At 34.7% G+C, this 72,089-nt stretch overlaps 2 protein-coding genes and 1 long non-coding RNA gene across 4 annotated transcripts; 1 reads left to right on the top strand and 2 right to left on the bottom strand.

Moving 5' to 3' along the window:
* Positions 1-21,128: 21,128 nt before the first annotated feature.
* On the bottom strand, positions 21,129-27,026 carry LOC130052762 (uncharacterized). 2 transcript variants are annotated; one of them, XM_056158684.1, is made up of 6 exons: positions 27,002-27,026; positions 26,478-26,568; positions 24,596-24,792; positions 23,205-23,362; positions 22,923-23,098; positions 21,129-21,336 (listed from the first exon to the last, which is right to left on the bottom strand). In XM_056158684.1, the coding sequence occupies exons 2-6, from the start codon at positions 26,557-26,559 to the stop codon at positions 21,290-21,292; spliced, it is 660 nt and encodes a 219-aa protein (XP_056014659.1). In that variant the 5' UTR covers positions 26,560-26,568; positions 27,002-27,026; the 3' UTR covers positions 21,129-21,289. The 2 variants fall into 2 exon arrangements, with proteins under 2 accessions (XP_056014659.1, XP_056014658.1); XM_056158683.1 differs by lacking the exon at positions 27,002-27,026 and having other exon boundaries at positions 26,478-26,573.
* Positions 27,027-42,986: 15,960 nt separating this feature from the next.
* On the top strand, positions 42,987-51,142 carry LOC130052768 (uncharacterized). Its single transcript, XR_008801156.1, has 3 exons — positions 42,987-47,995; positions 48,100-48,338; positions 49,373-51,142. It is a non-coding gene; the product is annotated as an uncharacterized LOC130052768 (long non-coding RNA).
* A 5,066-nt stretch (positions 51,143-56,208) lies between these two features.
* On the bottom strand, positions 56,209-62,929 carry LOC130052758 (uncharacterized). Its single transcript, XM_056158679.1, has 6 exons — positions 62,798-62,929; positions 62,418-62,511; positions 62,030-62,226; positions 58,431-58,591; positions 57,922-58,097; positions 56,209-56,338 (listed from the first exon to the last, which is right to left on the bottom strand). The coding sequence occupies exons 2-6, from the start codon at positions 62,497-62,499 to the stop codon at positions 56,292-56,294; spliced, it is 663 nt and encodes a 220-aa protein (XP_056014654.1). The 5' UTR covers positions 62,500-62,511; positions 62,798-62,929; the 3' UTR covers positions 56,209-56,291.
* Between the last annotated feature and the right edge of the window lie 9,160 nt (positions 62,930-72,089).

Genomic DNA, 72,089 nt, shown 5'->3' with positions numbered 1-72,089 from the left:
AACATTTTGTGGCACTACACCCACAACTGGTGACGTCTTTACATGTTTAAAAATATAAACAACATACAGACAAAACATTTTCAAAGTGTCCGTACATGTTTGACATTAAATGACTGAGTGTGTGAGTACATTGTAAGAGGATAGATGGGTGTGGTCGAGGCATCATCATATAGTTTACATTTAAATTTCAAAGACCCTCAGCAGTAAAGTTTGCAGTAATCCAAAATCGATCAATCGTTGCACTACCACTCGATTTTCAATCGACATATTTGTCGGAATAAGACGTGTTGAGCTTTTGGTTTTTATATCATAATTCCAATTTCTTTCTTCACTGTCGTAATCTTCATACGTTGTGAACTCTGTTTATTTTTTATTTTATTTTTTTTTTTGTTTTTTTGTTTTTTTTGTTGTTTTTTTTTTTGTCGATCTAGTTACCCAATACAACCTATCATTGGGTCAAATGCTGTTTGACGTGTTTCATATACCGATTGTTAGTCCATCCTTGGCACACTTATTTTGACTACGGATAACTCCGTTTACCTGATCAAGATATGGGGTTCACGGCGGGTGTGACCGTTCGACAGGAAATACTTACTCACCTAGGGACTTGATCCCACCTCTGGTCTATCCAGGAGTCGTGTTTGCCAGAATCTCTATTTTGTGTTAGTGTTGATTATAGGAGTTATGAAATTGATCACTGTCCGTTATCTACACCTTTCATTTAATAAATCTTAAGAAAAACAGGATAAGACATAAATATGATTTTTATAGAATTACTCAACTTTCTGAAACTGTGTATAGCACAACAAACCGTCACTTACTATATCCGTGTCCATACACCACGCTCGTCGAGAAAACCATCAAACCGAGAAACCGTAGAACGCCAGATGAGGAGGACATGGTGAACTAAATAAAATAATGGAATTTACCGAAATCATTTAAAAAATCATTTCCGGGAGGTATCGAATATCAATCAACACTGGAAGTTGTAAAATTCCAGATAAAAGATACGGTGTTGTCATCAACTTTGATTATAGGACACATTTGCTAGCCTGTGTACATATACGGCGACATATCTGAACTGCTCAACGTTGATTAATGATCTACTCTTTGTAGTTATAAGAATATTTTCCTTTTCACAAATTTGTTTCGAAAGAAATAAAAGAAAAACCCTCACCTTGTTTTAACTATGTATCCACTGTACAGTTTCCTAAACCAAAACAGCTTTAACTTATATAGAAATACAAAAAGATAACTCCACCCTCCAAGAATGTCCGTCCTTTGCTTGATCTTATCGCCTTACATTGTTCCTCCCAAATATTCTACCCATTTTATCTATCAAAGGCAAGTATCGCTATATCCTTATAGATTTATTCCGTTCGATAAATCAAGTAGAGGACATTAAGAAAACAAATTAAAACTTCATCAATAAATTATCATACATATCATAAACACGGACGATCGGCTATTGTAAATGAAATTATCTTCAGTATCATGGTGCTCATGTACATGTAGAGTGCCTAAAATCTTGTGAAAAAACACTCAAACACACATACAACATATAATCACTCACACACTAACGGTTGCGTTGCTATATCACCTCTCACAATGAATTGTGTAGTATTCACCCACCTATGTAACCCAAAAAGTCAAAAATAGATTACCTCTAATTGTTGTTTTAATCATTTGTTATAGCATCTTTGGTATTGTAGTTCCCGTACCCTACTAGAGTGAATTGGCATGTCATTTTGTTTTCTTCGTTTCCGTTTCACTGTTTCTATACAGTTTCCAGTCACGTAAACTAATGTCGTTTTGCACCAGAACATATTATAAAACTCGGATCTTTGTTTTATAAGCAAACATTGTCAGCCTTTAAAAGAAATTCAACCCTCGTGGTTCATCTCACAATTTAGAAATTCTCAAAACATTAGTGTCATGCAAATTGGAATTACTTCTGTTTTAGTACAGGTAGCTAATAACAGCATCATGTACTGCTAATCAAAACTTTCATCTAAAAATATTATTGATTTCCTAGTCTGACTAAATTCTACGTATGATATGTTTAAATGTGTTAATATCAAATTGGGGGGGGGGGGGGGGGGGGCTTACCGATAGTGTGTTTCATTTTTTCCTGAAGGGATAATACATTTAAATTTGCAGAGACAATGAAATATAATAGCAACTCAAAGAAGAAAAATGTTGCAAAAATTTCAGTCGAGCTTAAAAGATAAAATTTTGATATATGTACCGGTAACTACCAAAGATTATTAATCTAATTTATGAACACCATTTTACATTTGTATGGATTCGTGCACTTTTAAACACAAAGCTTACATGTGCTTATCCGATATTATCTAATTGAAAAAGAATAAGCAGCCATATAACATTTTGAAGTGAAATTTGGAATTCATTTTCGTTTAAAACGCATGTGTATAGAATACTGTGTTGCTCCAATTTTTCAAACCTTGGAAATTAAAGTATCTAGAGTTGCTGTTGTTTTCAGTTGTATGTATCTTTGTAACATAATGCATATACTGGTTCATATAATATCTGTATAATACTGTGGTCTGTATAAATGTTTTGGAACTAATTAGGTTATGCTGTATAAATAAAGGTAATGTCAACATTATTATCTTTATTACTATCATTATCATAATTATCAAGTCCCGTGGGGATCCGGTTTAGACTAGGTCTTCAGTACACCTTGATTGTTTTAAGAGGCGACTAAATAAGGCAGTCCTTTGAAAAACACAGAAAAGGTGCGTTTTAGTTTTCTCGCCTTTTGGGATTTAGAAAAAGTAATATTTAGTGAAATATCTCTTAACTTTTCCTTAACTATTCTGGAATATAAGAAATGAGTATCATATACATACATGTTCACGTTTGGGGGAGGGGGGGGGTGTATCTGCTGTCACAGTCCCTTAACTTTTTTGTTATGTATCCAATGCTACATCTCAATACATGTAATTATTCAAGAATTTCATGAAGCTAAGGATGCACTGCATGGTCCCGTATCCCGAGACCATTGTCCTTTGAAATTTAATTGGAAAGATAATATTCAAATGTATAACAACACATATGGTGCTGTATTTGTTATTTTGTTTGTCTTTTGAACTTTGATAACATCAATAACTCAATTACGTGATAAAAAGTGCAATAAAGTTGTCAATATTGGGTTTTTTCCTCGTTCAGAGGTTCTAATTTATGATGGTTTTCACAATGAATGTGCCTTCTATCCTCAATATTCATATTAAACAAAATATCGTACATTTCACCTTCCCTCTAAGAACACTGTACCCTTTTCTACACAAATCTTATTAAAAAAGATTTGCGAATCTTGTTATTAAGGTGAAGATAACGAACAGTGATCAATGTTTTCAAGTATCTTTATCTAGGAATATGAAATGTACAAGGAGTGAATCTGGAGAAAAATATGTATGTAAAATTAAATATGTTAAAGACAAACTGGGGGAAGAAATCAGCTATATACGTTAATGTACAATAGATCACGTAATACTATAGGTAAAAGAACGTTATGAAGAGGGCAGTGGGTGTATTGTAAAGAAATATATACATAATGTGTCTGATATATGAAATACTTTTAACAGGTACCAGACATAATGTGTCTGACATTTGGAATACTGTTAACAGGTACCAGACATAATGTGTCTGACACATGGAATACTATTAACAGGTAGTAGATATACTGTGTCTGACATATGAAATACTGTTAACAGGTACCAGACATAATGTGTCTGATATATGGGATACTGTTAGCAGGTACATCTCTTTCAAAATTCAAGGCAAACACAATGTTGTGGTGCTCCTTTTTTCCAGGACCAATGTCGTAAAACCAAATATATGTATTTACTTATTGGAAACACAGCCTATAGAATATACAAAGATAAAATTGAATGCATGCATTATATAGATTAGAATCTTTAAGTAAACCGTCATACGATATGTAAACAATTGTTTAAAAATCAATTTCATTTTATCCAACGTTATTAAACTATCTAAATGTTACATTGAACACAAATCAAATGTTTTGAAAATCTTACGGAGGTAAAGGAACATAACTATTGAGAGGAGACCAGTCTTTTCTATCCTATGGGGATACGGTTAAAGGGAACGTAGGGTATAAAAAAATATTTTCACATTTCAAATACTAAATATTTAGTAATTAAGTCCACTGGTTATTTCCATTTGATTGTAATCTGTTGTGTAGAAATCGGCTATTAAATATAGCTACACATCATCTGCTGGAGGCTGCCATTTTGCAAGATAAAGTTATCGCTCTTTAAGATATTTCCCACAATCCCATCTGTTTATGACGTATACCGGGCAATTGCCTCTCAGTGAAAGCATCTGATCATGTCTGATTGCAAAGGATATCAATATGAGCCTGATTATAATGAAGAGGAATTATTAGCAGCTTCAAATGAAAACACTAGTGCATTGGGATAAATTGATGAAAACGACACTCTTAATTCTTAAACTTTTAATTTTGTATTCTTTATGCAGGATTGTTCATTATCTTCACTTCTTCATTCTTCACTTGAACATTCCTTAGCACATATGATGGACAATGACTGGGCAATTCTATCTGTATATGTTGCACAAAGTTGATTTATTCTTCAATATGGATTGAGAGTGGGATATTTTTGTCACTATTCATGTCTTCATTCAGCTGAAAATATAAAAATGAAATCAAACCATTACTTTATAACTTTAGTAATGAATTTTCATGAAAGTGCATGTACATGTACATGTATTTCACACAACAAAGAGTTTATTTTTCATAGTAGTTTTCTCTCTTTCTGATTTATTAGTACATCTGTTTACAAGAGAATCTAACAATGTGAACCTGTATATAGCACACATCAGTTGATTATCACTACACCCCTGCAGTAATTACCACATAAATGTCAAGAATTGAAAGATTAACTGCAAAGGGGGAATTCAAATGACCTTGGTTGTAAAACTTTGTTAATCATTTAATAGAGAAGTGCATCAAATTACCTGTTTCCTTAGATGCTGATAGTCCAGGTTGGTCAATAGGTTCTGCATATGAGTTTTCATTGGTTTCCAAAAGAAAATGGATTAGCTGAAAAATAATGACTAATTAATTATATATACTTACTTCATATATACTATACTTCATATATACTATACTTCATTTGTTTACTTGTACATTTTCAATTTCTTTAAAAACAATAGTATAATACAAAATGTGCTAGTGCTGTGATGATTTTTTGAAAGTATTACATGTATCCTGCTTTTCCTCATCTTTTTGAGCTATTTTCTCTTATTTCTTAGGCTTGCTGTCATCAAATATTTTAGTTACTGTATCTTCTTTTTAATAGGTTTTGGTGTGTATCCCAATATCTTAACTTAAATAGATATTAATTTAACTTTGAATATTTAAAAAGCAGTGTTTACCCATCCCTTCATATTTAGCCTGTACAAAATGTTCACTGGATAAGGATAGATTAAATTAGAAAATTATTATATAAGTAAAAGTTAGTTGTAAATAAACTCTGGTTATACACATTAAGAATTATTAGTATTTACTGAGTAAAAAGCAAATATAACTGGTACTTACCCTGATATCCTCTTTAAAAGACTCATTCTCAAAATGCCGTTCAAAAACAAAAGATTCACTTCCAAGGTTATGTATCCAATTATTGCACAATGTTCATAGTTTTGGGGGGAGATCAGGGATGCTAAAAGGTAGATACATGTATTCCTTTTTCTTTGACCACAGTGCAAAATTTCGCTTGAACTCCCGATATTTAGATTATAGATACTCTGTAACCCATTTAGTGCTATAGGCACAGCAGTTGTAATGAATTGCCGCATACACGTCATCAGCCGCCATGATAAGAGATTCTCTCATTCAGTTCAGTTTTCAGTGTAAATGACAGATTAAATCTTGTTATCAGCAGCAATTATTTTTTCTATGCTAGATTTTGTTGTCTGCATGGTACCAGTTTTCACATATCAAAATTTGATTTTTGACCCTACGTTCCCTTTAAGAATAGGTTCAGTACCCCTTGCTTGGGGCGGTCCTTCGAATGAGATTGCTAAAGCAAAGACAGTGAGTCACAGCAGGTGTGACACGATAAAGATCCCTCGCTACTCAAAGGTTGCACATAAGTTCCAAGATAAGACTAATTTTTGAAGCCCTTCACCTGCAACGCTGACGTCTCCATATGAGTGAAAAATTCTCAAGAGGGACGTTAAACAACATACAACCAAACACCTAGTCCTTCCTTAGTATAGGGACGTGAGGGGACTCTTTCGCTTTGATGATACATCCCTCTTAAACAACCGTATTATATTCAGTGATATATCTTTGAGTATTAGAGATAGCATTTTCATAACTTACACACAATGTACCAATTTACATTGTAAAGGAATAGCTAACAGTGTACTAATTATTTCGTTATTCCCCGATGGGAGTGTGCATCAAGAATAAAGAAATTAAATCATTACAGGTAAATATTTAAACACATATTATACCACGAATAAGCAATAAAAATGGAAGAAAATGTTTTGAGAAATAGCAATAGCTGACATACATGTACAAACCTACGCTTTAGGAGTATTTAACCAGACGTAATTTCCTTAAGGTTACGAATAATAGAAATCGCTAGCCGTTTGTTGACAGCAAATTTTAAAGACTGATGTCTAGCACCTGCACCCCACATAACCCGCTTAATCTACTTACGTTTTTACCACCCTTGGGCTACATGTATAAGGTCAAGTAAAATCTTCTTATCACCTATTTTTGACTTCCATCGGTAAAACACATTTCTGCTTTTTCTCCTGAGCTACAGATTTAATTTCAACCAAACTTGCTATAAAATATCCCTGGTTGACGGAGTTTTCAAAACTGTTCAATTGAAGGGTAACATACTCTCCAAAGAGGGGGGAAATTAAGAAATAGTAAAAATATATTAGCTTCATAATAAGAAACTTCTTCACAATAGATTATCCATCATGGAAAAGAATGTATTTATGTATCTATTACAAACGAAAAAGACAATTTGGGCATCCTCTTTAAGAGCATATTCACAATTTGGACTAAGAATGGTATTGCATCTATATATAAGTCATAATTCAAAATACAGGTATACCTAAATTTCTTATAAAAATATATTTGGAAACCACTTTCCTGCAACAAAGTAATAAAATCCCGAAAAGCCATGACACTGTCTCTAGAATGTACTCATCGTAAGGTTTTGGTTTTTTCATGGGTATAAAGATGGTTAAAAATTCTTTTGAAATAAAAAGCAGGTTCACGCTAACCTAAGTGTGTGTCATATACTCTAGTGATCAGGCTATCTACCAGTGGCTCACGACATTCGATGGTTAGCAGGAAATGTTGACTCCTCTCCTCTACAATATGTTCTAAAAGAATTTGAAAATATCACCCAAACACGAGTGTAATAGGCTGAATTTTATTTAGCGTTAAAGGGGCAGAGACGCGACTTGAGCTTTAAAAAATCAACATTTATATTTGTCCATTTACATTTATTACAATGCTTAACTGAAGTATTTCTAATAGTCAACCAAACTTTGAGTATCATTTGTTGAGTTACAAGTAAGATAGAGCACTTACAACCATTTGTTATGTAAACAAAGTTCGTGTCATGTTTTTGTTTACATATATATTGCTTTATGTTATAGAAAATATATTTTGAAATAAAAATTATCTTTTTAAGAATTATTCAATTACGAGATGATTTTATGAGAGTCGTGTTTGTGATGACGAAAGGTATTTCACAACACGTGTTCGAAAACGTCGTATACATTATGTAAATGTATATGTCACAGCTTGTAAGACAATTGTCTTAAAGTGTTCAACTTTAATTAAATCTTCTTAAAGATAATATCCATAATAAACATTATAATTTCTGTCACACAATGTTAATATTTTATCTCTTTGAACTGCTCTTTGTATGTACCTTTCTTATCACTGATGTTTTCAATCTTCAATAGCAGTTCAATATTTGTTGTAAATGTGATTTTCTTTTCGATACCAATTTAAAGTTGCAAGCATTTTCATAAACGATGTCAATACGGAAAAAACGAGGAATTCTAAAATTCAACTCCACATTTTTATCACTTGAATACCTATAACATGTATACGTACGTTTTAATCACAAGTAGTTTGTATCTTAAATAAACACACTCATTAAATTTTTAGAATTTATTCCATATTATCGGACACTAAAATATGTGTGAAAGTTCACTCTTCATTCTTCATGATGAAAGTGAATTTGCCGATTCCTCGTGGAAATCTTTCAAAACAACTCTCCATGAGCAGTACCTGTTTTGGTCGCTATTAAGTTTGACCAGAACAACGTGGTAGAGAAGGGTGTCTTGGGTTTTATTTGTTTTTGTCTGTTTACTGTTGATTCTGATGTTGATAAGACAGGCAGCATTCAGTCATTGTAATGATTCATAACTCTTCCGCGTAGGTCTCGTTTCTTTGTATGAGCTAAATATGAAAAACAAGAACTTGATACATGGTCAGAATGGGTTAAAAGCATAAGAGGGATATTAAAATCCCGCATTAGACACATGAAAACAAAAGTACGTACCATCTATCCTTCTGTGTTTAATAAACCAGAAGTGATAAAAGAATTAGATAGGTTACATGAGGAATATGTTTTGGTTCCAGCTGACAAAGCTAGTAACAACATTGTCTTTGTTTGTAAGGCTCATTATTACAACTGTATTTTAAACGAACTTGGCATTAATTCCACTTTTGGTAATCATACTTATACTCCAACTGCCCTTTCAACAGACGAAATTTTTCAAAACCATGCTTCAGTTTTAGACACATTTAATATTCCAGTCAATGGGTCGAATGAATATGAGTTACCGTACCTATACTGGATTCCTAAACTACATAAAAACCCTTACAAACAAAGATACATTGCTGGATCCAGTGAGTGCTCTACCAAGCCCCTATCTTTGCTCCTCACGAAAATGTTAACAGCTGTGAAGGAGAAACTTCAAACTTACTGTGCGACTACATATGCCAGAAGTGGTGTTAATCAAATGTGGATTCTAAACAATTCTAAAGAACTTTTAGTAAACTTCAAATCACAGAATTTTTCCCAAATCAATAGCATTAAAACCTATGACTTTTCAACACTATACACGACCATTTCTCACGATAAATTAAAGACTAGACTTTTTGACATCATAGACAGTTGCTTCTTCAACAAAAACGGAAAACGGAAATATTCATATCTAGTGATCAGTCATTCAAAAACTTACTTTGTTAAACACCACTCTGATTCCACGCACAAGTACTCTGAAGTTGAAATAAAAAATATGCTAGAGTTCCTCATTGACAATATCTTCGTGGTCTTTGGTGATCAGGTCTTCCAACAGTCTGTTGGAATTCCCATGGGCACGAATTGTGCTCCTTTGTTAGCTGACCTGTTTTTATATTCATATGAAACAGAATTTATTCAAAAACTTCGACGTGAGAAGAAAAAATCTCTCGTTGTGACCTTCAATTCGACTTTTAGATATATAGATGACGTTTTGTCTATTAACAATGATATCTTTCATTCATATGTCGATTTGATATATCCCTGTGAGCTGGAAATAAAGGACAACACAGAGTCGTCCACTTCTGCTTCATGCTTAGATATTTTATTGAAAGTAGACATTAACGGCAAACTGACAACTCAACTGTCTGACAAACGGGATGATTTCAGCTTCTCCATCGTCAACTTCCCACATTTATGTAGCAATATTCCATTATCACCTGCATATGGTGTTTATATATCTCAACTAATTCGATATGCAAGAGCTTGTTCTGGGTATAGTCAGTTTTTAAATCGAGGTAAGCTACTGACAAACAAGTTGATGGTACAGGGATTTCAACAGTCTCGATTGAAGTCAGCATTTCGCAAATTATATGGTCGTTATAACGATCTAGTTCGTCAATACAATCTCGCATTGGGTCAAATGCTGTCTGACGTGTTTCATACCGATTGTTAAGCCGTTCTTGTCACACTGATTTTGACTGCGGATAACTCCGTTTACCTGATCAGGATATGGGGCTCACGGCGGGTTTGACCGGTCAACAGGGGATGCTTACTCCTCCTAGGCACCTGGTCCCACCTCTGGTGTGTCCAGGGGTCCGTGTTTGCCCAACTATCTATTTTGTATTGCTTGTAGGAGTTATGAGATTGATCACTGTTCCTTATCTTCACCTTGCATGAAGTTGTTTGTCTAGGCACCTGGTCCTACCTATGGTATATCCAGGGGTCCGTGTTTGTCCAACCCTTTATTTTGCATTGCTTATAAGGGTTATGAGATTGATCACTTTCCATTATCTTCGCCGTTTGTTGTATGCTCTTTTCATAATTTCATAATTTTTCTTTCATATTCACAAGTAACCAGCTTTAGGTGAAATTCCACAACTTTAGACATATGCGAAGCTCTCATGGCCATGACAGTGAGGTTTTCTGTCATCAATCTCATTTCTAAGTGCCGAGGATTTAGAAAAGCCTTTGTTTATGTCTTAGGTTTGACGCGACCAGACTAGTGCGAGACTCGAACACCTGATTAAAAGTAGAAAGTGTATCAATGAGCTATCATGACCGGTGAATAGGTGTGTGATATTTTGGAATCCTGTTTTCATTAAAGACAACGGTATATGTGCAAGATGTTCCAAAATATCTGAAAATATCTGGAATGCACTCATTTTGGGGGATAAATAATCATACCCTTCTCTGAATGGACCTTCTCTCTTTTAAACATATGGACATATTTGTAAAAGAAATAAACAATTTAAGAAACAGAATTAATGTTTCCATCTGCGGCTCAGGTGTAACAAAAGAGTGACTACCTACTGTTTACTCGCTAATGTTCATCACATTACTACCTACATCAATAATAAACTATCGACCGAATCTTCATTAAAGGTCTTTATGTTCCACAATACATTGATTAGATATTTGAAATAAATCAGAAAGATGGAAATGATTGAAGCTTTTTATCTGATTCAAGGGGTGGTAATTGCATCAGATTGCGTTTTAGATTTTGGAAATTGGACTGACTTCTGAATAGGTGGAGTCAGCATATTAGTCTATATAAGTAAAGACATTGTTTCCGACAAACTATACTATTCGTACAAATACATGTACAACAAGGTGAGTTAATTTTAAATGTCAGAGGCAGGCTAATTTTTTTTAAATTCTAAACTTGATCGATAGTTCAAAGACCAGTTTCTTAAACATTGTGGCTTCGTAGAATAGCGCTCAAAAATTATCTCAAAATCTACAGATGAAGGTATAGAAAGTTGACTTCAGCGAAGGGAATCTTATGTACTTCCCATTGAATCTTATTTTATTCATTTTGTATTTTAGATGATGTTGTTAGGCTTTAGCTGTTGTGCTTGGTTTTCTCTGGTTCTCGTTGCTGTTTTGGCTCAAGATGACGGACACGTTTACACAGATGGTAAGATATAATCTGAGATACACCTACCGTGGTATGTTCTTATGTTCAGGGTCCATCACTGAACATAAGGACATACCACGGTAGGTGTATCTATGATATCCAAAGCACTTATCTATAGATTTCAACAACTTGAAATAATGATCATTACCTCTGAATTTGTTTTTGTTGATATTATTGTTGTTTCTTCCGCCCTGGCCATGAAATGATATGATAAAATAATGAAATAATAGTGTTATCCTTTTTAGTCCTATCGTCAAAATTCAGCTCCTTGTCATTGTGTAAAGATGTGCGTATTTGAAGATATATCATGAAAATACTCGTGTTAAGCTCTTTAATTGGTTCAGGTTGAATATCATATTGACATTTTTAATTGTGTTTCTTGGACTAAAAATGTCAAACAATTCATAGTTTTCACTCACTAACCCAAGCCTGGGGTTTATACAACTCTTACTGTAACCATATTCAAACTCAGCCATGTTTCTGTTGAGTACAACTCTGAGCAACTTTAGAAACATGCTCAAAAAATCTTAAGCATGTACTCCATTTGAGTGTGAGAATGATTTTATAAAAGTTTCATAACCATTACTTTTGAGTATGAGTACGATTTAGAACACAGAATTTGAGTTTGAGTATGAAAACGTGCTCAAAAAGTTTTATAACTTCCAGGCCTGTACTACGTGAACATTTTGAATTGAAATTGAAATTATAGATACGTCACAAGAAGACACAAGTCAATTTGAATTTGGTTCAGGTCAAACACATCTATGTCCGTTGGACTTGAAACGATTTTTTCCACTCATTATCTCAGGCATACATTAACTCAGTCATTGGTCAATTTGAACTGAAGGATATAGATATAGGCCGCAAAGCACACAACTACACCAAATGAATCGTTCAATTCTTGATTAGAACCACCCCGTTCCAACACCAAACTGTTCTGTTCAAAGCCTTCCGTCCCCAGGCCAAACCGTTCCATTCCCATCTTAAACAATTCTTTCTTGATAAAGCGTTTGTTCCCTAATGTCTTTCGTCTCCACATGGTAATTCGGAACACGCTTAGTGTTATCGAGTCATTTTAGATCAATATTTTGCTCAGACGGGGATGAAGAAGACAAATTAAATTTGATGACAAATGGAGCAGCACATCTGTGTAGAAGAGAATTTTTTCGGGGTCAAACAAAGAAGTCTTTTTTTTTTAAATAAACAAACTTTTGGATTATTTGTTGAGTGTAAGTGCATTCAAGTATAAGATTGATACATAAATGTAATTGACCTGTTTTGATCGAATCGTTGGAAGATTGAAATCGAGTCTTTACTCCCCTTAATCTTTAGATAATAATGTTTTCATTTGTGGTTGTGAATTACAAAACTACGAGTTGCTATGGCAGCGGTGTATTTTGATGAAGATTAGTGGACATGGATGAGAACTTGGCTTCCCTGATATCGTCTTAAACAGTTAAAGTGTTTATTTAAGTTTGCGTACCAAATCTATACAATTATATGTACATACATGTACAAATACCGCCAATTATTTCCCAAATATTGAAACAGTGTGGGCTTTCCTTTACTAAACTGAAATACAACGTACAGTGTGTTAAGTTTCCTCTCTTTTCAATCAGTAATGACCTTTTATCTATTTCAAATGTTGATAGGGAGTTTTCGTTTTGAATGTGTGACTTGTATCATGACAAATGCACAGTCGACATCTACATTGTACATTGATGATAAATGAATATGGACTACTTTTACAAGGCTCATTTTATATTGAAGATATTTGGAAAAAATAAATTTAATTTGATATTAACAGAACAAACAAGAACAAGAATAGAACTCCCCGTTACTAATTGTAAGCAATTGTATATTTGAGCTCACTGTTATATAATTTCAGACTATCTAATATGTCAAACGAAAATAAATTGTCAGTATCGTATTTCAATGGTTCCATCCACTTCTATTAAGCCCACAGGGTAGTAGTTACATAGACTGAACTTTTATATTTATTTAAAAAAATTTTTAGATGAATAACTATACTTTCATAAATTTCAATGAACTTAAAATTGTGCAGCTACGAGCGATTGACTAAATGTCCAGAAAAAATACATGTACAAATTGAAATATTTTAAATAATATACGAGGGTTGTTCAACACGTTCGTGGACAAAAACAGTTTTGGTTCCTTTTGCATTTTTTGGTTCACTTTGCAGTTACGATCGCCGTTCCGTTTTCGTTCACCGTTCCACTGGTGTAGTAGCATGTTACAGGGTCTATATATCTCGAGAATACACATATGAAGTACTTATATGGGTTCGGTCGGGTAACTGTTGGCAAATGAATGATCCTTGAGTTAAAGAAAATTTAAACATTCAGCATCTGTCTTTCTTTAGAAATTTCGCTATAGTTGACATTGTCTTCGCGGACCTTGCAAGAGATCACAAGTTACTACAGTCCAATTTTGTCTCCAATTCACTGGTGTAGATATTCAGCACATGAATAGCTGATCCATCAATGTTCACGTACATTATGAAAAAAAACGCAGTTTAAGAGCAAATGTAACGTTTTTTAATAAAATCGACGAATCGTGATTTGAGCTAGTGATACAGTTTTCATCAATATCGTGTATTGATTTTTCAGAATTTGATCTCAACAAGGTTTAATCATAAGAATTGTTCGGTGTATACCTTTAACAACATTCATCATCTTCAGTAAAATAGGGGGGGGGGGGCAAAGGTCCTAGATTTAAAACTTTTTTGCCAGTGGGAATATTAATGTAGCTCCTAAACATCTATTTGGTTGATAGTTTTTATTTGCCATTTTCATATGTATAACATTGTCTTAAATACTGTCCCTATTCCAGGAAATTTCCTGACCCTAGCTCAACACAACTTAAACACCAGCATTTATAATATGACGTAGGGAATTCTAAATAATAAAAAGGTTATTTCAATAAGCCAATCCATTATGTTTCAGATTGGCAATTAGTATTCCACGCTGTTAATGGTAACGGTAAAAATGTCAAAAATGCTTGGACTACGAATTCCTCATCAGATTCCCCCTGTACCCCAGATTCTGGCTGCATTCCACCCGGATTTAGTCTACATTACTGGAAAGATACCACGAAACATCTCCGGAGTCCCTTAATCGATCAATGGGATTATATAAGTATTCTGAAAGTATGTAATATTTTACCTACATCACTTCTTTTTAATTTAAGATAATAGTACCGTGTTAAACAATATCGAACTGGCCATTACATTTGTAAATGCACACACAGTAATATGAAGCATGGCGACGTGCTTAGGACGAATAATTTTCATTCCTTATAAAGGTAAGGCATTTTATTCATATGTAGCTGATAAAGCTTTAACAACATTGTCTTTCTTTTTAAGCCTAATAGTACAACTGTATTTTAAACTAACATTAATTCATCATTTGGTAATCGTACTTATACTTCAACTGCCTTATCAAAATATGAAATTCTTAAAAATCATACTCACTTTAGACACATTTGATATCCTTGTCAATGGAATAAACAGTCTGTTGGAATTTCCATGGGCATGAATTGTGCTCCTTTGTTAGTTGACATGTTTCTATATTCTTATGAAGCAGAATTTATTCAGAAACTTCTACGCGAGAAGAAAAAAATCTCTCGCTGTGGGATTAAATTCGACATTTAGATATATCGATTACGTTTTGTCTATTAACAATAATAACTTTCATTCATATGTCGATTTGATATATCCCTGTGAGCTGGAAATAAAAGACACCATAGAGTCGTCCACTTCTGCTTCATACTTAGATATTTTATTGAAAGTAGACATAAACGGCAAACTGACAACTCAGCTGTATGACAGATGGAATGATTTCATGTACTCCATCGTCAACTTTCCATATTTATGTAGCAATATTCCAGTATCACCTGCATATGGTGTTTATATATCTCAACTAATTCGATATGCAAGAGCTTGTTCTGCATATCGTCAGTTTTTAAAGCGAGATAAGCTACTGACAAACAAGTTGATGGTACAGGGGTTTCAACAGTCTCGATTAAAACCCGCATTTCGCAAATTATATGGTCGTTATAAATATCTACATGTAGGTCGTCAATACAACCTATCACTGAGTCAAATCCTGTCTGACGTGTTTCATACCGATTGTTAAGCTGTTCTTGTCACACTAATTTTGACTACGGATAACTCTGTTTACCTGCTCAGCATATAGGACTCGCGTTGGGTGTGATCGGTTGACAGGGTATGTTTACTCTTCCTAGGCACCTGATCCCACCTCTGGTGTGTCCAGGGGTCCGTGTTTCCCCAACTATCTATTTTGTATTGCTTGTAGGAATTATGAGATTGATCACTGTTCGTTATCTTCACCTTTCATGAATATGAATCACCTTATCTATATTGGATCCTAAACTTCACACAACCCTTACAAAGAAAGATACGTCGCTGGGTCGAGTGAATGTTCTACCATCTCCTCATGAAAATATTAACAGCTGTAACAGAGAAACGTCAAACGCACTGTGCTACAACATATGCAATAAGTGGTGTAAATCAAATGTGGATTCTAAAACAATCTAAAGAACTTTTAGTAAATTTGGAAACAACATCAAAACGTATGAGATTTCTACACTTTACACGACCATTCCTCGCGATTACTTAAAGACTAGACTCTTGACACCATAGATAGTTGCTTCGCTAACGAAAATGAACACAACTTCATTTATTTGTATCTAATGATCAGTCATCCAAAGATTTACTTTGTTAAACACATGCTGAAGATCCCAATTGACAATATCTCCGTAGTCTTTCCAATTGGTGATCAGGTTTCCTAACAATCTGTTGGAATACCCATGGGCACGAATTGTGTTCCTTTGTTAGCTGACCTGTTTTTATATTCTTATGAAGCAGAGTTTATTCAAAAGCTGCGCTATGAGAAGACACAACATTTTGTTGTGGCCTACAACTTGACATTTAGATATATCGACGACGTTTTTTCTATTGACAATAATCACTCCATTCATATGTCGATTTGATATATTCCTGTGCATTTGATATAAAATATACCACAGAGTCCTCCACATCTGGTATATTCAGAGGTCCGCGTTTGCCCATTTTTATTTTGTATTACTAGGGAGCTATGAGATCGAGCACTGTTCCCTATGAAAGGTGAAGATAACGAACAGTGATCAATCTCATAACTCCCACAAACAATACAAAATAAATAGTTGGGTAAGCACGGACCTCTGGACACACCAGAGGTGGAAACAGGTGCCTAGGGGGAATAAGCTCACAAATGTACCTTAATAGAAAATGGGAAAGTAGCACTTTAAACCAAGATTTAAATATTCGTCTAACTGGCGATAATGACGATAAAACACCAATAGTTTATCGGCATTACTGTTAGAATCCTGCCACTTTCAGTAAGAAATAATTCTTAAACATTTAAACAAGTAACCATCTAGCCCATGTTTTACATTTTGCACTGATGCTATACAGTTTCTTTAAAAAAAATTCTTAGCATACGATTGTATCAGTGGTTGCAGGATACATTAGTTTATGACCTTTCACACGGTGTATAAAAAGTATTTTAAAGTATTCGGTGTAGTGTGCTCCTTTTACAGTTTTATTTCAGTGTGTGACAGAGGAAAAACGGATCGATATCCTAAATGGAATGTGTTCTACGTTAAACATTATTGTCAATGAATGAATTCAACATAATTTCATAATATCAATAAATTCTCAGCGTTTCACATATATATCCCATATATACCATGTCATACATTTCAAATACTCCACATTTTGTCGGTATTTGAATGTCACACATTAAAAAATTCCTTCCATGTGTCAACGTCACTCGATTTATAGTCCTGACGTCATCAGTTTACTTTCATATTGATCAGACAGAAATTATACGACAGCAGTATAACATTTCGAATTTATGTGGATCTTAGTACCTGCATGGTTTATTCTATGCATAAATAAAACTTACATAATAAATAAAATCGGAATTTAATATCTATCCCGTGGTATACTTATTTCAATCATGACGTCACATTGTTTCGCGGATTTTATTCCAGTAAAGATTTGTATAACCTGTCTTAACGTACCCGTGAACGAACTTCTTTCCACGTTGTGCAACTTTAATTCCAAATACATGTATCATACACAAATGTTAAAGCTTTGATGCAACGCATATATCTCATTTAACTTGCTTGGAATGTGAAGCAAAATCGTCGTCAACGCTTTGGTTTATCTGCAGATCAGAGTGGTGCTTGGTGGACAAGGTAAAACATTAGCATTCTTGGAATTTGATGGGAGTGGAAGCGACAAGCTAAACTGGTTTAGCAAGTCCAGACTTCTCCATAGTAGTTGGTCCGATCTCAAGACTGCCAACACTAACTACTTCTCTATTGAAGGGTACTTGATACTATGATACTATTTTTTGAAAAATTGAAGTCTGTTGCATTTTATCAAATGATAGATGGGTGTTTTCATTATTACCCACATGCTGTAAGTTGCAAAAATGTTTTAATAACTTTGTTATTTCTCGTTTCAGACATGACTCAGACGCCCCATACCATCTCAGAAGACATTTTTATGTCAACCAACTGTATGCCGGATGCCCTAATGATCCTGGATGGTTTGTAGTTTTAGACAAGACTGACGAAGTATGTCCATGGGCAAGAAAAGGAAACTTCCCAGTGTTTTTGTTTAGCACGGGCTCACAAGTTGCTAACTGGAACAATAGTAAGCCATAATTGAACTAGGATTGCATGCGATTCTGTTGCTATTGAATATGTTGCATTAGTTTGTTCCATATAAGAATCCTACTTTGGTGATCAATCGAATTCATGTTCCTAATCAGGTACAAGATCAATGAAAATTGGTGTTCAGAAAAAAAACCTCGATGAAACCATATAATCGAATACAACTGAACATTTATATATGCAAAACATTATGCGGACTAAAATTAGTTCTATTGATTATATGGTATGTTCGTCATTGTTCGTTATCTTCATCTTTCATGTAGCATTCATGAGATTGATAATTGTTCGTTATATTTTTTATATATGGTATAAACATGCCTTTCAAATCTGTTTTAACTTTACTAACACGTCTTAATATACATTTTTGCACATAGTGTAACAATGGCTCTTAATTGATTTTCTTTCTTTTTCAGACCCAGGAGTCGCCGATGTGATGAACGTATACATCCAAACACTGTAGTGTACATGGAAGATACCTCCATGTTGCAATAAATGTGCGTCATAAAAAATATTTCAAACAGAAGGTGTTTTATTATCCATAGCGCTAGCTATTGACTTCCGACATCTACCGGTATTCCATATACTTCAATTGCTTTCTTAATCACTATATGTGAGTATCAACATGTTCGTTTCTTTAACCAGTATCACCGACTGGGGCAAAGGTAGGCGTCATTGTATAGTGGATTAAATTCCCTGCACATCACAAGTTACGCCAACAGGTTAAAGGCTTCCATAGCGAAATGTACCATAATTCTTGTGTGCAATTACACCTCAATAATCATAAGTATAGTAATGATTTCACACCGAAACAATGTTACACATAACTTCCCCGACATGGCAATTTCCAGTATCGTCAGCCTATGATCACGAAACACTTAATTTTTGAAAAACACACTGAGGATCTATTTAAAAGCAAACGTTCAGGTATATGAGGACTACCAGGTGAACTTTTAATGATATACTAGACCCAGTAGCTAAGTACTTCGTTACTACCTTGAAAATACGGATGTATATTTAATTGCTGTTATAAAATGTAGAAATTCATTTCAAATTTAAGGATTATCTCTCTCACGCATAGCTCTCATCCTTAAACGAATTTGTCTCCACTTTTTGGCACACTTTTTTGCCTATAATAGCTCTAAAACGTCAATGTTATTTCGGATTTCAAACATTTCGATTGAGCATCACTGAAGACATATTATTTGTCGAAATGCGAGTTTAAAAAGCTATGGAATCTCTGTAAATCGTTCTACGTTTGTTAAAAATATGATACAGTCATTAAAACAAAACTTTCAGTACCTTGATGTATTGCACAAAATTTTCATCAAAAGTTTCGGCTAATTTTGTCGAATAGTTTGTGTTCTAAAATATAATTAAGTTGCCGTTTATGGTGGTGATCTTGCCGTTGATGCCGTCCCTATTATTTGGAGTTAGCAGTGATTGATCAAATAAAAATGATCATTTTCAAGTACTAATTTCAGTCTGAAAACAATTACCTATTTTGAAGATTTTTGACATTATTGATATATTTAATTTGAGGCGGGGTGGATCCATCGGGTGATTAAATCGTTTCATTGGTTAATTATTGTCCGCGCTTTTTATGACGGACACCTATGTCCTGTGATTTGACGTTGCTTATTACAACTATCAATATTTTGATTACGATTATCAATAGTTTGCAATTTCTGGAATAGAGTGTGAACTTGTATAATAAGATATCAAATTGATACGTCCCATGCTGACTAGTTTCCGGACCCCATACAAGTATATACAAACGAAAGTCAGAGTCAGTTACAATAGAATTTCAGAAAATCGGGACCAATTTATTTTTATTTTGAAATGAATACAATCATACTCAACTTTTATAACGCGGAAAAGGCTAAGCACGGATGCCAGGCACTATTTCACGTCATACGATGACGTCACACGGACTGCAAATATCCAATGAATGGATCTAGTGGAATATTTCCTCTGAATTTGTCAGTGATTCTTTGATGAGATATAATGAAATCAAATATGCACCAATGTTGTTGCTGTCCTCATCGTCCTGTTTGATCGTTATTTCAAGAAAAGTATACCGGTCTGTGCACGTTGTCGATTGTTTCATTTAAAATATTTGAATCATTATCCAAACTGAGATGATTTGAGCAGCAATAACGATATTGTATAGGGAATTATGTTTATACTCACACTAATATTTGTTTCCGCAAAAGTCATTTTATTAACATGCTTTTTTACCTCTGTAGTACAATATACAAGAAGTTATGTCATAATGTGACATCATAGTCATAGTTACGCAGTACATGTCAATCGGAATTCCTTGAATGCATCGCGCACTTGACTTAGATTTTGGATGCAATACGATTAAGAGACAATTTGATGCTTTGTAGTTAACAATGTATCAAATTCACACATGGATGAAATCGTATTACATCCGAGATCTACATTGTATGTCGAGTGCGCGAGACATTCGAGGAGGTCCGATTGGGTGCATGCCATATATCACCATATACTTGTATGGACATGCTCAGAATATGTACAGGGGTTTTTAATGGATAGTATGCCTTTCAATAATCTTATTTGCATAGAATTCCTGTGTGTAGCCTTAACTCACATGCCTATTCTGTGTGCTTCTATTGCGTCATTTACATGCTAAATAATTTGGGATCAATTAATGTGGTAATTATCCTTCCTTAAGGGAAAACAAAACGGGTTCTGCTTTAAGACTTACTAGTATTTGAACATTATCGTTTTGTGAACACAAAGGAAAATTCCCACTTGTTATTTTGCCCGATTTTTATTTCCACAATCCAACACCAGTGCGAGATACGGCTAGGCTTGTAACGTCGACATATAACTAAGTCTTTTGAAATAAAGATTATTTATTTATTGAATTAAAAGAAATATTTCCTACAAAAAGGAATACCTTTCTGAACACGAGTACATGTGTACAGAATATTTTTTGAATAAATTCATTTTGAATATCGGAATGACTGTACATGTACATAAGTTAAAATTCTCGCAGCTACAAAGTCTGGATATAGACATTCATCAAGTCTGCAACTCCGATGTCTGAAGAAGAAAGCATTATAACAATTGGTTTTCACATACACACATACATACATACATACACGAACACAATCATCACCGACAGTGTAAGGTTTTAAATGATTCAAGGATGCAAATTCTTGCTACGAAAATTCTTGAGAATTGATAAAGAGTTGAATGCTTATGTACTATTAGGAATCTAGAAAATGTATACTTAATTCATCATTATACGTCTAAACAAATGGTTATTCCAAAATAAATCATTATATTATTATTATTTTATTCTTTGTCAAATTTGATATATAATTTCCCATATTTTAGCTTTGTCTCGTAATATGCGCACCGTTATCAAAGCTTAATGCAGTTATTAGTTGCTTTTATAAACTGCAGTACATTATAAACTATCAAAGTAAATGTCAGGATTGTATTGATTATTCTGAGTAATTTTCATCAATATAGTATTGGTACCTATGCTCTTTCTATGCGAGATATCCCCCTTTTCCGATGATTCGGTGAAAACAAATGTGGATGATGAAAGTATCTTAGCTTAATTTGCAAATTTAAAATAATGTGTTACAATCAGTGAGTCTTAGGCTATTTGCCACTTTAGATAAGAAACATTCATACAAGCAATACCATTTGTGTCGCACGATGACAATATTTTATGTTCGATTTTGATAGATTGTTAGAATTATTGCGCTGGATATGGGATATAGCTTATATTAGAAACAACAATGGTAGTATGAACGGTGACGATAACGAACAGTGATCAATCTCATAACTCCCATAAGCAAAACAAAATAGATAGTTGGGCAAATACGAACCCCTAGACACACCAGAGGTGGGATCGGGTGCCTAGGAGGTGTAAGCATCCCCTGTCGACCGGTCACACCAGCCATGCGCCCTATATCTTGATCAGGTAAACGGAGTTATCCGTAGTCAAAATCAGTGTGCCACGAACGGTCTAACATTCCTATATGAAACACGCCAGACAGCATTTGACCCAATGGTAGGTTGTATTATCAATGTATATATCTCATCTAAAAATACTATATTCTTAAATTTTAAATATTAAATGTAGTTTACTTTTCCAGCGTGCAACTAATTTTGCATATATTTGTGGGAACATGCTAAAGGTCCACCGAAGTCAAATTAAGAGAAGTTAGCAGGTTAAAGCTCGCAGAAATGAATGTGGATGATCACCTGCACATACAAAGCCATGACAAAGTCCCAGTGGTGACTCAGCCAGTTTATTTTAGACAGCCCCGGAATGCACAGACAACTCTGACAATTCAGTTTCCATGGTGTCAACATTGTCAGGTACTATATTCGGGAAAATTATTGATACCGAGGGCTACATTCCACCTCAAAGAAATTCAGTACATATTACTTTGGGTGACAATATCAATTCTTCAATTAGGGAAAACATTATTGACAACAAATATTTGTTTTATATCTAGAAAATCTAATATTGAGGATACTGTCAGCGACAGGATTTTGTCGGGGGGGGGGGGTGTCAAGGTCTAAGATCAGTACGGAAATTTTATTTGTATATGAAGCACATTCAATAATCGATTACACAGTATATATTACACGATAAATAAACTTACCCCGGTTCCAATTTGCAGCTTTAGAACTTTTGTTGTACAAAAACACTGGGGCGTTTCCCTGCCTTGCCCATGCACAGACGTCTCTCTTATCCACCACCACAAACCATCCGATGTCCTTAGGGCATCCAGCATAACTCTTGTTGATGAAAAAATGTCTAGTGACCCGCGATTCGTCACTAAAATCAGAATTATCAACAGATGAATTGCTATTTCTACATATAGTAAAACGACCAATCACGAATCTTAAACTAGATTTTGAAGGGTTCTTTCGAAATCGGGTACCCCAACATGGAGAAGTAGTTAGTTTTGGAGGTCTTGAGATCAGACCAACTACTATGCAGAAGTCTAGCTTTGCTGAACCAATCATTCTTGGTGCTTCCACTTCCATCAAATTCTAAATACGCTAACGTTTTCCCCTGGCCACCAAATACTACACGGATCTGTAAAGACACGCATCATATGTAAATAATAGTTCTTTGTAAAATTCAATATGCTGATACATTTCCCAGAATTGACATTCGCAATTTTACATTTATGAACACTTCAAATTTGAATCGCATCGAACTTTACACATTTCCACCGTTACCGTAGCCGGTCACGGCGGTGAAGCGTTCGCTTCCTAACTGTAAGTCGTGAGTTCGAGTCCTGCCTGTGCCATGACCACGTCAAACCTAAAACGTAGATATAAGTAGTGGTTGCTCCTTCGCCAAATGTTTGGCATTTAGAAGTGAGAATCACGGATCATTCGGATATGACTTTTAAATCGGAGGTCCCGAGTCACGGCAGGCGTTTTTACGTTATGGAACATTCACTACCACGGTCGTAAGCAATGACCATAGGTCTAAATGTCTTGTATTTCATTAACACCTAGCGACGTCTCAATAGGAGTGAAAAATCCTCGGCCGGACGTAAAGCAAATAAGCAACCATCGTTCATGTAAAAACAAAAGGAAATGAAACGCGTGACTTTAAAATCTTTAACTTTAACTTGAAGACCTTACAGTGTCAGTAGTTCAATGATTCAGAGCGTTTTCTTCATAACTAGTAGCTCGTGAGTCCTAATCCCGCTTATGCCATGATCACGTCAAACATAAAACGTAAATATATGTACCGATTGATCCTTTGCCAATCGCTTAACAGGTAGATGGGATAGCCAAGTGATTTTTTCCTATGTCCTTAGAAACAGAAATCCCAAACGCGGAAAACGTTGTTGCATTAAAAAAAAATTATCGCTGGTACCGTCATGAACGCGAAACGTAGTTCTAATTAGTGGTAGTTAATATACAGCTGGTAATGTCTTGAATATCCGTGATATTCTCGAAGGGTCGTAAAACCTGTACCTAAAGAATAGAATGGTGTTTCAAATAAAGATTCGCCAAAGCGAAAATAAAAAATCAACAAACGAACTTAAACGGTTGATGGGTGTACGGTCACACGTAACGTCATAATTAATTAATTCAACTATTTAAAACAATTCTTTTGTGTGGGATGTTCTAGTGCAGAATTAGTCTTTGGTGTGATCGTAAGAAGTCTTTAAGATTAGAGCTAAGCAAAATCGTGATAATTTCTCGCAATGTGAGTATATATCGTACTTTCCATGAAATTCAACGACTTAAAACTAGGTAACATAATTATCCCCTTGAAAGCCGTTGAATAACAATAATTTCAACACACTTTTAGAATATTGAGCGAGTTCCACTTGTCGATTAAAGGACTTCGAAGATGTTTCGTGTTATCCCTCTGGTTGTCTAATTTAAAACCAGCAGGAATACAGCCAGCTTGTATCGTGCATCTTGAAGGTGACCTTGAGTTCCAGGCATTAAGGACATTTTCACCATTCCCTGTAACCGCCTGAAATACTAATTGCCAATCTGAAAGAAAGAAACGTAATTGAAATAAAACACTAGTAATCCGTTCTTTTTCACGCACGTAGTAAGATAAACTTGTTTAGTTCGAAGGATGATCGTTACGTTTTAAACGCGGAAATCTGGAAATATAAAAGAGTTGGGATCAGACGTCTAGGAGAAGTAAATATTTGTTTACCAGCCACATCCTTTGTAACCAAGTACACGGAGTAATCCATAGTCAATATCAGAATACATAGAACGGCTTAACATTTGGGAGAAACATGTCAAACACCATTCCACCTAATGACGGTTGTATTTGCAAACTGAATAATTATAACGACTACATAATTAATGAAAAGCTGACTTTACAACACTGTTGAAATCCATGTAAAATTTACCATACGTGGAACATGCTTTTGCATATCGAACAAGATGAGAGACATAAACCCCATTTGCTGGTGATAAGGGAATATTGTAATATAAATATGGGAAGTTCAAGATGGAGAAGCTGAAATCACCCCATATATCATTAGGATGGATTATTAATTTGCCAGTAGAGTCTATGTTAGATAAAGATCCAAATATGAGGCCGATATGGAAGACTATTGTGTCTTCACCGGGAAATATCGAATTGACAACTGACCCAAAGTAAATATTGCTATAGCTAGATAAAATGTTTAAATGGAGGTCACCGCAAAACAATTTTCTCCACATGGACAAGCTTTTGAAGAAAAGAAATGTACCTCTCAATAATACTAAAAAAACCAGGTCAGTTAATAGAATAGCACAACAGACGTGGGGGAAGACCAGATCACCAAAGACCACGGAGATCTTGTCAATGAAACACTTTGGCAGTTTACATCAACTTCAACGTAACTTGTGTGTACAATCAGAGTGGTGCTTAACAGCGTATTTTGATGACTGATCACAACATATGAATATTTCTAAAGTTTCATTTCTATTAACGAAGCAGCTAATTATGATCTCAAAAAGACTAGTATCTAATTTAAAAACTTATACGGTACCAATTTTGATGCACCAGATGCACATTTCGACACATAATGTCTCTTCAGTGATGCTCAACCGAAATGTTTGAAATCCGAAATAACAATGAAGTTTTAGAAGTATTATAGGGAAAAACAGTGTGCCAAAAAAGAGGATTCAAATTCGTCTAAGGTTAAAAGCTATGCGTGAGGGAGATAATCCTTAATTTTGAAATGAATTTCTAAATTTTATAACAACAATTAAATATACATCCGTATTTTCAAGCCAGTAACGAATTACTTAGCTACTGGGCTGTATAGAACCTCGGGGACTAACAGTCTACCAGCAGAGGCCTCGATGTATCGTGACAAATGCCGATATGAACTGTTGACAGATCATACGCGTAGGCGACTCTTGATTTTGGAAAAGTTTTGTGATATCAAATTTATTGATGTTTATTCCCTCTCAGATTGAATTACAATTAGTAACCATTTTAGTGCTACTATATTTTTTCATTGGCTTTGTATCTTTTACGTCCAATATTATAAAGGGTGTTGTTAAATTTCCCTGTTCATAGAATTTTTTTCTGAAAATAAATGCTTTTATGGATAGCATACTTTTAAAAGATACTTCCGATGATCCACTTCACAAGAAACTAAGAAAATATAGCTTTATTTCAGATATCAGAATATTTTCTAAAATTACCATTATAAATCAAAACTCACCGTCTTGGAGGCCATGTGTTGACCTTATTATCAAGACAAAAATCAGTGCCATAGGAAACATCGCACGAGGAAAGCAAAACATGTTGGGCACCTAAATTATGATAGATCATAAAAGAATATTAAAAGCGTGAATCCCTGTACTGTAGACAATTTGGTTTGGGTAGTCGCCTGGCAACCATCATATCCTGGATTCGATTCCCAATTCTAGCACAGCATCGCAACTAAGCCGATTGATAAACATATCATGGATACCCCTTCGCTAAACGCCTAAAGTTCGACTTTGGAAATAAAAATCATATTAATATTTTTTTTTAAAAATATGGTCATGAATATGTGAAAAAATGTGGCATTTCACTTACAAAAGAAAATATTTCAACATGATAAAATCAACGAATTAAAATTAAAAGCACGAAACCAGCAAAGAAACAAACAAATCAAATCATTAACCGACTTCATAGTAATATGTAAACTATAGGTTTTAACGAAAAACAAATATCCTTACTCAATTGAAATACAACTGTTACCTTTTTCTATATGCACGCAGGAATCAAGTAGACTACTGAATGGAAATATATATACAAAAATAAAATGATGCTGACCCCACCCCTTTCAGCCCATTCGATAGAAAATTATCGACGTGAAGATAAACGAACTGGAAAAATAAATGACAAAGTCGTCAATTAAAAACAGTAGTAGATTACTCATTTCTGATAAAACAAAACAAAACAAGAGGCCCACATGCCTTATCTGTCACCTGAGTTTAGCTAAAAGCATCTCTTGTCCCAAGGGCTATAACATTTAGGGGGGAAAATCATGTTCTAAATATCTAAGCTAAATTCTAATATTCAACAACAGTATACAACAAGGTACATGTATGTTCTTAAACCTTAATTGCCCACGATAGTGCTTATATTGATGAAAGTCATCACATGATAATATATGTAACATTAACATTGACACGATATGACTAATTCCGATCCGTCCTAGATATGCAGTTATTTTATACCGTATCAGCAAATTTAAAGAAGTTTTTTTTTCTTCAAATGATAAAGAAATTAATCACTCTCAAAGTTTTGGCTCAAACCTGGAATCCCAACCCTTATCCTTAGGATCATGAAATTCCCAATACTGGCAAAAGGACTACCTACTACTTCTCAAAATCTATTTAGTATCAATAACATTAAATGATATCATTTAAATGTTTTACACGTATACACTATATATATATATATATATATATATATATATATATATATATATATATACATACATACATACATACATACGAACATATACAAATACATATATATATATATAAGTCGTTGTGTCCGAGTGGACTTACGCACTGGTTTGACAATCTTGCTAGGCGGTGGGTGCCATACGTTGCTGGTCGACCCCGGGCTGGGGCGAAAATTTTCAGTACCTAGTTGTGATTATTTAGTGCTTTATATATATATATATATATATATATATATATATATATATATATATGCAAGGTGAAGATAACGAACAGTGATCAATGCAAAGTGAAGATAACGAACAGTGATCAATCTCATAACTCCTACAAGCAATACAAAATAGAGAGTTGGGCAAACACGGACCCCTGGACACACCAGAGGTGGGATCAGGTGCCTAGGAGGAATAGGCATCCCCTGTTGACCGGTCACACCCGCCGTGAACTCCATATCCTGATCAGGTAAACGGAGTTATCCGCAGTCAAAATCAGTGTGCCAAGAACAGCTTAACAATCGGTATGAAACACGTCAGACATCATTTGACCCAATGCGAGGTTGTATTGACGAACTAGATCGTTATAACGACCATAGAATTTGCGAAATGCTGACTTCAATCGAGAATGTACATGTAACCAACTTTGTATGTAAGAAGCATAACGTGAGAGGCATACACCCATTATCCACCCTTCGTTGCTATCGCTTGCATATATTGGATAACTTCAATGAAATACCCGTGTTGTACCATCAAGAAATCATATCTTAAGAAATAGGAGAAGACTGGTGGTGTCGATGTTAAATTCTTATTTTAACGTCCTGTAACGTGTACGTTGTTGAGGATAATCCACATGTCCTTGACAAAGAATTATTTCAAAATCCAGATACGCCTCGGGATATCTCCATCTGTTTCATTTTACAAAATTTCAATCAATATGATGAATTAAAAGCTGAAACCATTAATAATTTCTGAGATATATGTTATTGTTATGTGAAACTAAATGGATTATGATTTACCTACACAATTATCCTGCAGACATTCTGCATTCTTCAGAGTGGAATACGCAGCTCCAGTTCTTACAAATTGAAACGATGTCGTTTTTATTGTGTCCAAATTTATCACAAGTTAGATGTTTGGAAAATTTATCTATTTTGTATCGATTTCTCAATTACAAGCCGGTAGGTATGAGTTTTCACTTAGTGTACAAAAGAAAATAGGTGATAATCCGTCAAAGAGTTTCCACCTTTTATATTTATTCAGGGGACTATAAGGACCTGCGCTTTTAACATGTATGCAATATACTGTGCTAATGCTTGAAATATCAGCTGCAAATTAACTGTAGTCAAAATGTATTACATATATGTAAAACAACAACATTAACAAAACTCTCCAATTCACATAGCCCCGGAGGAGTCAGAATTCGTTGTAATACATCAGCCAGGAACAAAATTGACATATGTTTTGGATGTAAACATTCGAAGGGTGTTTCAACGCAGGACCGTGACACAAGTTACCGTTTGGAGAACAGATAATGAAACAGAGAGCTAGGGACTCTCTTGAATTAGCCCTAACTTCAAATTTTATGGGAGTGTTCCAGGTAAATGTCCATGATACATGTATGTCTCTGAAAATATTTCATTTTTTATCAAATATTGCAGTTTACATTCTCACTAGAACACAAGTATGCTAGAGAACCCCCATCCCACGCCTTTACATGTTTGATGGAGGCAAGAAAAGCAAGGACATAATAAATGTGAATTTGATTTGTAACTACATGTATCTGAGGGACAATGTGTTAATAATGTTGAACTGCGTGGGTTTTTTTAATTATTAAAATCATATATAAAATGACATTATCGGCATGTCTATTCGTGAGATCATTTGACAAACATCTGCAATGACTGATCAATGATGCACCAGTTTATTCTTTTCCGAGACCGACGGAGACGCTACATTCGATATTACTAAACCTAAATCTGAATAAATAGAACCGATTGCATTAAAATACATTTAAAGCAAGCAACATTTTGTTCTTTTTACTAACAGAAAAATGGTAGTGCATGTAATTGAAACTACAAAAAGGCATCTGACGCCGTTTGTCCTATATGACTATACGACTTAAAGTAACATGATCATTTCGTATACGTCTACGCTTTATGAGAGTCTCATCAAAACTAATTTGAGGATAGCGAAGCGTTGATACATGTTCTTGCCCAGCTCATGTTATAAATCACCATGCTTAATTTTGAGCATTGCCTTTGATTATATGCCGAATCTTGACCAGCGATTACATAGAATAAAGTTTGGCGAAGTGCTAATATAAGTTAATGGGAAGAAATGTTTGAGTGTAAAATAAGTCAAATGAAGTTTACCATATCGAACAAGTTTAGAAATATTTCAAACATGAAATGATGCACTCGTTACTCTTTGAGTTAGCCAGTATTAAAATCCATTTGAGATGTCATTCTAGTATTTATCTTAAAGGAGTGAAGAGATTCAGACAACTACTTAGTTATATCATGTGGTTCAATTCTATTAATTTATTCTCTGCGATGTCCTCCTACATGTAGTTTGCCACTTTGTCACTATAAGGTGTTTACGTTTTAACAATTTGAAAATATCTAAATGAATTTCAAATTAAAATTCAAAAGCATAGACGGTATGCAAAGCCCCAAGAGAATCCGCATGGCAGTCAGAGGCTGTATCAACTGAGCTACTGAGGCGGGTGGCAACTGTTGGCAAATTTAAACAATAGATGTTTTATATGAGAAAACTCTTGACTAATACTATGCATGGTATTTAATTGTCTTTTTATTTATCATAAGATATTAAAACTTTTATTTAATATCAGTAAATTATAGTTCAATTTAAAATAGTGGTATATTTTGAATATGTCAATATACTTGTATCCCTCCATTCCTTAAAAGCAATGAACATCGGCCATCAACCTACTCGATAAACACAAAATATCAATAATACATTAAATTACTTCACCTTTGTACAAAGGGGAAATTTGGTCTTTATGAAAGTTGGACATTGGTGCCTCAGACACAATCTGTAAACCCATGCCTTCCAAAAGTTGAGGACCGGTGTGATGACATATCCTAAGATGTAAATTGTGGTTAATCAAGAAAACGATTACAACAGATACCGATTTCGTTATACATGTGATAAGATTCCATTGATAAGAAAACTTATATAGTGTATTACGCTCTCTGAGAAAATTTCATACCATTACAAGAACATTGCAAACATGCAAAAATGATCATCATACATGTAGATGGAAATACCTGTATTAAGGTGAGTGGGTTTCATTTCTTGGTTTATGTCCACAATATGTACAAAACTATCAAAATAGCATAAAAGTCTCAGTAATTGTAGAAATGAAGGGGCATCTGTACGTTTAATTAGATCCTGTATCGCTAGATTCATGATTATTATATTTCAAGTTGATATCAGTACAAAATAAACTAACTTTGCTCGATATTTCCGAAGTTTCGATTCATTAAATCATATAAATTCACAAAAGGAACAGTTCTTATCTACTTTAGAGATTGTAACTAAAGCAAAACTATTGCTGTATACATGGAAATATTCATCCCCGTTTTATTTTCGCCCATTTCCTTGTCAGCGGGTAAATTTAAGAAAATGGAAAACCCTATTTCTTTTATCTTTTAACACAACTGAAATCGTCAGCAAGTATAGAATGATAAAAATAACACAGGACGGAAATAACCACGTGTACAACAATTCAGATAGCGATTTACAAACCTGCATTTGTTTGTTTTGGTGATGTTTTCCGCCACACTCAACAATTTTTCAGTTATATGGTGGCGCCCAGTTTTTATTGGTGGAAGAGAGAACCCAGATACAATGTAACTGGGAAGAGACCACCGACCTTCCGAAAGTAAACTGGGAAAGTTTCTCACTTACCGGTGCGAGCGGGATTCGAACCCGCGCCGACAGAGGTGAGAGGTCGTGTGATTTTGAGAGCAATGCTCTAACCACACGGCCACGGAGGCCCCTCCCGCATTTGTTAAGACTATGTTAATGATGTCATTTTTTTTTTATTTTACGGCCCATCTACTGAAACAAAACATTTACCGCTTCTTTGAAATGATTATTATAGTACTACAACTCCATTTAAATTAAAGTACATACCTTGAAGTTGTTCAAGTGTGTTGAACTTTGTGACCAGCTCCACGTATTAAATACAAAAACAAAGACTATGTTAATGATGTCATTTTTTTTTTATTTTACGGCCCATCTACTGAAACAAAACATTTACCGCTTCTTTGAAATGATTATTATAGTACTACAACTCCATTTAAATTAAAGTACATACCTTGAAGTTGTTCAAGTGTGTTGAACTTTGTGACCAGCTCCACGTATTAAATACAAAAACAAAGAATGATTTAACGTAAATCTAAACTGGAACAAATCCAAATGTGTTATTTAGATACATTCATATAGGATTTTGCAATTGAAAATATCAAGATAGTAACGCCGAGTTCAAGTACAAGACCCAACCAACTTCCCTGTGTACTCTATAGGGGGAAATAAATCGCGGTGGAAATTTTTTTGCTGTATTCGCGGTCTAGACAAATTCTCAAATTTAAGAAACCGTGAATATTTTTATCATTCTTTCCCACACAATTTGTTTTTAAAATGGGGCTTATAGAGATTCGAATCTGCGAATTTATGAACCCGCGAATGTGTCTAAAATGAAAAACACGCTAAAATTACAACCCGTCAGATTAATCCCCTATACAGTATATGTCTAACACATATGTTACTGTAAATTACCTTTTTGTATCGTTGAATAGTCAGGATTTACTTGACCTTATTTTGTGAAGTCGCTTCCATCACCCATAACCCTTGACAGATTTTTGGCTCATTTTCATGAAAAAGTAACGTATAATGCAAATTTAATCATTTGAATCCCTATCTAAGCTAGAGAACGATTGTGGTAATGGTTTCTGTGATTTTATGGACATTTCAAAGCATGGAAGCGTTCAGAGTATTCAAACAAATATGGGAATTTTGAAATGTTCAATGGATTCTAAGGTCAATATAACAATTTAATTTGCAGATACAACCTTCCATTGGGTCAAATGCTGTCTAACATGCTTCATTACGATTGGTAGGCCGTTCCTAGCACATTGGTTTTGACTATGAATAAGTCCATATACCTGATCGCGATACAGGGCTCACGGCGGGTATGACAGGGGATGCTTACTCTTACTAGACATGTGATTTTATCTCTGGTATATCCAGTAGACCTTGTTTGCCCAACTATCTATTTTGTATTGGTAATAGGTTTGATCACTATTAGTTATCTTCACCTTTCATTGAAATGACTCTGAATCTTGTTTTTTGTCATTATCCTGGTGTTCATAGAAGATGTACTCCGATACTAACACCGTATCATGAGAAATCATTGAGCATTCGTTTTGCAATATCCTACTTAAAACTCTTTTATGAAACACAAAAATTCCTATTTTACAAAAATGGTGATAGCGAAAAATTTGATACCCAGTGGAACAGATGGAGCCTGATCTTTACTTAACTCTCTCTCTCTCTCTTTCTCTCTCTCTTTCTCTTCCTCTCTCTGTGTGTGTGTCTCACATATAAAAAAAAACTTGTCTGTATTCCTACATGATCCTTGGTATACATATATTGAACATATATTATGATATATACAGATTGTTTAAAAAAACAAAAACAAAAAAAAACACCGTATGATGGATTCGGGATGGGAACTATCGCACAACGGATAAATTCAAGATATAATGCGTTTAGTTGTTAATTTGGTTTTAATTGATTTCTGTGGATGGTAAACCAACCACCAATTGTATAGCTTTTAATTCTATGATACAGACAATTAGCTATATACTCGTCGTAAATCATATTATCATTACTTATCCAAAGTTTACAATATGAAAGTTGAATATAACCAACAGTGATCAATCTCAATTTCTATAAGCGAAAACTAGAGAGTTGGACAAATACCTCTATACACACCAAAGGTGAAATCCGGTGCCTAGGAGGAGTATGCATACCCTGTCGATCGGTCACCATTATATCACATATATATCCATTACCTCGTGAACGCGTTACAGTTGTGAGCAATGCGTCTCTGAAACATATAATCATAGTACGCCTACTTTAACGTCTAAGAATTCTGAGGAAAAATGAATGTAGGAAATATAGAAACATATATATATATACATGTAGAACGTCTATTTTAACGGCTAGTGATTCTGACAAACACGAGTTACGGAATCAATATCTTTTACGCGGGTATGTTAAGACAGGTCATGCTTCATTTATGCACGTAAACTGCATCATTTTCAAATCTGCCTTACACAGAGAGAGGGAGCTACTAACTTTTAAAAACTATTTTGGTTGTTTACATGACAACATTTTGTATCATAACAACATGACAAACATGCAAATACACGGGGGTATGGACTACACCGCTTTTTGTTCTGTCATGTCCCTATTATTCCGATTTAAGAAAAACATACATCAAACGATATTATTTTACTCGTCTATCCGTGTTCAAACCTTTGCAACTTTTTTCAATAAGAAACAGAAAAGCATTATGTAATTTAGCAAGATTTTTGATAAAGGCACTCAGCCTAAGAAACTTATAAAATATCATGTTTGCCATTCCTCCATATTTGGTCACACGTTTCTTTTCACATGATGCTTTTCACATGATTATACTCGCTAGTATATTGTTCCTTGATTATTATATACACGTAACTGTACCATATCAATGAGATGTAAAACTTATTCGGTACCAATTTTGATGCACCAGATGCGCATTTCGACAAATAATGTCTCTTAGGTAAATAGCATTGTTATAGTGACGTGTTCTTGAACTCTCAACACAATATTCATGAGGGTATGAACTGCAACGCTTCACACTGGAATATTTTTCATACAGATTGGATATGTTAGTCAGTTTATTGAAACTTTGAGAAACATAAAACTTCATAGTTATTTCGGATTTCAAACATTTCGGTTGAGCATCACTGAAGAGACATTATTTGTCGAAATGCACATCTGGTGCATCAAAATTGGTACCGTATAAGTTTTACAATTAAGCCCTTGTAGCAATTTTGAATAAGCAGTCCTCAAAATCCAAATTGGTCATGTCCCTGATTCGACCCCTTGTTTTGAAATGCATTAAGTATATCATTGTATTCCGTGCAGAATATATTCCCATAACACTTAACATCATTGCCGATTATATTTCCCGCAAGCAGTGGGAAAGATTTCGTTATGCAGCGCCGATAGCAGATCCAGTTCCATTGACAATCCCCTCCTCCTTCACAAACCTCATCTCCAGTTTGAATTCAACAAATTATTAGAAGCTTCATTATCACAAAACACACACAGAGCTCACAATGCAAGTCTCCAGGCGTATTACAAGTTTTGTTCAGAAAACCGGATCAGTCCAAATTGGCCACCCAACTTAGCTTCAATAGTTCAATTCATGTTAAATTTATCTATCAGGGGTTTAGCTTTTTCCACAGCCCGCTCATACATGGCTGCCTTGTCATATCATTGCAAATTGCAAGGAATTTATGATCCTACTTCTGAATGTTTGGTTGTTAAACTTTTGCAAGGTATGAAACGTTTGAGGCATACTCCAGATAGCAGGCTTCCAATAACAAAACATATCTTAGCTAGAATATTTCAGGTGCTTCCATGTATTTGTAGTAACGTCTACGAGTCTGCTTTGTTTTCCGCTGCATTCTCATTAGCTTTTCACAGGCTGCTCAGGGTAGGCGAATTAGTTAGCGATCGCAGTTCAACAGCAAGAGTTGTACAAAGAGGTGATATTAAACTAGACAGAGCAAATGACTCAATAAGTTTAACCATTACATATTCTAAGACTGACCAGGTGGGCAAGGGTTCAGTACTTAACATTCCTAGGGTAGGAGATTTGACATGCCCATTTTATCATATGGCTGTTTTTCTGAATGTTCGTCCTAATGACTCGGGCCCCCTTTTCTGCCATTTTGATTCGTCCCCATTGACCAGATACCAATTTACTGCTATTTTGTCAAAAGCAATTAAAGTACTTCAATTGCCATTCAAGTATAAAACTCATTCTTTTAGGATTGGGGCGAGTACGGAACTAGCAATCAAGGGGTTTTCATCTCATGTCATTAAGAAATCTGGTAGATGGCGATCTAGCTGTTATAAATCATACATCTGTATGCCAAAGTTGTACTTTTCAAGTTCATTTACTTGTAGAGAGACAAATCGTTTGGTTGGTGGGCTCCTCAATATTAAAGTGGGTACAAACAGAAGCTCTACTTAGGCCTGGTGGTTGCGGTTTGAATCTCGGTAGGATAAATATATTTTTATGGTGGCAGGGTTACAGCGGTCTAGCCCTTATGTAGGTCGTCAATAAATTAAAATACTTAAGTAGATTTGGTCCGCACCCAAGCGCCATTCTACTACATTGCGGTGGGAATGATTTAGGCCATACATCCATAAGAAAATTGAGGTTACAGACTAAAAAAAGTTACAACATTTATAAAAACAAATTTTCCCAATGCTAGGATTATATGGTCTTGCGTTCTACCGCGCATTGAATGGAAATATTCCCACAATAGGGCCAAAATGGAGGAAACACGCCGGCACCTTAATTCATTTGCAAGCGCTTTAATCAAGTCGGAAGGGGGGCTGTCATTTCATATCCAGATATCAAACCACAACCCACATTTTTACACAGTGATGGGGTTCATCTATCCAAACTAGGGAAATCCATTCTATCAAACACACTAGAAGGGGGTCTAGAAGCTATACTATGCCACAATGTTGTATACTTTCCGCAGTAGTCCTTATGGGCACGGCTTAATTATAACAAAATGCCACTCTTCCCCAACCACCAGTGTGGCGGAGTTTCCTACCAGATTGCCAGTACTGTCCTTCAAGGTAGGAAACTTGTGGCGCTTACGAGCGGCACTGTCAGAACTTATCATGAAATGTGAAAATCTACCTCTGTATTTCCCAGGGTCAAGGTCATGAGATATTTGACCTCTGCACCTCCCAGGGTCAAGCACTCTTTGGTATGATTTGAACTGTGAATGTTGATATTTTTGAACTTTGAATGTTGACTTTGCAAGATAATATGTTGATGTTGAATTTGCTTTTGATGATGCTTTTGTTGTTTGTTGGGGCCTGCCCTTGATCATGCTGGCGGCCCGTTTCCTTTGTGTTGTAAATACAGCCGTGCCCATAAACGCCATAATAAAATTAAAAGTATTCATATATTTATTTTTGGTTCATTGATACACTGTTCTGAGATATATATATATATATATATATATATATATATATATATATAATAAAATTAAAATATATAATACATACATATTTCTCGCTGTGACCTTCAATTCGACTTTTAGATATATCGATGAAGTTTTGTCTATTAACAATGATAGCTTTCATTAATATGTCGATTTGATATATCCCTGTGAGCTCGAAATAAAGCACACCACAAAGTCGTCCAGTTCTGCTTCATACTTGGATATTTTATTGAAGGTAGACATTAACGGCAAACTGACAACTCACCTGTATGACAAACGGAATGATTTCAGCTTCTTCATCGTCAACTTCTCATATTTGTGTAGCAATATTCCATTATCACCTGCATATGGTGTTTATATATCTCAACTGATTTGATATGCAAGAGCTTGTTCTGGGTATAGTCAGTTTTTAAATCGAGGTAAGATACTGACAAACAAGTTGATGGTACAGGGATTTCAACAGTCTCGATTGAAGTCAGCATTTCGCAAATTCTATAACGATTTGTTATAACGATCTAGTTCGTCAATATAACCTCGCATTGGGTCAAATGCTGTCTGACGTGTTCCATACCGATTGTTAAGCCGTTCTTGGCACACCGATTTTGACTGCGGATAACTCCGTTTACCTGATCAGGATATAGGGTTTACGGCGGGTGTGACCGGTCAACAGGGGATGCATACTCCTCCTAGGCACCTGATCACATCTCTGGTGTGTCCAGGGGTCCGTGTTTGTCCAACTATCTATTTTGTATTGCTTATAGGAGTTATGAGATTGATCACTGTGCGTTATCTTCACCTTGCATAAATACATCTAGCACTACAACTATACTAATCTACAAATGTATTTACAACGCAGACTATATGTTTTTGGTCATTACGCTTGCCAGTCAATGTTAAAAGTGGAGCGAAATTAGGAAATTAGTTATGATAAAAATAGACTTAATTAATCTCAAGTGGAACGAGTAGCCCTATTACGTTGACAAATAGTATAGCTAACTCGTACCCAGAGAGATTCTATTTTAACTATGCATAAAGAATAAAGAATATATAAAAGATTATAAGTAAAAAATATCAACACACACACAAAAAAGCTAAAAATAAACTATGTAAATGAATGAACACTATAAAAATGAAATAAGAAATGAACAAAATTTGAGAGAAAAATAATGTAAATATCAAGTTTGAATAAGTAAACAAAGTGGACCAACTCCAAACAAAAACAAAGAATAAGCAGCCTACATGTACATGTGGGAAATTGAATCAACATAAGACATTCCTAGGGTAGACGTGCAAAAAACAGAATCACGGAAACTGGTAAATGGGTTTTACATGTAAGCAATCGGTTATGAAGGTCAAAGTAATTAGGGTGGGGGCTTATTGTAAACAGAATTGAAAAGAAAACAAATATTTTCAAAATTGGTCATATTACCACTGTTAGGGACATGATCAGACGAGTAGGTCTAGATGAAGCTTAACATCTAGTAAGGGCTTAGCCCGTATTCATCCTGATGAAGTCAATAGGTTTGTTGATGCCATGCGGTTCAAATGACTTCAACCTGTACATCCAGAATTTTTCCTTCTGCTTTCTTTCGGTATCTGACCAACTTGGGTCATGATCAATAATCACTACTGTCATGTCCTCCCATCTGTGGTTATTGCCATTGAAATGTGAAGCTACTGGAAAATCTTTTTTTGGTTCTGATGGAGAACTGGTGTTGATCCATTGGCGAAGGTATGTTGTTTCTCCTATGGTCTCCTTCTGACAGACATCGCAACTGATGTTTTTCGTTTGTCCTGAAGAAGAGAAGGGTCGTCCCGGAAATTTGACAATGTGGTTCTTCTTGTCGTTGGTCACTTTAGTGCTTGGTATATTTTTTGTATTTGACCTTGTATCCATGCGTAATATTTCCTGTCTACCCGAGGATCCGAGTTTTGAAATATTCGTGATTGGGTTTTACGAGGAAAAGTCCCTTTCAAGCAGTATGGCGTCTCTGCGATCATCACCCAAAATGTGGTCAGTTTAAGGTTAGAGACTAATGTAGGACAAAAGGGCAAAAAGTCACAGAAAAAAAGTCACGGACAAAATGACCATGGACATGTCACTATAAGAATTTTTAGGAAAGTAGGACAAAATATCACAGGACAGAAAGTCAGTTTTATAAGAAAATAAGACAAAAAGTCCCAGTTTGAAATTTTATGAAAGTAGGACAAAATGTCACAGGACAAAAGTCACAGTTATAAGAAATTATTGATTTTGATATATATTTGAAAACATATCTGTTCTTTTTGTAAAGTTTAAGAAACTATATATGCATTTGGGTACCATTTACCTGTAATTGTTAGCTTAAAAGTATATATGGAGTCTCATTTGCTAAGCCAATCATCAATACATTAATGGAACTCATGCAGAGTAATAAAGTTGGTTCAAAGTTATGGAGTTAAAACAATTTTTGTAATTCTGTGAATATTAGATAAATGATGAAGTCAAAGAACAAGAAAAACATCATGATTTTATTCATGCACAAAATACAAAGATTGGTATAAATATCAGCATTCTATGTTTTATAAAATAATGAGTTTGTCTTTTGTTTTCTAATCAAAAGTAATTTTTGTGACTTTTTGTCCCGTGAATTTTTATCCTATCTGATCAAAAATCATCATTGTGACTTTTTGTCCTGCGACTTTTTGTCCTACCGTTTTTGAGACTTTTTGTCCTGTGACTTTCCGTCCGTAAACCAAAATGTACATCTTGCAACAAATAATCCGATATACAAGATGAATGTTCTAAGCAAAACCGAGAAGATTCAAGTAGAATTTAAATTCACGTTTCATTTTGCAAACGACTTTCTCAATTCATCAAATACATGTACACATGTATTATTGAAGACCGAGTTTTTGCTAAGATCAATAATCTTATTTTAAAACTCCAATACTCAATAAAAGAAATATACGTATCAAACAAAGATGCTTGCCCTATCAATGTTAGGCCCAGTTTAATGTATTCGCCATGGTTTCGCTTTCCAACGAATAAAACATTATCATACATGCATTTCAATGCCCAATCATAATTTTACAAATAGAAGTATTTTATCTTATCTTATCTTATCTTATCATGACTTTTCCTGCGATAATCATCAAGGAAATATCTAAGTTTCAGAACTGGGTTTTGTGTGTATTTTAATGATTAACACATTCATTAAATACTGTAATATGAGATAATGATTTTTCTTAAAAATCGATGCAATTATTTCTTTTGATTTTGAAATTCAATTAAATGAAATGTATGCAGAAGAATTATACTTGTCCATACACGTGCAATTTGCATGTTTAATCTCAGTTGACTAAAAAACTACATTATAAGCCATGATCTGAGAGGAAAGACAGAACTGTCAAAGTACAGATCTCTTCGACATGTTATCTAATATTTTATAAACTCTAGTTTCAAATTAATTTTTATTAAAAAGATGTGTATAAATACTAATTAACTTCTCCGTGATCATTATTGACAATTCGAAACCAAAATATCTGAAGTAGATTATGTTTTACATTGACGATTATACGGATAATGCCCGTTTATATTCGTTCTGAAATACTGCGAAAATTTTAATTCACAACATATATATACGAAATTTAAACTGTACTTTTCAATTGATTCTATCCATTGGAAGTAACTGTCATTGGAGACAAGATACAGTATTCAGACCTGTTATCAACTGTACAAATACAGGTAGTTTACTCCGCCGCGGTATAAGCGTGGTCCCGCGATTCCCCGCTATGAAAAACCGCGACGGTGTTATGCGAAAAGGATTTACTTTCCGTCGCGGTGACGCGGTATATAAGGGGTCCGCGTTAGCTGCACTATATATATATATATATATATATATATGTGTGTGTGTGTGTGTGTGTGTGTGTGTGTGTGTGTGTGTGTGTGTGTGTGTGTGTAAGCCCTGTCAATTGAACCAGTGAATAAGAAGGCACACGTGTAAATCAACACGGGGTCGGCCAAAGGAACACGGAAATGGTGGTGTTCAGTTGTTTTTTTATAAAAATCAGCATAAAATCATTAAATAGGTCATCTACCATCAAAATCCTGAAGTGTTTACTTAACAGGATTTATGAGATGTGTGTAACAGGTGTGTAAAGATTTAGCACTCGTCCATCTTTTTTCCTTGCGAGCATGGCTTACACACTTTCGAAGTGCGCATGCTCTGTTTTAAATGACGTCATTTGTGATATCATCATAATGGAGTTTTCCAGGGAAAGAAGTTGGCCCATCTGAGGTAAGTAAACACGGTTGAAAGAAATTTTTTGCATGTTATCAATGGGTTTTTTATTACATAGATTGATTAAATGGTGTTTCATACCGATCGTGTTATGTACAAGCGACAGAGTACCCGAGTTACTGAAAATTTCGATGATAAAAGTGATAAATCTGCGTGAACTGTTTGGGTTTTTTTTCTTTTTGAAATATAATCTTTGCAGTTAATGTACTCTGTATATTAAGAATTCATATTGATTTTGGATAAAATTTCACAAAAAGAAATGCGCCAGGTCCTTAGGAACCAACCCCCCTACCCCACCCCCCACACGGCACATTTTTTGGATGATTGGAACGTATACCCCTTTACATCTGTCTCCATACTTTGAAGTTTTTTCCAACGCCATGACATAAATAATAAATAGAAAAATAAATAAAAATGCAAAAATAAAAAAGAAAGATGTATATGTATTCGGATTGGCATGTTCCACTTTGTCCGGGTTGAAATCCCTGAGGATGCAAATGTACATTACGCCGCACTGCTTGTAGTACGTACATGGTACAGGCGTACCGCATAGGTATGTAACTACTAAGACTATAAACCAAACAGAATATGATATGTAAAACTATTACTCTGAATGCGTTTTACTTGTTTACAATGTAGCCTGTCGAGCTGTGGTGTCACACGCGTGGTTTACACGTGCACTTTAGGTGGCAGTGGAGGAAATTCGAACGATGTATGGATTATTGTCTCCTGGTAACTTTGGTAGTTACCTTTTGCTTTCAATCTACTTTTTAAGAATAATTCAACCCTCGCTAATCATTTCCAAGCTGCATTTCGATCTTGGAAGAATGATCTTCAGCTACAATACAAAATTAAGGGATGATGTTGTGTACTGAGTTTTTCTTGATTGTTTACATCTGTGATTGTGTATGTGATGTATAAACTGATCAAGCTGTACAGTCTCATGACATATAGTGGCATAGCTTCCATTTATATGCTTGCGCATCATTTTGTCAGAAGAAGAAATTTCTAAAATTAAGATTTTTAACATGTATATGATTATATGTGTTTGTTTGATTTTAGTATAATACCTGTAGAGAACATTTCAGTAATATGAAGTGCGACACATTTAGACGTATGCATGTGGTGTTTGAAGGTCTCATCTGAAAGACCAGCAACTTTCTCTTTTGAATGCTAAATATGACGATGGAGCATTCACCTCACTACCTACATTTACACCCTAAATAAAGTACATTAGCATGGCTCGAAACCATGATTTCTTCATCATGAAGCAAATGCTCTGTTACCACTGAGCTACCAATTTTTTAACATGAATTCATAGCTAAAAATTTTAAAAATTTATAACTAATTTTTTGGTTAATTCCATAAATATTATTCCTCTCTCTAGACACAATTCTGGGTAACCCCCTGCCTTTGGGGATATAAGCACATCATTGCTTTCAGAATGGGACAATGTGAGGAGAGCTTTTGTTATTTGTTATACTCTTAGTGTTGATGGCATCTATGAACAACAGGATAATGTTTTTAGATTATTATTTCTGATATCATATTTGTAAATTGTTTATGAGGGGTTGTTAAAGTTTGTGGACAAAAGGACTCACTTATTAAAAATTCAAAGTTATGATAAGTAAAAAATATAGGGATCTGTAACAAGATTGTAGATTTGAACATTTTAATTTTAATTAATTTTTATAAGTATTGATTTCAGATACATGTATGACATTGCATGCTTGATCGGGGAGGGGGGCTACAGTTAGATAATATTCTGGTCAGCATATTCGATAAACTACAGTTGTACATGGAACTCATTAAATCACTTCTTTTTCTTTCAGTGGTCTTCAACTTTTAATCTCCAAGAAGGAAATGTAATTAAAAGATGAATAAAGTATCCCTAAGAATACCAGAAGAAAGGCTGTGTTGAGAAAAACAGCCCTTCCTCGGTACCTCAGAACTAGATGATAGCCCGTGTTACTTTATGCTGAATATGACACAGTATAGAAGATCTGATCATGAAGAAGTTACACCATTGATACACTTGCCAACTGCCAAAACTACTTTCTGATAGTATGACGAGATTAGAAGATATCATGGTGTAGTCATGACACAAACTGCAAATCAAAGATTGTCTTCCCCAGAGGATGAACAGAGTGCTTCACATGGATAACATTTCCTTTTCGAGTTTTGAAATTAGTAAGTATACAAAATATTTTAGGCCACATAGTCATAAAATTATTTTTTAGATTTCCATCCTTGCTTGGAAAAAAATGGGGCAGGTGGTGTATTTTTTTATTTTTCAGAATATATATTTCCCGTTCATTATACTCGCATGTTCCTGTAGAGTGTAGATTACTTCATATTTTTTTTTACATTGTTTTCTTTGGACAGAAAATTTTCATACAACAATATTATAATTGTTTTTAAGTGATTTTGAAGTACATTTTCATGTAACACTGAAGTTGAACATTCTTTTGCGCTTTTTTGAATAATAGTAATTTTTAGCTCACCTGAGCTGAAAGTTTAAATGAGCTTTTCCAATCCCCTGTTGTCCGTCTGTCTGTAAACTTTCACATTTCTGACTTCTTCTCAAGAACCACTGGGCCAATTTCAACCAAACTTGACAAAAAGCATCCTTTGTGAAGGGCTTTCAAGTTAGTTCAAATAAAGGGCCACACCCCCTTTCAAAGGGAAGATATAATTACAAAATTGCAAAAATAGGGTTGGGTCATTTAAAAATTTTCTCCTAAAGAACCACTGGGCCAGAAGAGCTGACATTTACATGAAAACTTCCTGACATAGTGTAGATTGAAGTTTGTTCAAATCATGACCCCCATAGGTAGGATGGGGCCACAATAGGGGATCAAATATTTTACATACAAATATAAAGGGAAAATCTTTAAAAATCATCTTCTCAAGAAACACTGGGCTAGGAAAGTACAAATTTACATAAAAACTTCCTGACATAGTGCAGATTCAGGTTTGTTAAAATCATGACCCCCTGGGGTAGAATGAGGCCATACAAATCTTCTTCTCAAGAACCATTAGGCCAGAGCAGTTTACATAATTTACATGAAAGCTTCCTGACATACAGCTCTGTAGTGCAGATTCAAGTTTGTAAAAATAAAATTTCGAAAAGGTGTCGCTGTGTTTGGTGTAATTTTTGTTCGTTCTGCACAAACTAGCTCATTCAGCTTGACACAGCCTAGGTGTTCATATGTAATTTTTTTATTTTTCGTAACTTAAAATGTCGTGTAGCAATATTGGCCAGATCAAATTTTCCTTCCAATGTTATAATAGGACTAGACATGTGTATCATTTTGCATACAATTTAAAGTATGTTTTTGCATATACACATTTTTCTAATGCCTGTACACATTGAATTATTAAACACCAGGCACGTCCTCCTATCCCCTTTACAAGCTATGTTTGTGTGGGGTTTTTTGGAGTTAGATTTTAGGTAGGAGAAATCATGGCCCCGTGAGTAGGTTGGGCCACAATACTTAAATAGGGATCAAAGTTTTAGAAGCGAATATGTAGAACAAATCTTTAAATATGGGCCAAGGTGAATCAGGTGAGCGATGTGGCCCATGGGCCTCTTGTTTGAATATGCAGTTTATGCAGGATCAGGATATGCCATTGCCGTATCCGTTAATTAATGAGTCATAATTACCATCATTGTACCACAAAGCAACAGTCACTGTACTGTAGTTCTTTTGCTTAACATTATTCAATTCAGTTTGCCATCATCTTCTTCTAGTCTAAGACACGCACACTCAATAATAAAAGTTCCAAACACAGAATTGGGAAATGGCATGGTATCGCATACTTTCACATTCAATAGCATCTCCATTAATCAATTTTAACAAGGCATACATGTGCAGTCACTTGACCAAATGCATATCACACTGCAACAGTCCTTCACAACTACCACATCTTTGGGTACCCTTATAATAGAAACATGTCAAATATAACCACAACATGCCAAAATGTTAGGGTCAGTCATTGAAATGCTCTAAATGTTTGATATACAAGCCAAATATTTGTTCTCAACTTCTTTTTAAAAAAAAAAGGTAGAATAAAAAACAATGGGGTGGATAATTTTGAGAGGGGTGGGCGTGGATGATAATCTGTAAATATGAAATTCTATGTGGCCTTAAGTACAGTAAATATGAAAGCAGATCTTAGTATTTAACAATTTTGTTGATCCATAATTTATTTACAGATTTTATATGATCTTATTTTGTATAATTAAAATCTTAGATGATATGTGTAGAATAATTATATCATTTAGCAAAATGTAATGATTTGTAAACTAAAGATGCATATACATGTAGTAAATTGTGTAACAATTAATACATTCAACCCAAAAATGAATTTGCATATTTTAATTGATTTTTAGCTCACCTGAACCAAAGGTTCAAGTGAGCTTTTCTGATCACATTTTGTCTGTCGTCTGTATGTCTGTCCGTCTGTAAACTTTTCACATTTTCGACTTCTTCTCCAGAACCACTGGGCCAATTTCAACCAAACTTGGCCAAAAGCATCCTTGGGTGAAGGGCTTTCAAGTTTGTTCAAATGAAGGGCCATGTCCCTTTCAAAGGAGAGATAATCACAAAAATAGGGTGGGGTCATTTAAAAATCTTCTTCTCAAGAACCACTGGGCCAGAAGAGCTGAAATTTACCTGAAAGCTTCCTGACATATTGCAGATTCAAGTTTGTTCAAATCATGGCCCCCGGGGGTAGGATGGGGCCACAAGGGGGGATCAAAGTTTTACATACAAATATATAGGGGAAAACTTTAAAAATCTTCTTCTCAAGAACCACTAAGCCAGAAAAGCTGAGGCCAAAAATAAACATTGATTTGTTTGATGTACTCCGACCGACCAATCAAATTTGCTCCTACCCGACCATTTTTTCCAGCAATTTAAAACTTTGGGGGGGGGTCCCTTGAAAAATAGAAAATTCTCCTTATTCTAAAAGAAAATATTACAAATTTTCATGACGTTAAAAAAAAACCAAAAAAAAAAAAACCCTACCTACCGACCCACCTTGAAAAATGTGAGTTAGAGTACATCAAACAAAAATATTTTTAATGATGGCCTGAGATTTACATGAAAGCTTCCTGACATAATGCAGATTCAAGTTTGTTCAAATCATGTGCCCCGGGGGTTGGATGGGGCCACTAGGTGGGATCAAAGTTTTACATACAAATATATAGGGAAAAACTTTAAAAATCTTCTTCTCAAGAACCACTAAGCCAGAAAAGCTGAGGCCAAAAATAAACATTGATTTATTTGATGTACTCCGACCGACCAATCAAATTTGCTCCTACCCGACCATTTTTTTCAGCAATTTAAAACTTTGGGGGGGGGGGTCCCTTGAAAAATAGAAAATTCTCCTTATTCTAAAAGAAAATATTACAAATTTTCATGACGTAAAAAAAAAAAAAAAAACAAAAAAAAACCTACCTACCGACCCACCTTGAAAAATGTGAGTTAGAGTACATCAAACAAAAATATTTTTAATGATGGCCTGATCGAGATTTACATGAAAGCTTCCTGACATAATGCAGATTCAAGTTTGTTCAAATCATGGGCCCCGGGGGTTGGATGGGGCCACAATAGGGGATCAAAGTTTTACATACAAATATATATGAAAAATCTTTAAACATCTTCTTCTCAAGAACCACTGAGCCAGAAAAACTGATTTTTACATGAAAACTTTCTGACATAGTGCAGATTCAAGTTTGTTCGAATTATGGCCCCCGGGGTAGGATGGGGCCACAATTGGGGGGGACCCCATCAGTAAGCACGCCCCCTACTTCCGGTGTAATGGCAGTAACTGCAAAAATGAAGGCCATTGTGTACAATACTTCATTATCATTTAATGTTGTTCACGTTCTTCTGACCCAGGGATCGAATATTTTCCAACAATTTACAGTGGATCAAAGAGAATTGTTTTATAGTTTTTTTCTTCTTTATGCATATATGACCCAGTATGTCTCTGCAGAGCACAGATCTACATCTGGCATTTTCTAATTACTTAATGTTCACTATTTTTAGCGATCAATTAAGTTTTTTTAAAATTAGTTTTTCAGTCAAAATTATCATAAATATAAATCTATAGCTAACCAGGGGTATGATGCATGTGACCCAAATTTGTCATTATGCAGGGGCCTATATCTATTCTACGAAGTATATTTGATGCGCATTAAAGTTTGAAAATTTTAATTCAAAATATGCATTAAAACCGCTGTTTGAACAAGGCATAAGTATCATTTTAAAGTTACATATGTACGTAAGTATATTTGCTAGATATGATGTTCAAAAAGATTAATCAGTTTTTTTTAATTACTGATTAGATCACCTGAGTGGGTATAAGGATTGATAAACTAAGATTTTGAATTTTTAAAAAAGCTAACAGACAGATGAAAGAGCTTGATAAATACCATAATACAGTCCATCATAACATGGGTGCATGAAAATCAGGTTCTAGAGCAGATATTAATATATTAGGTAGAACATTGATGATACGTCTTATCTGGTATATGTAAGTTGTAACACCCTCTTCATTAATACTGTGCATTTTGACAAAATAGTATATGAAGTCCAGTGGTTCCATTGAATTTGAACATATGTTGAATAAATATATAGTTAGTAGTGGTAGGGAACAGGTACAATCTAATTAAAATTAGATCTTTGATCCGGTCATGCAATCACTTTGTGTAGCGATTGCATGAGCGGATCAAAGATCTAATTTTAATTAGATTGGGAACAGGTATTGCTTGAATGTGTCTACTAGATTTCTTGTTAAATAACCTTCACTTTAATTTCAGTCAAACATAATTTTGCATCAAAGAGAAAAAGTGGCTTTGACATAACCTAGAAAATACAATATTCATTAAATAGAGCATGGCACCAGGATAGCTAGATGCCCATATTCCCAGCAAAATGAGCCAGTCCTAAAGAGAGTCCACTAGAGATGAAATAAAACTCATTAAAATGTATTGAGAAAAGGTATATATATACAAGTTTTGATTTGCACCTTAAGAGTATATTGATAATTTGTATTTTGACAGCCTCCATCTGAAATACAATGAAAATATTGCTGCAGTACTGTAATTATGTCTCCCCTCTTTCAGGGGAGATATATTGTTTTTGTACTTTCTGTCCGTCTGCCACAAAATCTTGTGAACACTTCTCCTATATGGCTTATCGGATAGACTTGAAACTGTGTACAATATGCTTCATTGCCATTTGTAGATGTGTATATTGGTGGGACGGAAGGATCCAATTATTTTCCTAAAAGTTAATAGTAGATCTAAGAGGGGTGGAGGATGTAAAATACCTTGTCAACACTTCTCCTCCTATATGCCTTATTGGATAGATTTGAAACTTTGTACAATGCTTCATTGCCATTTGTAGATGTGCATATTGTCGGGACAGGAGGGTCCAATTATTTTTCTAAAAGTTAATAGTAGATCTGAGAGGTGTGGAGGATGTTAAAATAGCTTGTGAATACTTCTCCTATACGGCTTATCCGATAGACTTGAAATTTTGTAGAATACTTCAATGCCATTTGCGATGTGCATATTGCAGGGACAGATCAAAGATCCAAATGTTGTCCCTAATATAGTGGATTGTAGGGGTGGAGGGTGTAAAATAGTTTGTGAACCCTTCTCCTATGTGGCTTAATTATTGGAGTTCATAATGTCTATGTTCCTGCTCATGCTTTATCTTCCATACCATGCAGTACATTAAGGGGTTGGAGGTTTCATTTGGAGCACTTCCAATTTGGGGAGCTGGGGATACATTTGTTTTTCATAAAAACAATCTGAAGTTATGATATATTTGTCATAAAATGTTTATGATATCTGTATCACTTTGAATCTTTAAAAATGATAATTGATATGTGAATTAATATTTACAGCTGATCATTTGATAAACACTTACTTTGTAGAAATAGAAATTATGATTTTTATCTAATTGTACATTTCTTGCTACCTTTTACGAAGACCTTTTACTAATCACTTCTCTAAATATTTTTGCAGATTTGTCAGAATGTTATGCATCATGATCAACAGAAAAAAACTTCACAGGTAGACCAAAGCTGACATGGGATGAGATCCTAAAACGAGACCTAGAGTTTAGAGGATTGGATAGGATCAATCCACTGGGTCGCCAAGTGTGGAAGTACAAACTTCAACCTCGACAGGACAGCCAGACCTCACCCTTGCAAAAATATTAATTTGGCCTGGATAGTCAAAATGAGTGATGATGATGATATCAAGGTCTGACACTGTAAGCTCAGTAAGGGTAGATGCTGGCAATGGAGCTGTTAAGCAATACAACAAACAGGTTTAACATTGAACATGTTTATATACTTTTTTAGCTCAAATGAGCTTTTCTGATCACCTTTGCCTGTCGTCTGTCTCTCTGTAAACTTTTCACATTTTCATTTTCTTCTCCAGAGTGAACCACTGGGCCAGTTTCAATCAAACTTGGTATGCATCATCAATAGATAAAGGGTATGCAAAAATAGGGTGGGGTCATTTAAAAAAACCTTTTCAAGAACCACTGGACCAGGAAAGTTGAATTCACATAAAAGGTTCCTGTTTTGTGCAAATCATGGTATCCGGGGGTAGGGTGAGGTCACAATCGAGGATCAAAGTTTTACATTCATATATAGTACAGATTCAAGTTTGTTAAAGGTCATGGCTCACAGGGGTAGAGTGGGGTCACAATAGGGGATCTAAGTTTTATATGTGAAATATATACAAGGAAAATCTTTTAAAATCTTCTCCTAAAAAACTAGATGCAGAACTAAACCCAAAATCGTAGCTCTTTGAGAAGATATTGGGGCAAGTCAGAGCACTAGAGCTTCAGATGAACCCCTTATTAAAAATCTTCAATTTACGGCACAGAAAAAAAGTGCATGGTTAAGTTCCTCTATCACTGCATTCCTGCATCGCTGTCTCATGAATTTAATATTAAATAATTCCTAACATATTTTCCCACTATACTTGTTTCCAAGCATACTTTCAAATATTCCTTAAACCCACATATAACCTAAAAACTCACAGCTTCAAGTGATTTTCTTTGTTGATATAGCCATGTTAGGAATACGTAGCCAGTCAATTTGAACCCCAGTTCATTTCCATACTCGTACTCATTTTGAAACATAATGTCTGTGTGAACTAATATCCCCACAAATATTTTTAGTGAAATATTTTGGATGAAATCATCCCAGTTGGGTTAAATACTTATTATTCAAAAACTGTAGGTTTGAATATTGAACTAATCTCACAGCTTTCTTCAGTTTGGTCCCCATCCACTCTAGTCTGTTTTTACGCTTAACTATTGAAATGGAGTGTAAGGGATCAGACTAGGCTTTAATAGCATTATCAATTTTCAAAAGCTTTAGAAAAATTATACAATTTTAGGTCACTTGAGTAAACTCAGATGACATATTGCTATTGGTCTGCGTCCGTTGTAGTCCGTCGATGTTAACAATTGAATATTTTTAACTAAATTCTATAACTGAAAGGTGAAGATAACGAACAGCGATCAATCTACGATTCGAATAACAGAATTCTTTTCAAATTTAGTATGAAGCACACAAATTTACATTAAACCTTCCTGACATAGTGCATATTCAAGTTTGTTAAAATCATTTCCCGGGAGGTATGGTGTGGTAACAATAGGGGATCAAAGTTTTATATGCTGATATATTTAAAGGAAAAATCGTTAAAGATATCTCTTGAACTATTTAAGCTAGAGCTTTCATATCTTGTATATACAATTTTTATGGCAAAACAAATCTGACCTATTCAGTGTGTCCTGAACTACATTGTGTTTAAGGTAAAACTTATACGGTACCAATTTTGATGCACCAGATGCGCATTTCGACAAATAATGTCTCTTCAGTGGTTGGTGTGGGTTCGAATCCTGCTTGCACCGGTAAGTGAGAAAGTTTCCCAGTTTACTCTCGGAAGGTCAGTGGTCTCTTCCCAGGTACATTGTATCTGGGTTCTCTCTTCCACCAATAAAAACTGGGCACCACCAGATAACTGAAAAATTGTTGAGTGTGGCGGAAAACAGCTAAAACAATCAATCATATTATGTTCTTTGACCTTGTGACCCTGAACTCTGAGTTTGACCTACTTTTAAGAAAGTATAACTTATTAAGTATATCCAGGACTATTTTAGATAGGGCTTTCATGTATTGTATATAGATTACTTATGGCAAGGTCTTTCATATCATTCCAAGACCTATGACTTCATACCTTGGTCTTATCCAGAACAGCAATATCATGCTTGTCATATCTTTGTGTTATATGATTTTATTTTAGTAATGTTGTGTTCTTTAGAGGTAGGTTTGGGTCACATTATTCATGAGAATAAATATTGATAAAATAGCATTTAAAAATCAAAACAGCAGGGCCAAGGTGACTCAGGTGAGCGATGTGGCCCCTGGGCCTCTTGTTGATTTTGATATTTGTACAGATATCGTTTGTATGAGAAATGGAACTCTTTTTTTTTCTTTTACAAATACATGTATTATCATATGGATCCATCTGTGTTGATTATTTAATCAAAGGACTACATTCAATGTATTAAATGCAAATTTATTGATATGTCTGTGGTTGAATTACTCATGTATGTATACATTTTTTTAGCACATGCAATTACATATATAATGTATATATATATATATATATATATATATATATATATATATATATATATATATACTAATTGTACATATAACATCTCCTGTAATATAATAAAATATATGACTGAGAATAAAAGACCTGCTGTTTTCATTGCTACCATGGAACATTAAAAGATTAGAATAATTCAAATATCTTAATGAATTCTGTAATATATGAATTTGATATTTGTATACAATTGCCTCACTGGTGTTCAATGTGAACTTTAGTTTATCATTTCAGTTTGCTCTTTATATCAAATCAAAATTTAAGACAAATAAGGAATTATTTCCGAAATTGGTTAATATGGTACATTGTAGTAAAATAATCAAGAGTTTATTCATATGAGATAGCTAAATTCCACATGGATAACCAGTGACTGGTTCTTAATTGTCAACATTTTCACCAAACAGTTTAGAAATTACCCCGGTACATACTATTGGGGGATTATAAAATTCCTTAAAAAGTGACATATTTTTAAATATCACCTTTTCAAGGAGAAAAATCCCTTTAAGTATATGAATCCTATGAAGAAATTAAAAGAGAGGTGGCTATAGGTATATGCGACCCACCTGATCTTTATTTTTCTGCAACATATTCAAGTGTGTTTTTATCACTTGTATGCTGAGATTCATTTGTGGCAAGAGCTGTTATGATGTCTCGAGTCAGAAAGCACCAGAATCCACTAGGAATAGTTTTAGATCTATGGAGCGCCAAATTAACAAACTCAAATATTTGAAGATATCTTTAATTATTTGAAGATATTATCAATTCATTTCATGCACGCAATCAAAGATCTCTTCAAATAATTAATATCTTCAATTCTGCATTATTGAATTGAATTATTGATATCATTATTTATTCTGCTGAATTGATGCACGCAATAATTTAATTGTTGCTCTACTCAAATGAATTATAATTTAATGATACCAACAATAGAATTAATGCATTGCTACAATTCAATTGAAGAGAGCAATAATTCATTAATGCTAACATCACTTAATGTGCACAATAATTGAATTATTGCTCTCTTCTATTGAATTAATTATATCATTAATTAAATTGATGCGTGGAATAATTATTTTAGAGAGATTATCTAATTGAGATATAATCTTCAATTCAAGATATCCACAATTGAATGATTTCTTTAATTGAATTGTTGCTCTTTTAAAAAAAAAATGATGCGCGCATTAATTGCTTATGAAAGAGCCTTGTATATATAATTAAAAAGATCCTCCATTGAATTAAAAGAGATAATCAAGTCATTCATACAGAGCTCTAAATTAATTTTTGCGAGCAATATTTCCACCACATGGATGTGCGCAGCAATTGAATTAATGAGAGCGATAATTGATTTGATGCGCGTATATTATTGGACTTCAATTTGAGCTTATGTAAAACATTAATAAGATTTTAAAAATCAACCTGGTGAATTTGTATTATAAAGGTCATGAGAGGACACGTCCAGTTTTTGAACAAAAACAGAAGGTAATATATTCCCTTGAATTTGCAATTGGTCATCTCTGTTCTCAGATCGGCAGGGAAAGGAGTGGGGGTCCAAATCACTTTTATGAGGGTGATTATTTCTCATTCGAAGGCGCGAATTGTCAATGTTCAGGGAATGTTTTAAATCTCTACTTGCCTTTCGAGACTGAACTAAGTTCATCAATAAAACTTACAAATATGTAACTTGAATTTTACCTTTCGTTATAATAGTTCAATGTATGCGCAATGTACCAGGTTCAATTGTCGGTGTGTTTCAGACGTGGTTAATTGGGGGGGGGGGGGTGTCCAACACGTAACACGTTTAGGGAAGGGCGTAATGAGTGCCAAAGGCACGAAATCTCTAAACAAAAATATCTAAGATGAAGCAAAATCGTGATTTTTGGGGGTTCTCTATTACAATTTTGTCCTCATATTTCAAGGTGAGATGATAGTCAAAATTGACATAATGTGCATGTACATATCATAAACATGTAGATATTTTTGTAACAGTATATAAAGGAACCGGGAACAAATCCTGATTCTGAAGTTATGTTATATAAACTGGTGTTATAAACCGGATTTTCAAAGAATTTATGGTTTTTGCAACGTTTGATTAAAGTTTTCTGTAAGGTCACATCTATGTAGTTACATATATAAACAGAATGTTCATGAAAATGTTCCCTTTTAGAGTGGAATTAAGATATCGCGTAACATTTCTTTACAAAGATATCTAATTTTTATTCATGTCAAAAGTCAACAAAAAACTTAAAGTGATACAAAAAATGTATATACTTATGAATACTTGTTTTAGATCCTTTAGGCACTGTATTACAGAATTTTGATTTTATTTATCATACTTTTTGGTCGAATTACTACAGAGTCTGGCCCGTACAGCATGCATTGGCAAACGAGGGAGTCTATAATCATAGAAGTATATATATATATATATATATATATATATATATATATATATATATATCTATATATATATATATATATAATAATGATGATTATCATAAGTTATTATTACATTAAAAGTCATCATTATGGACACTACTACCCCTCCCCCCGACCGGTCGCGGTAGCTCATTGGTAGAGAGTTCGCTTCGTAACCGGGAGGTCGTGAGTTCAAGCATCGTTCATGCGTCAAACCTAAGACGTTAAAATTGGTAGTGTTAATTGCTCCTTCGCCAAACGCTCGACATTTAGAAGTGAGAATCACGGATCTTTTGGATGTGACCATATAAACGTATATCCCTTGTCGTACATGTAGTAGGTATTGGCACGATATTTCAAAGAACCCTCACTGCTACGACTCTGAACCCTATGGATACATTGGATATGTCTAAATTCGTGGTACTCCGCTTAAAGCTGGTTACGTCTCAATATGAATAAAATATTCTCGACGGGACGTAAAATATATAATCAATCATCCAATCAATACTACCCCCCCCCCTTTATTTTTTATTTTCTTGCGGCGATAATTTCAACGAAATGTGTGGATTCCCTGTCTATCCCATCCCAATTTCGATTTATGTCATTGTTTCACGCTTTTTTGTAAGCTTTAGAGATTTGGCCTTATTTATTTAGCGTGGTGAGAATGATTGTTTGGATGTTTCAGAGTGTTTGATTGCCCGTGTGTATCAGAGTGTTTAGCTGGCTGCGTGTATCAGAGTATTTAATTGGCCATGTGAGTCAGAGTGTTCAATTACACGTGTGTATCAGAGTGTTCATTTGCCCGTGTGTGCCAGAGTGTTCAATTGCCTGTGTGTAAAGGAAAGTGTTCAATTGACCGTGTGTAAAGGAATGTGTTCAATTGCCTGTGTGTAAAGGAAAGTGTTCAATTGCCTGTGTGTAAAGGAAAGTGTTCAATTGGCCGTGTGTAAAGGAAAGTGTTCAATTGCCCGTGTGTAAAGGAAAGTGTTCAATTGCCCGTGTGTAAAGGAAAGTGTTCAATTGCCCGTGTGTAAAGGAAAGTGTTCAATTGCCTGTGTGTAAAGGAAAGTGTTCAATTGACCGTGTGTAAAGGAAAGTGTTCACTTGATAAGCAAAAATTCAAGGAGTGAATAAAACGATATTTCACAAATTTCGACCGCAGCAATGTCTTCTATGTTGTTTTTAGTACCAAATAGTAAATTTTCGTACTAAAATACCAATAACTGTAGAAGTGTTCAGTTGCAGGTGGGAAGTTAAGGTGTTCATTTGACACGCGTTACACGTGTGTGTGTGTGTGTGTGTGTGTGTGTGTGTGTGTGTGTGTGTGTGTGTGTGTGTGTGTGTGTGTGTGTGTGTGTGTGTTCTAGATTCTTGGTGAGATTTAACAATCAAAATATGGGTCAATTTTTATCATCACCTTCATCCCCGTTTCTATAAAGTATACGTTTTTATTATATTTATATACCTACATTAGGTATACAGTGAAAGTTGAAGGTAAAGAACAGTGATCAATCCCCTAGTGCACAGTGCTTAGACTGTTAATTTGTCAATCGTCTGGGGATAAAGAATGTCGTATGCCTCAATGACCTTTAAAACGGTAGTCCTATGTCACGGTAGGCCTTCACACGATCAATACCCTTACTGATACATCCAAGAGCGTCATTCTTAAGTCAATTGTTGAGGCACTTCTCCCACACTCATTGACGTCTATATTTGTGAATATGCTTGAATTGGACATAAAATAACACATCATCTTTATTGACCATCTTTAATGTTTTCCATTGCAACGAATGAAACCTTTTTTTTTTTCGACAAAAAGAAGCAGCACGCAGGAAGCTTACACAGTCTGTATGTAAACGTTCATAACATCGGCAAAACCGGGACCTGCAAACAAAATACAAAATAATATTTAAAAAATTGCATTATTTCCGATTCATTTTGGAAACAGTGATCACAGGATGAAACTATGGCATTCAATAAGCTTGAAATGTAACTTAAAGTTTATTGAACGGTTACTGAACGGTGACAGAACGGTTACTGAAAGGTGACAGAACGATTACTGAACGGCGAATAAAAGGTGACTAAATCACAGAAACTGGGCGAACTGAATGACAGTTTCATACTTTGGATCATAGTATAATCATATGATCTATAGAAAGAAAAGAAATTATTCCCTTATTTTTAACAGAGAGAAAAAATATCTCAATGATACCATATAGATACATGGAAAAAGAGAGAGAGAGAGAGAGAGAGAGAGAGAGAGAGAGAGAGAGAGAGAGAGAGAGAGAGAGAGAGAGAGAGAGATAGAGAGAGAGAGGAGGGTAGATATACACAATCCACATGTACATACATGTATGTAGTCGTAAAGTAAGATGTACAATAGTGAGGTTGATATATTTTACATTATCATACTCGGTCTGAAATCACTGAAGTGCTTCAACTAAACTTTACAGCCATTGTATCATATAATAAGTTGTGGATAGAATAGGAGGAATGTGTTTACTACGCAGTTGTGTTAAGTAGGGCCATAGAAATATGTCAGGAAAAAAGCATATTAATAAACAAATCAATTTGTGACAAATTCTGTAAACACAACCCTTTTATACAAAAACAATATGTATATATCATTAAGTGCATATTGACCTCTTATACATTTTTCACCAGATCGACAGTCTCTACATCAACTCTGTATCACGTGATCAAATATCAAGATAAAAACGTATCGTGTATGTATAAATCGTTGGATTGGCACGATATCCAGATATCAATGCATGTTGAAGTTAATATAACTTCAAAGCATATTAATTTCTTAATTTGAAAAGTGCTGAGAGCAAGTTTATTGTGACTTGTAACATGTCTAATTTTTGCATTGAATATGCAAGATGCGGCGATTTGTGCACATACGAAGTTGAATCTAGCCTGAAAAACATATTTTCTGTTGAAGCCAGAACTTGCTCCCCTAACTTTCCTTTGGCACTGAAGTTCACTTGTCACATAAATCAAACATCTTTCACTTAAAAACCTCGGGGTGTCGTGCCAATGATGAAATTTCTATGTACGGAAACCCTGTTTATGCAAATGAGTCCATTGTGAAAGTAACTATACGCGTAGATTAGGGGCGATATCAAGATCACAATATAATATGGATATTACTTAAGCATGTATGCTATATAAAGAAGAAATTGAAACTTTTTCAATATCAAAGAGAATTAATATAACCCATTTGACAGAAACTTTTACGCGATTGCAGTTTACCGTTTGACAGCGATGGTAAATAACGAAACAATATTTTGACATTTCCAACAACAAAAGGACTGTAGATATGTACGTCATGACCTTCGTCATGACGTATTTTTCATTGTGACGTCGTACAATGTGCCAGTGCGGTAAAGTATATTTATGTACAGCACTGGTAGTAAACATTTTATGGGGAAAGCCTTAACTCAACCGCGTATAATGTCATTTACTTCGATTCCAGTTCGTCAGTCCTGACCCTTTACTGTACATGAACAGCGGGAAGACTCCCTTATTGGCCCACGTGCAAACATCTTTCTTATCTATCACCACAAACCACCCCGCATCCTTTGGACATCCACCATAGTTTCTGTTGATGTAGAAGTGTCTTTTGACATGAGCGTGGTGCCTGAAAAGATCAAAATAGTCATAAATGTTGTAGATTTCTACGGAATAGATGTATTGTATCTGATGACATCACTAAAAGTATTTTGTTACAAACAGTACGGCTATCGTAACGACTAGATTTTCTGATAGCCATGAAAATAGAATGTACATGCATATATAAAAATCAATTTTGAACATTCATGAAGACGTGAACTGCAGCGCTTCACGTCTAAATACTTTTCAATAAGAGCTAGGATACACGCTTCCTGAAGTATGCTGGCGTTTTAACGTCGCAGTTCATGCCCTTATATAAGAAAAGATTTGATAAAATAAAACTCCGCTAACATATACGTACCCTGCAATGGAGAAAAAGTTTGTTCGTGAATTCGGTTTTAGGTCGTACCAACTGCTATGTAACAATCTCGATTTGCTGAACCAGTTGATGAAGCTACTCCCACTTCCATCAAATTCCAAGTAAGCCAGCGTTTTCCCTTGACCTCCAAGTACTACACGGATCTGAAAGGTATATTTACCATGGCTACAATCAAAATGGCTTGGAATCGTAAGAAGAATCAATTTTGTTTGTATCTGAATGCTGGAACACGTCCCGTGGAAGAAAGGTTTTTCTCAAATAGAGATAAATGTGATAAATTTTGATATATGGCAACCAAGACTGGAGCAATTATGATTTGTTATCGTATTAACGCCTACCGTTCATCATGTACATTTAGTTGCGATGGCCGTATCATGTACCCTAGCGTTGCACTTCATCAACGTCATATCGGAAAGACTCGACACGTTTATATACAATTACATGTGTTAGACAAAGAAACAGTTACTACTTATGTTAAATGTCTTAAGTTGGAAGAAGTACCGTGATCGAGAATCGATGACTGGACTTCCTCATTGCAAAATGATCACCCTTAACACTAGACCACAGCGACCGGTAGAATAGGAATTGTAATATGTGTCCCGTAGCATATAAAGTGTATTTTACATCACCTAATTCATATGAAAGGGTAATTTATCCTTTTCTTTTAATCTTAAATGGTCAAAAATGAGCATGCTACTAAGCAAATATATATTTATTTGGATTTATTCATTAAAATGCCTTACATTTACAAATAGTTATATTTAAAAAAAAACATGATACATGTATTATTCTACCCTAGATGCACAAATATCTATTTTTTATGCATGAATTCTTAGCAAATAAATCGGCTATTTCATATGCCAATACGAAGTCAATATAATCTCATATATCATCCCATTGTAACGGTGAAAATTTGGAGTAGTTTGGTTTATGTTCAGTGTATAAAATTTCCTGTTAGGTGGTCATTTGAACTATCAAAATTAAATTGTTTGTATGAGAGATGAAAATAACGACCATTGATCAATCTCATAAATTCCATAAACAATATAAGATAGAGAGTTGGGCAAACACTGATCCCTGGATATACCAAAGGTGAGATCAGGTGTCTGTGAGGAGCAACGATCCCGTGTTGACCGGTCGCATCCACCGTGAGCCCGTTATCTTGATCAGGTAATCGGAATTATTCGTAGTAAAAGTCAGTGTGCCAAAAATGACCGGTATTGGCATGAAACATGTCAGACTGCATTTGACTCAATGATAGGTTGTATTGGCAAAGTAGATCGTTTTGATAATCATAGATTTTGCGAAATGTTGCGACTTTAAACGAGAGTGTTGGAAACCCTGCACCATCAACTTGTTTCTCAGTAGCCTGCTTCAATTTAAAAACTGACTATATGCAGAACAAACTCTTGCGTATCGAATCATTTGAGAGATATAAACATCATATACAGGTGATAATAGAATGTTGCTACATGTATATTTCTAAATTTTACGAAACACGCTCTAACTGTAGCGAATCTGATGAAACCTGCAATCTAATAACTATTGTAAAGAATGTGAAATGAAGAGCATAGTAAACACGGACCCCTGGACATACCAGAAAGGTCAAACAATTGGTATGAAACATGTATTTTGATACTTTTATCTTGTTATTATTATTATAATAAACTTATCAAAAAATAGTGTATAAACTATAAACCTGGTTTTTTTCAAAGATCAAATCGGTAAGGGTGTTGGTAACTGCGATTTATGTGACGTCATTCCTTTGTTTAAGCGCCTCGTTATTTGTAAGGAACACAAAATTCCAGACAACTACTTCATAATATGTTGATTAACTTGAGTTCAATCTTTATCATTTTAATGTACACATTCTCTATTAATACAGTTATTTTATTATAGAGCTTATCAAAACTGTATCAAAAATGTCTTGAAAATTTCGAAATTCAAATCCAAAGAGATAAACTGCCTCGAACCTAAGACATTTTGCATTCATGAAGGTCAGAAGCACTTTTCACTGAATTCACGTAGGCTGATGAGAAATGTTTTAAGAATTAAACAATGTTTTATATGACAAAACGCTTTACTAATATTATATATTGGATATTTAATCATTCTTATGATTTGTAAAGAATCAAATATATTTCCAATATCAGTAAATCATCGTTAAATTTAGGCTGAAGGTGTATTGTAAGTAATTCAATATTATCATGCCTCTCCATTCCTTAAAACAATAGACTGTGGCCCGTTTAGGGCCTCTGTTCCGTTACTTTTTTTTAAGAAATGGAGAGGTATATGTACTTGGCATTAATTTAAACATATCGATTGTTGAATTATGTTTACTGGTAAATAAGATGAGTCCGTGTTAGGGATAAGTTGGTCAAGCACATTTTGTTCACATTTAAGGTAAAATGTTTGGGTTTTAAGCCATTCAAAGTTTCGCTGCCATGTTGTATTAAACTATCTTCACCCACCTCTTCGATTATCTATATAACTTGCACATTTTCATGACTTTCCTTGTTTGTTTTTTTCAGTTTTAGAATATATATTTGAAAGATAATAATTATCTAATTTTCAGAAGCTTGAAAATAATTGCGTATTTGAACATATCATTATTTAAAGCCTGTAGTACTCATGTGTTCGAGCTCACCATATGTACATACATGTAGTGTTTTATTATATAGATAATTTATGTTCAGTTGAGCAGGTAAAGCAAAAAATGTCAAATTTATCGACTAGCCACATCAGCTTGTGTATCAATCTCCTACGAAGAAAATTAACGTTTTTATTATTTTGTCGTTTAATTCATGTTCGGTGTTACTAAAATACCGATTAAGAGGCAGATCGGAGAAATACTACGGCAAGTTCGGGCCTCAAAAACATTAACTAATCTTTTCGGTTGCATATTGGAGAACAGTTATTACCAAGGGAGTCATTATCCTCGTAGCTTTTCAAAAAAATAAAAACCTTGAAGTTGACCAACAGTAACAGTGGTAGATATACACGGAAATATTCACACCATATCTTCAGTTTAACTAACAGGTGGTGCGTTGTAGAACGCGACTGGCGGCGAGGTTTGCGCTAAAACTAAAAAGAGATCTGAATACATGTATGTTGTCTATTCTACCCTCCAGTTCCGATCCGCATAAATTTACATTAGATAATAAATTGTATTACTTTAAAACGACTAGCAAAGTTAAAAGAACGTCAAATCTTAAAAGATTTTCCCATGGTGTTTGAGGATAACATTGATTAACCAGAGCAAATATAATGTACACGGTAATCTTAGGTCGCAAGAGGACAATAATGTGCACCCCATGTTTAGCGTTCGAACTTCCGTATATTTCATAAAATTTTACACTTACACACACACACACACAAGTAGAATATTCCACCCATATATCTTTGGAGATATATAGATTAACACAATGCATTAATCTTTGATTATAATCGAGCTTATGGTTTTCTATAGTGTTATCTGTAATTATTTCAACTGCACGTGTAAGTGTATTTCTTTTACAAGGTGGAATTATAAATAGTGCAAATTGTTCTACATGGCATTCAAAAACTGTGCAAGTACGTACCTTCAAAATGCTGAGATATCTCCATTTATCAATTAGAGGACTTCGAAGATGCTTTCTAGTATCTCTCCAATTATCGAGATCAAAACCGTCCGGAATGCAACCAACTGCTGGTGTACATCTTGAAGGTGATCTCTTGTACCATGCAGCACGAACATCCTGTTTGTTACCTTTAACAGCATGGAAAACTAGCTGCCAGTCTGAAATGGATGTAAATGTCAATTTATGTCATCGGATTGGTAAAATACATGTACTACTTTTGAGAGTCGAACAATTAATTTACTGTTTAGAAAATATCAGCATTTCATAGAACATTTGACACTACAAAAATGACACATTATTATTTCACAAAAAGAAATTAAAAACGTTTTGATCAACAATTAAAACTCACCATCTTCTTCAGATATGCCATAACTACCGGAAAGATCATGTGCAAAGAGCACGCAAACCAACATCCATGAAAACCAGATCATGTCGATTTTACCCTATAACATAACAATATTTAAAAACGAGTGAACAATATCATCAATCATATAAGGAATACTTAATCAAGGGTAGGGCAAACACGGACCCCTGCAAATACCAGAAGTGAATTAGGTGGCCTGGAGGACATCGCATCCCCACCGACCAGTCACCTGCCGCGAGCCCCACACATTGATATCATGTTTAATCTAACACTATCTAAGTATATCAAATTAAATGAAAATAACATTGTCAAAAACCTTCCACACATGAGATCACATTATAAAAAAATACAACCATATCACTTACCTGGTATGCTCAGAAGACTCCTCCGTCAACTGTTAATTCGAGTATCTCAAAATGATTTCTTATATACAAAACAAAGTATCTGTAATCGAAAACACCTGCGGTTATTTAAAACACATTTTATTGTTTCAATGTTTCGATTATTATAAATTTCTTATAGAATTTTGTAAAACAGGTCCAATTTCATATCCATTACATCCTCTGACACAATTGTTTCTGAAGATAAAAGTAGATGCACCGAACTTTTCAAAGCGACTTGTACAAAATAAAATTAATGAGTAACAAAGTGTTCTCAAATATCTAAAACAATCTGTTACATCTAGCATGTTCTCGGATCAATCAACAATCGACGGCACCTATAAATCTATTAATGGTGTTCATGCTTGGATTTTTCAAAAATGGGAATACGGCCTGCATTCTGTGATTCTGGACGTTCCACATAACATCCTCCTTAAACCAAACGAAAATCCTTCCACATCCTGTCGTCAGTTCCGTAAGAATTACCTTTACTAAGAAAGGGATTATATGCAGTCAGCATAAACAACATTTTAGGTCGTACTTTTTTTAAATCTTCTATTCATTTCAACATATTTCTAGTTCTTGTTTACATCATGTATATCATATAGTATACTAGCAGTAAAAAGAAACGTAATATTTTTGTAATATGATATTCAGAAACGGAGTCAAAATTTGATTAAATTTGACACTGAGTTATATTCATGCACTGTGAAAATGTTCCTTAATTGAAATTCAGCCGACCGTGACCCCACTCGACGCTGTGTGCAATCAGAGGGTTTTTTTCAAGAAAACGTGCATGCGGGGTACTCTTTCATCATTTTGTACTGGTAAATCATTACAAATCGAACCAATGGAACAGTGCTGATATTGAACGAAGTCGATTGGGATAGAGCCATTGCTCTGATAATGCAGGACATTTGCAACTTCATGTAGCCCAGCAATGCAGTGCCCATGAAAAAACATTATCTCGTTTAGTTGGGCGTCTCAGAGCCACAGGGACATTGGGTGACCGTCCCAAGAGCTAACGCCCGCGCGTTACGTCGCGATGTGAAGATAGAGGCACCTGTGTCTCACACTTCCGTAACGCTTCGGGACGACCTGTCCCTTACATTCCTCAGAATGATAGAATATTTACATAGAAAAGAAACCTAAATAGAAAAAGAAACTAACACTACAACTAAACTACAAAAGCTAATAACAAACAAAACATCTACATATTAATATCACCCAGTGTAATATGTTGCAATAGAAAAGTATGTTCTTATTGATTGTCAAGACTCAACTGGACTAATCAGTCTAACGCTGAACTAAGTAAAAAACAGTTATATCTATCGTGCATCCAGTGCATCCTTATAAATTATCATCTGTATTTTCCAATATTGCCTTACAGCTCACACCTGTGTCAATTACTCGATATTAAATCATCTATCATTATGTATTGATAAAATATCTTGTACTTGTAATCTTTGACGGTTACTAGATTGAATTTAGATGTTTTACTATCAATTCGTCGTTGCAAATGTTGATTTTTTTGTGCAAATAAATGTAGGCCCTTTTCATTCATTTGGAATCGAAACCAATTTGTTTGTAGTTATTAGAGGTTTAAAATACATGCATTAAAAACGAGACAAGTATTGTACATTGTTTACTTGTCATACTAACTAAAAACACAAACTTCAATTCACAAGCGTAATTTTAATTTCATCTAATACGGTAATTTGGTAAAGATGAAAGGTAGAAATGAAAGGATTCTAAATTTAGTAATGTTCTTGTATTCATTAATACATACATACATGCATTACTAACAATGAGACTGTATCCCGTCAACATAAACATTTTTAGGTCATATCTTTTCTTATTTTATATATATCTAATCATATTTCAGGTTTCTTGTTTACATCATGTATTTCATATAATGTACTAGCAGTAAAAAGAAACAAGTCCGTTTTGTGTAATATGATGTTTATCTCGAGGAAAGAATTTGATTAAATTTGACACTGATGTTACTTTCATGGACTTTAGTTGAAATTCAGCCGACCGTGACCCCATTCGCCGTTGCGTGCAATCAGCATTCTTTTTTCAAGAAAGCATACATGTAGGGTACTCTTTCACCATTATGTGCTGGTAAATCATTACAAATAGAACCACTGGAACAGTGTCGAGACTGAATGAAGTCGATTGGGATAGAGTCATTCCTCTGATAATACAGGGACATTTACAACGTCATGTAGCCCAGTAATATGGTGTACATGAGATAACACTATACCGTTTAGTTGTGCGTCTCATAGCCACAGAAAGATCGGGTTATCGACCTGGGAGAGAACGGCCGTGCGTTACGTCACGACGTCAAGATATATATATATATATATATATATATATATATATATATATATATATATAGCACACACGTAATCGATTTCATACGTCGATAGAGATTACAGGCCAAATTCTCGGCACTCATGGTCGGCCAATGTGTTCAGAAACGGTTAGGAATTGTTATTGGAGTTTCATTCAAGGCCACGACGTCACTATGTTGGTCCGCAACTAACGCAAAGGCAACGCCACTATCAAATGCAGTGACTGCTTGCAACTGCACCTAATCGGTTTTGTTTGGCCCATTGGATACGCATGATCTTTACTGACAAGTCTATCTTTTACACTCTATAGGTCAGAGGGACCACGACGTGTCTATCGACGTAATGGTGAGCGACATTCTGACACTTGCGTAACGGAAAGCAACAAAATTGGGATGTAAGATATGTTATGGTATGAACAGAGTTATCTCAAGAGGTGAAAACACCTCACATTGTCATCCACAGCAATGTTACAGCAGTACCAAATCGGGGTATTGGGACAGCACGTGTTTTTATCTATCAACGCAACCCTACGTTGCAGCAGGACTAGGTGAATTCGCATGTTGTTAAGGTTTGTTGTGAGTTTCAAGTTCAAAACAACGTCAGAATTCTTTATTTACCAGCATAAAGTTCCGATTTGTCCCCAATCGAGCGTTTGTGGGACGAGCTGGATAGAAGGGTTAGGGCGGCGTTAACGTTCGACATAACGACGCTCAACTCACGTAGGTCTTTATTCAGGAGTGAAATAATATCCCTCGGAGGTCAATAAACAATTTGATAGGGTCAATTTTAAGGAGAGTAAGAGCAGCCTGAAGCCGGGGGTAGGCATACAAGCTACGTATTTAGATTGGGAAACGGCGTAGTTGTTTTACGGATATCAATGCAAACGCGGGCTGCTTAATTTAGGCATATGTTTGGCGCTTACGACCGTTCAGTAGGAATGTATCTGTATCGTCTCACACCTGCATTGTTCATGCATCTAGTGTATCCTTATAAATTATTATCTATATTTTTCATTGTTGGCTTACAGCTCACATATGTCAAAGACTCGATATGAAATCATGAAGTATTATAAAGTATGTTGGGAGGTTACTAAATTGAATTTAAACGTTTTACTTTTCATTGTTCATTTTGAATATTGATGTTTTTGTGCAAATAAATGCAAGAAATTTTTTATTAATTTGTAATAGAAGCCATGGATATTTTTTTTAGAGTTATTAGAGGTTTGAAATGTATTCATTATATAAAAGAGACTAAGTATTGTAAATCGATTTACCTGTCATAATAATTAACAAACATAAAATTCACAAGTGTAATATAATTTCATCCGATATGGTAATTTGGTAAATATTAAGGGTAGAATTAAAAGGATTTTTAATTCATTAATGTTAATGCAACATGCGTACACACATATATCTGTATACATACACACATACATAGATGCATGTTCATACATACATAGTCTTAAATATTCTTTATTTTAGAGATGTGTCATAACTATATACTCCCAATATGTTCTACATTGTATTCTGATGTTTATTAAAGCAACAAAATATATAATTACTAGTTTTCCCCACCTGCATTTTTCTTGAAATAACGCACTGTACGTGTATCGAGAACTTTGTTACCAGCATTATATTTCATAATTTTTATTTGTTTCATTTCTTCATGAAGATGTGTTGTAAATAACTGGGTATCTCAATTTCTATCTGAAAGGGTGAAGTTATCGAACAGTGATCAATCTCATATTTTTATAAAGATTCAAATTTTCGTAAAGGGCAAACATGGACCCTAGAAACACCAGAAGTGGGATCAGGTGCCTAGGTGAAGGAGGCATCCCCTATTTACCGGTCACATAAGCCGTGAGCTACATCATAAACAGATATATTTTTTCATCAATTCTAATGCATTGATTTTACTCTGTTTATTTTCTAAAGACTTCAAAATAATATGCAACCTTCTTCTACCACAGTAAAGCTGGTCTTTCGGACACTATGTCATTTCTCGACTCAAAAATGAATAGCAGATTCGCCAGTGTTTAGGTTATACATGGTATACAAATTATTTACATGAATAGACGATACAGAAATAATGTTATTGACTTTACAAAACTCCTCCACATGAGAGTAACAGAGTGGATCTACAGCATGACGTTAGAAATCAATTATAATGTTGAATGATATTAGTGACTGGAAACAAATCTATAACAGAAAAATACCAGACCTTCGAGATAGTAAAATAAAAAATTGATAATATTGCACCCTTCCTCTTAGACACTGGGGGGTGTCACGTAACATATGTTCTGTAGTATCCTCATATTTATACAGATTACATTGCATTACTCAGCTTGAAAGGTTTTACCGTATATCTTTGTAAATGCTGAATCGATGGATGTAGAATTACATGAAAGCAGAAAAATGAAATGTTCTTTTCAATAAAGGAAAACAAATCTTACAGAGAAAAATAAAAAAGATATCTGAGTTTCCATACCTCATATTCCCTATTCCCTCATATTCCTTAACTCAACACTCTCGTTTCTGCTATTAAGAATATACGAAGTAATTGCTAGAATGAATTTATTTTTGGTGTCGTGGTTTCACATGTGTACAATAATCTATTTTCGTCTTTCAGTGAAACGGTCAGACTTCGCCCTCACATCTCATACTGTGTGAATGTAGACGTGCATAATATCTGCGTACCCGTGATCTGAAAAAAAAAACATATCATAATAGTACATCTACAACATGAAATTCCCATGTGTCCTCACAAAGCACCACATGTTCTCTAGTGCTGAAAAGTATAAACTATATGTATCTGGAATCTGAACTACATGTTTGAATCTCTAATTATACAAATGGAATACTTGAATCTTTTCTTTAAAAAAAGTTTGAATCTAATTTACAATTACGATGCGTAACAATTTGAATAATTTCGGCAAAGATTCGGCTCGGCTGAATGTTTGGACTAACGGCTTCACCGAATCTCAGAGCAGTCCTTAATAATTCATGTCTGGAATTTTTTTTTCAGCTTCGGCTGGTTTAGCAATTAATGTGCTGTTAGGTGACACTGATGTTCGCTTCAAATATTACACTATTTCTATATCACGACATCAATATAGGGAAATTGATATACATGCATAATATTAAGATTTGTTGTACAAATACACTTTAGAAGATTTCTAAACGCGCAATCGTATTTTAGATATTTGAATCATATTTCTCTGAAACCGAACGGTTCCTCACTAATACATGTACAAATTACAATTTTCTTTGCCCAAAGATACGTTGTGGTACTCTGGTTCAAACTTGTCAATCCGCATGGTTCTTGCAATGAAGAAGACTTGTTACAACGATGGAAAATGTTTACAGACAATAAATAGACGATAGACAAACTAACTATAAGCGGAAAAAGCTAATTTGAGTCTGCAACCGAGGTATAGTACATATAGAATTATGTGATACTACTAAAAACAACTCTCTCTCTCTCTCTCTCTCTCTCTCTCTCTCTCTCTCTCTCTCTCTCTCTCTCTCTCTTACCCTGACCCCACTGAGTAATTATTGACCCTTTATTATAGATAAAGAGCGGATGGTTTCCATTGTTTGCCCAGGTGCACACTCCATCAGTACTGTCTAACACCAAAAACCATCCAGCATTACTGGCACATCCACGGGAATCCCTGTTGACAGAGTGATGTCATTTTTACAAGTAAAGAATTTAATTTTAGATCACCTGCGATTCCCACACTCTGAGACTGATCATGGAAACTGCAAAATGTATTAATTCAAAATGGCGTTTAATGTTAAAATATTGTATTCACCCTTTTATAGAGAAGTAGGTTGTGTTGGATGTCTTGAGATCGGACCAACTACCATGGAGAAGTCTGGACTTGCTAAACCAGTTTAGTTTGTCGCTTCCACTTCCATCAAATTCTAAGAACGCAAATATGTTTCCCTGTCCACCGAATGTTATTCGAATCTGTAAATACAATATCCAAAACAATCATTTACAATTGAATATCCCAAGTACTTGTATTTATGTTTGATGTACATTGTTTTGCCGACACTTGAAATAAAATTCACGTTTTGCGAATACATCTAACGATGTTTGGAAATTTGAAAATTGAAGAACATTTTCCATTTTAATGTCTCCTCACGAAAGAAATGATAACGTTTTATCTTTCTATTTGAAATAATATCGTACTAGGTGCAAATGAAGCGCCTAGTAGTCAAGAAAACAAGACAATATATTTTTTTCAAAAAATATATATTTGAATTCCAGAAGAATGTGCAGTGTATCATTTTCATATTGGAATTTCCATATAGTCTAGCATTTCTCATCAGCAGTAGGACACATTACACATAACCTATTTATACGTTATTCAGCTACATGTAAATACATGTCTTACAATGTAGCAGAAATCAAGTTTCTTTGGTTTTTGTTTTTTTTTGGGGGGGTTGGGGTTGGGGGGGGGGGTCTTTTTCAGTACCGCAGAATTCAGTAATACTTTGTGAGTAAACAATATTCACGTTAGTTTGCGAGAGGCTTCTTTCGCGTTATCAAAATATTGATTAATAATTCATAAATGAATTAAGTGCTTTTATGGTAGCATAGCGATCTTTATTTTACGTTATTTCGAACAGACTGAACGACGACTTTAATAATTTTAGTCCTTAATCTAAAATGAAAAAGGTAAGCAAATATATAAACATACTTTCACAATATTGAGTGATTTCCATTTGTCAATTAGAGGACTTCGGAGATGTGTCACATTGTCCCTCCAGTTATCCAGATTGAATTTAAGAGGAAGACAACCTGAGTCTGTTGTACATACTGCCGGGGACATTGTATTCCTGGCATGAAGAACACTCTTTCCGTTACCACTCACTGCATGAAAAACTAATTTCCAATCTGAAAATGAATATCAGAATTGAAATGGTGTATATCAACTTGTAGTCTCTAAATGACGAATTCTTAGCTTGCCATAGCTTCTTTCGTTAAAATCACAGTAATACACTTCTGGCAACACCAGGAATGTAACTGCAAACTTTATTTGAGTGAAGAGCTGATGAACAATTGACCACCACATGATGAAAGTCAATAAAATGTTAGAATTTGTCTATATTTTGTTTTGGTGACTACTCCTCAGTTTCGTCAAGCTCCTCGAATTCAAAACGGAAACTCGGCGTCATGTTAGGCGAGATGGTACACTAACGCATTTTCATTGAACACTATGGCTGAGTATCATCAGTGGTTAGTCTAACTCAATATCCCGCCTTTCCGTTTTTCCATCTCATCATGGGTCTATAATAAAGAGTGAAAACGAGCAATGCTTGGAGGAGGGGTTGTGAAAAAACCAACATTTTGTGGCACTACACCCACAACTGGTGACGTCGTTACATGTTTAAAAATATAAACAACGTACAGACAAAACATTTTCAAAGTGTCCATACATGTTAGATAATTGACATTAAATGACTGAGTGTGTGAGTACATTGTAAGTGGATAGATGGGTGTGGTCGAGGCATCATCATATAGTTTACATTTAAATTTCAAAGACCCTCAGCAGTAAAGTTTACAGTAATCCAAAATCGATCGATCCTTGCACTACCACTCGATTTTCAATCGAAATATTTGTCGGAATAAGACGTGTGGAACTTTTTCGTTGTTCTACCATAATTCCAATTTCTTTCTTCACTTTCGTAATCTTCATAGATTGTGAACTCTGGGTTGTTGTTTTTTTTGTCGATCTAGTTATCCAATACAACCTATCATTGGGTCAAATGTTGTTTGACGTGTTTCATATACCGATTGTTAGGCCATCCTTGGCACACTTATTTTGACTACGGATAACTCCGTTTACCTGATCAAGATATGGGGTTCACGGCGGGTGTGACCGTTCGACAGGAAATACTTACTCACCTAGGCACTTGCTCCCACCTCTGGTCTATCCAGGTGGCGTGTTTGCCGAGTTCTCTATTTTGTGTTAGTATTGATTATAGGAGTTATGAAATTGATCACTGTCAGTTATCTACACCTTTCCTTTAATAAATCTTAAGAAAAACAGGATAAGATATAAATATAATTTTTATAGAATTACTCAACTTTCTGAAGCTGTGTATAGCACAACAAACCGTCACTTACTATCTCCGTGTCCATACACTACGCTCGTCGAGAAAACCATCAAACCGAGAAACCGTAAAACGCCAGATGAGGAGGACATGGTGAACTAAATAAAATAATCGAATTTACCGAGATCATTTTAAAAATCATTTCCGGACGGTATCGAATATATCAATCAACAATTGAAGTTGCCAAATTCCAGATAAAAGATACGGTGCTGTCATCAACTTTGATTATAGGACACATTTGCTATCCTGTGTACATATACGGGGACAGATCTGAACTGCTCAACGTTGAGTAATGATCTACTCTTTGTAATTATAAGAATATTTTTCGTTTTCACAAATTTGTTTCGAAAGAAATAAAAGAAAAACTCTCACCTTGTTTTAACTATGTATCCACTGTACAATTTCCTAAACCACAAAAGCTTTAACTTATATAGAAATACAAAAAGATAACTCCACCCTCTAAGAATTTCCGTCCTTTGCTTGATCTTATCGCCTTACATTGTTCCTCCCAAATATTCTACGCATTTTATCTATCAAAGGCAAGTATCGCTATATCCTTATAGATTTATTCCGTTCGATAAATCGAGTAGAGGACATTAAGAAAACAAATTAAAACTTCATCAATAAATTATCATACATATCATAAACACGGACGATCGGCCATTGTAAATGAAATTATCTTCAGTATCCTGGTGCTCATGTACATGTAGAGTGCCTAAATTCTTGTGAAAAAACACTCAAACACACATACAGCATATAATCACTCACACACTAACGGTTGCGTTGCTATATCAC

The sequence above is a fragment of the Ostrea edulis genome, chromosome 3 (genome assembly GCF_947568905.1).
Source record: "Ostrea edulis chromosome 3, xbOstEdul1.1, whole genome shotgun sequence".
Lineage (NCBI taxonomy): Eukaryota > Metazoa > Mollusca > Bivalvia > Ostreida > Ostreidae > Ostrea > Ostrea edulis.
This window is presented reverse-complemented; position numbering and strand designations above follow the sequence as displayed.

Bases quoted from the DNA above. Each gene is read 5' to 3' on its own strand.
- LOC130052758 (XM_056158679.1), bottom strand. From the start codon at position 62,499: ATGATCTGGTTTTCATGGATGTTGGTTTGCGTGCTCTTTGCACATGAT. The intron at 62,227-62,417 runs GTGAGTTTTAAT...CATCCATTTCAG, and splicing joins TGGCATATCTGAAGAAGATG to ACTGGCAGCTAGTTTTCCAT. The intron at 58,098-58,430 runs GTACGTATATGT...TGATCTTTTCAG, and splicing joins AACTTTTTCTCCATTGCAGG to GCACCACGCTCATGTCAAAA.
- LOC130052762 (XM_056158684.1), bottom strand. From the start codon at position 26,559: ATGTTTTGCTTTCCTCGTGCGATGTTTCCTATGGCACTGATTTTTGTC. The intron at 23,099-23,204 runs GTACCCGATTTC...TTCTGATTTTAG, and splicing joins AACTACTTCTCCATGTTGGG to TGACGAATCGCGGGTCACTA. The intron at 21,337-22,922 runs GTAAGTTTATTT...TTTCTTCTTCAG, and splicing joins AGCTGCAAATTGGAACCGGG to ACATCGGAGTTGCAGACTTG.